At 40.7% G+C, this 72,089-nt stretch overlaps 1 protein-coding gene across 1 annotated transcript; it reads right to left on the reverse strand.

The window, feature by feature from the left end:
* Positions 1 to 37,550: 37,550 nt before the first annotated feature.
* Positions 37,551 to 57,956, reverse strand: LOC135407798 (uncharacterized). Its single transcript, XM_064643164.1, has 5 exons — positions 57,794 to 57,956; positions 53,960 to 54,469; positions 53,498 to 53,598; positions 52,729 to 52,870; positions 37,551 to 38,904 (listed from the first exon to the last, which is right to left on the reverse strand). The coding sequence occupies exons 1-4, from the start codon at positions 57,954 to 57,956 to the stop codon at positions 52,820 to 52,822; spliced, it is 825 nt and encodes a 274-aa protein (XP_064499234.1). The 3' UTR covers positions 37,551 to 38,904; positions 52,729 to 52,819.
* Between the last annotated feature and the right edge of the window lie 14,133 nt (positions 57,957 to 72,089).

Consider the following 72,089-nt stretch of genomic DNA (forward strand, 5'->3'; position numbering starts at 1 on the left):
TGGATGGTGTCTACCCACTGGCCTTTGCACAGCAGGACTGCCTGAAATCCCTGCCTGGAGACTCCCACAATGATGCACCAGACTGCTTGTGATGAAGCTCTGCAGTTCATCACCTTGCTTGCACTTAGCCCATGGGCAGAGGTGAGCTGAGGAGTTTCAGGAAGAAAGTTTGCTGTGAAGCTGCATTTAATTAAATGCATTCAGTTAAGTTGTGTTCCCCTAGCATATCGCATTCATGGAAATTCCAATGGTAAATAAATCCATTTTTGTTAGTCTTCAGCTCAGGATACAAATGTCAAAGTGAAGGACTTTTTAACTGACTTGTTAACAGCCAACTGTACATTTCACCATAACCTCTGTGTTTCTCTGTCATATGTCTCCCACAAGGGCTGTTCCTTAACTGGTAAGTGCACAGTGTGTATACTGACCTGTTGCAGTATCTGTCTCCAAAATTAAAATAAGATCAGCACTGCCAATCTGGATTTTCCATCATAGCTTCTAAGTACAGAATCACAGACTCACACAATGGGTAAGGTTGGAAGGGACCACAGTGGGTCTCCTGCTCCAACCTCCCTGCTCAAGCAGGGCCATCCTAGAGCACATGGCACAGGATTACATCCAGATGGTTCTTGAACATCCTCAGTGAGGGAGACTCCACAACCTCTCTAAGCAACCTGTTCCAGTGCTCGGTCACATGCACAGTAAGGAAGTTCTTCCTCATGTTCAAGTGGAACTTCCTGTGTGTCCATTTCTGCCCATGGCCTCTTATCCTATTTCTTGGCACCACCAAGAAGAACCTGGGTCCATCTGCTTGACATCCTCCCTTCAGATACTTATAGATGTATACTTGATGAGGTCCCCTTTCAGTCATCTCTTCCTGAGGCTGAACAGGGCCAAATCTCTCAATCTTTCCTTGTAAGAGAGATGCTTCAGTCCCCTAATCATCTTTGTTGCCCTCTGCTGGACTCTCTCCAGGAGCTTCATGTCTCTCTCGTCCTGAGGAGCCCAGAACTGGACACGGCACTGCAGATGTGGCCTCAGCAGGGCTGAGCAGAGGATAAGGATCAAAACAAAAGACAGCATTGAGTAGGTTGACTTCAATTACAAACTGAAAGGGAAAATAGTCAAGATAGAATGAAGATATAAAATAGAAGACTCTAGCCATCCAAATTAATGCAAAAATTAGGAAGCTCGAGAAAGATTGGTTCTTTTTGTACACCCTGACGGGTCTCAAAAAGATTTGTGAAGTAAAATCTCTGCTGTTACCATAAATTCTCAGACCTCTGAGCACTAAGAACCAAAATGTTCTGTAATTCACAGTAAAACAAGAATTGGCAGAACTAAAATATTGCCCATGAGCAAAATTTTTGAGTCTGCGTCCCTCTTGTGCAAGTAACTGCATCCATCCTCAGCCACCGTTTCAATCCTTACAGGGACAGATGATCAAATTTGGACATATGCATGTACAGGATCCTGGTAGCTAGTAGCCACCACTAAAAATTGTATTTCCTCCTCTGTTCTGAGGAAATTGCAAGGACTGCTACAGTCATCCAGATTAGTACCAGATATTTGGCTTTCAGGGTGGTTCTTAGCTATGAAAATGTAAACAAATATTCAGCCCCTTGAATTGCTATTCATATATCACCTCTCAACTATCCTTGAAATGTTGAGCAGTTCATAAAGTGAGCAAAAATGTATTATAGACAAATATAACCTGATAATAAGCACATTTGGAGAGTCTCAATTTGACAAGGATGCTTCAAAAGCACCTGCATTTATAATCTTGAACACTGTGGCAGTAGATAGATTTCTAGTCAATCCATTGTTTTGATGTCACTTCACAATCATTCCAAGTCTTTAAAATGGAGATTGTATGAGTAGTGGGCAGGACTTTCATGGCAAAATTTTATCCTTTATTGGTGAAGTTAGATTTCATTCAGTGTAGAGGAAACTGGGGAAAGGAAGTAAGCTTTACATGTCTCCTTTCAGAAGCATAAACTTTTAAATTTACACTTGTGATGCAATCTCTGTTGAACACACTGATCCAAATTAACCAGGAGGATGCTCAGCAGAGGGTCAGCAGCTTTGGAGTGGGGGCGGCCCCTCAAGCCCTGAGTGGCAAAGCTCTTGTGGGGAAGACTGGGGAGGACACGAGAACGTGTCCTTTGAGCCAGCCCTATGGGCAGGTTTGGGTAACAACTGAGTGCCAGTGCCAAAAATACAAGGAATAAAACAAGATACAAGTGAACAAGAAAGAAGGCAAGCAAATGGCTACAGAAAGAACAATTTATTTCTCTGCAGATCCATTTCAAAACCTTTTTTTGACTGAAAATCCTTACCCTGAATTCTTCACTTATTTATGACACATATTTAAACAATCCTAACAGAAGGTCAAGAGCACATCAGATTGCTGTGGGCCTTTTGTTTCCAGTCTGGTGTCTTGTTTCCCTCAAAGATCACTCATTTAAAGCCCACACAGCAGTAGAACTGAAAGGAGGAAGAGGTGGAAGGAGAAAAAAGAAAACTGGTAAAAGTTAGGATTTTTGTGATAACACAAAAACTCACACACTGCTCTACAAGAATCTCCACTGTGGCTTAAAGTCAGCAGAAGCAACAGGTCTTTTATAAACCATACCCTGTGGCATGTACTTTGCAATTTGCCCTTTTTTTTCACTAATGCACTAGTGCCTGGCTGACCAATAATGAAGTAAAGTCGAACCCTGACATTAGTCCCACACTCTACCAACAGTCTTTCCTCTTACCCTCCCAGGACAGGACTCAGGATTTAGTCTGTGAGACAGCTACTGGCAAGTATATTTCAAGAGTTCATTACTTGCAAAGGCAAAATATTTTAAAACAATATTTTGAATATTTTTTCTATATTTATTAAAAGACAAAAGACAGTTGCTCCCTGAATATTCATGTCAACAAAAGCAATTCCATCTGACTTCTGCTTTGAACAAATAGAAGTGATTTCCTAATAGTTATTAAATAATTCCTGATAATTATTAAGGAGGAGTAACAAAATAAATTATAATATAGTCAGGAAAATGTTATTTGAAAATGGCTTCCAAGTGTCCTGGGACTTGCTCCTTATATGGCTACAGCTCTCCAACATAATTCTTCAGCAGCTGAAGGCTTTCTGACTCCAGCAATGTACTTAAGACTACCTACTTTTAAACACATGTTCTAGTTCACTCTGACTTTGGTGGGATTGCTGTGTTTAGGGTGAGGTGTGTGCTGAACTGCTGCAATAAATCAAGCCTAAAAGAGGAGGCCACTTCATGGTGCATTTGCTAAAGAAGAAGGCCTTTCGTCATCTAAATGATTTATTTGCCAGTGTCTGTTTTTACTAAAATCTTCTTGGTACTGGCAAAAGTCTTCTTATAAAAATATTGCACTTATTTACAAAAATGTCTGCCAAACTTTGTGTAACATCACAAGTCTGCTTTCAGATGTCTTACTATAGCACCGTGATGCTCACTTTCAACAAGAATTATTCAAATCTAATACCTAAAGGCGTATACAGTCACCTACATAAGATTTTCAGCTTTACTGAACAAGAGTTTCTCCAACAGAAAATGCAGACACACACATAAGTCTGAAAATAATGTTGTTATTTAAGTCCTCAGATGCAGATTTTATTTAGTATTTGATTTAAACACACTTACTCTGAAATCTCCATTAGCTGAATTTCAGTTTTCCAAGATGCTCCATTATCTGAACTAGGGTGTTATCCCCAAATCTCAACAAATTCTTCTGAAAATTGTCTTGATTACCACAGCTTCTCTAATATGAGTTCAGTGGAACAATTTAAACATGCTGTTAAAACAATGAAGGCTACATGTTGCACAGTGTTTTATTAATGTTATAAGTCAATAACGGTTTATGAGTAATCATATAATAATCAGAACTATTTGCACTTTTCATGTTGCTGCTGTAATGTAGAATTGAGTGACACCAAGTGTCCTTCTATGTTGACTTAGACATGTTTGAATAAACGTCCTTCTTTTAGCTGTAGTACATCTTAGTGTTTCTATCCCGAGTCACAAAATGTTTTTGAAAGGTCTAATCATTCAATAGCTTTCTCCACCTTTATTGTCTGATACAGAGTTTCACCTGGAGCCTTTACAAAATATGCAATATTTTGCCCTGTTGCAGCAATTTAGCCAGATTTTCTAACACAAATATACCCAGAAAAAAAGTAGTTTATAATAGACTATAAAAGTGTGGCAACACTGTACACTGAAAATGCCCTGTGTTGATTCAATTTAGGTTAATCTGTTATTTGCTTGCATTTTGAAGCAGGTATTGAAAACATTGAAAACAGATGTCTATTTTATTCCAGAATAGGAAGTGAAGACAACAGGTCTGCAAATAACAATTCACCCCACAGATGTGGGACACTTGTCCATTTTCTGTTGGTACAGTTAGGGTCATCCTGACAAGGCAATAAAACATTTCCCTGTAAAAAAACTGAAATATTAAAAGCTACAAAACATACGGGATGCCCTGCGAAGATTGCAGGAGATTACCAACACCTTTTCAGTATTATGCACAGAAATACCAGTGGCTGTGAATTCACTCAGGATGTGTATCTGGAAGTCTGTGCACATAGAAGACTACACTAGTATAAATCCTTGAGTGTAAATATATGTATATTATATGTATAAATATATATAAATATATTTATGAATGTATATCTCAGTCAGTGAGACAAGTGGAGACACCAGTGACAGCAGCAACAGCAGTAACAATAGTGACAGCTATAGTAAGTTCTGGGGACTGGGCACTAGAACAAGCTGGGCTGGGGGTTACAAAGTCAGAAAAACTTGAGCAACAGCTGAGAGACCCTCCACAAACTGTTAGCTGCAAGCTGCATTTTATTAAAGATAATTTATTTCCATTTAGGTTTACTTAATCTTAAAAAGAAATGTGTTGAAATTAAATGATCTGTCTTTGAGCTGAAATCATAGAATTAGAGAACAATAGAATGGTTTAGATTGGAAGGGATTTTACAGATCATCAAGTTCTAATTCCCTTCACCATAGGCAGGGACACCTCTCCCTCTACCAGGTTGCTCAGAGCCCCATCCAGCCTGGCCTTGAATGTCTTCAGCGATGGGGCATCCATAACTTCTCTAGGCAACCTGTTCCAGTGCCTTATCACCCTCAAAGTAAAGAATTTCTTCCTAATATCTAATTTAAACCTACCCTCTTTCAGTTTAAAGCCATTCCCACATGTCCTGTCACTACATGCCCTTGTGAAAAGTCTCTCTCCAGCTTTCTTGTAAGCCCCCTTTAGGTATTGGGAGGCTGCTCTAAGGTTACCCCAGAGCTTTCTCTTTTCCAGTCTGGACAACCCAAATGCTTTAAGCTTGTCTTCACAGGAGCATTGCTCCAGCCCTCTGATCATCTTTGTGATCCTCCTTTGGACTTGCTTCAGCAGGTCCAAAACCTTTTGCTGGGAGACTTCAAGCTGCATGCAATACTTTAGTGGGTTCCCACAAGAGTGGAACAGGAAAAGGAAAAATTACAAAAAATGGGAAAAGAAGAAATTGCCCTAACTGAGGTATCATAGTCCTTGTAATTTAATGGTCAAGTCCTGACAATTTACATGTGTTTTGTTAAATGTTTAAATAAATAGGAGAACTCATGCAATAGGGGCATAGACAGAATAAAGGCCGTTGCATCAAGTTTTCCCACACGCTGGTTGGCAGAGTGATTAAAATGACAATTTAACCAGTTCAGAATGCACTGCACTGAAAACTGCAACTTTTCCTGAATTCTTCTTTGCAGCAATATATGGAGAAAAATATGACAAGTGAGGATACACCAATGTAAGAATGATGAGCTAAGCTGAAGGCACCATGATCCAGGGATCAGTGGTTAAACATTTTGGTGAGGTCCCACACTGTCCTTTGAAAACAGCCTTCCACATAGTTTGTATTTTGTTTCTGTTGAGCAAGGACTGTGATTTGGCAGGGGGTGTTCTCTGCCTACCCTTCCTCTGTGCAGGGCCAGAGACAGGAACCCAGGGTGTGGGAAGAAGTATGGTTCTGGTAAAGTCTTCACTTCCAGCCTTGCCTCAACTGCTCCCTCTAGTCCCTGCATTCAGACCTTCTGCTGCATCTTTGACAGAATATTTCTGACTGAGGATTGAAAATTTAATTTAGAAAAGCAATAGTTGGAGGCAAAAAACAAGCAGATGGGCCTGGACACCTGAGTTGGGTTCTCATTTGCATTTTCTAGGACAAGAGTTTAGAGACAAGGCGAACACATCTGCCTCCTGCACAAGCAGAGAGCCAAGCACTGCCTGAGGATCCTGGCTGAAATGCAAGCTCCCACTCAGATTTTGTTAATTTGGTCATGTTTGTCTAAGATAAAGAAAGAATTTAAAAAGGAAGGGTTTAAGTGAAACACAATCCAAGGACTTATATAAACAATATCTGCTCCAAAGCCAGGTTGTGGACCTGCCCTGATCTGCTTTGGTTGGGAATAAAGAAGTGCAGACAACAGCTGTATGTTCTGCTGTATGTCCTACCTTTCTTAAGACTGGTGTTAACACATATCACTTTACTGGCACTAAAACACAGATACATCTCCCGGAAGATTTTTTACGGGGACTACCAGAATATAACACGTTCATAAAAGTGTGAGAGTATTACATCTGCTTAAAGTCCTACTGGGAGTCAGATATGTAGGTTTACTTCAGATTGATATGAGCTGTTACTCTTTTAGGTCAACACTTCCCTAAAAGCAGCACAAAACTTTACTGACAAACATGAAGGCCAAGATTTTGCCTGGAAAATGGTATGTCCAAAAGAGCAGCTTGCCCCAACATGGTAGATTGTTGGACTTAGAAGTTGGAAATAAAATCACATCTTTTCTAAAATAATGGGTGACTTTTGCAAGCAATGTGGTAAGATTGATCCAGGGTGCTCATCTGCTGATCCTTTCTGGGACTGTTTGTTTTCTGAATAAATTAATGTATTTTCTAAATGGAATGCATCCCATTTTGCTGAGGTTTCCCACTCACAGGCAATACATCAACTTTATTTGATATTTTTTTTTAAAGGAATAGTTTTTATTTCAAAGCAATCAGATACCTATACCTTCCTCAAAAACAAATGACTGTAGCGTTCCTTGTTGGTTTCTTCATAAGGGTCCTCAAGAAGTTAGTCTAAAGAAGTGACCTTCCCAGAGAGACATAGGGAACTGGTACTTTCTTGTCATTCAGGATTACTTAATGCAGGGTGACACCTGAGCAATCGAGCTGAGATCACAGAAGACCTCACAGTTTGGGTAGATAGGCAGAGAGAGGGGAGCAACTTACTATGCAGCAAAAATTTATGGGTTTACTGCGAATATAATCCATGATCTTTTCACCTGAATTTCAAACATCTGATTTCTGTTTCCCCTCAGTGTTGATGCTCCCTCTCTGCATCTACGGCTCTTTTATATATAAGGTATTTTACCTCTACATGCCTTAACTTTATGTATATCTCTGTCCATGTTCATATATATACATAGGTACAGGTATAAACAAAACTTGTATATATAGAGGCTACTTGATCTTCTGTGCTGTCTTATTACTTCAGAGAAAATTCCTCTACTGACACCAATTGGCATACACCCCTTATTGTCTGCGATTTCCAGACGCAAGTGTATTTAAAGATGAACAGCACAAATTAAGATAATACAAGCAAATTAATTTACTGTATTTTCTGAAGAGGAAGTGAAATTATAAGAGACTTGCAGGTAAAATGCCATATAATGAAATCTACTAATGAAATATGTTACTTACATATATGTTACATCTTATGGAAAAAAAATTATTTGACAAACATTACCTATGATATTAAAATTTATTTAAACACTCTAGTGTTTAAATAAAATCTCAAAACATTCTCAGTGAATCTCAAAACATTTTAGTCCTTCTTTTTAATAAAAAAACTTAGGTCTAATAAAATGTATAAATGAAAAAACTCACTGGCTAAGATAGTGATTTTGTTGGAGTCAGTAGCAAAACTCCCATCCAATTTCAGATTTTAGTAAATGATTTTACACAGACATGCAGAAGAAACTTAAATAACTTATATATCTTTATATAGTGATGAAGTGTATATAGAAATTTCTAAGCATGGTTGATATATCTTGAGGCAAGACTATCTTCAGGTAGAAGAAGACATATCCATCTTTACTATCCCAATAAATGAAATTTCTGCTAACCAGATAAGGAATTAAAATGGTGTTTTATGAAAAATTCATGTTTTTTCCTTTTTCTCAGACCAATTAATCCATTCCACTGGCTATTTTGGGGGAAAAATCTTAAGAGTTGAAAGACAATCTTTAAAAATTTAAGTTCTATTAGGAAAACATGTGTGTGCAATTTACCTGTATACGTAAACAGATAGATTGCACTCATACACAAATTTTCACACTAAAAAATCAACACTCTATAATGATTTTCAAGTCATCTTCCCTCTACTTCCTTTCTGTTTGTTTGCTTTCTCTTCCTTCCAGTCTGCTTTTTGCACACAAGCTGGTGTACTATATATAGCTCTGAAACTGAGTAATGTCTTTAAAAATGTTTCTTCTATCAAGTTTTACTGGAAGCAGCTCTAAGTGGAGGACTTGCTCCTTACAGGGACTTTGAGAGCAGGCAGGGAGCACAACCTGCAGCTCATGTGAATGTGGGAAAAGGAGTCATAGCATCATAGAATAGTTTGACTTGGAAGGGACCTTAAAGATCATGTACTTCCAACTCTCCACCATGGGTAGGGACACCTTCCAACCTTCCATTAGACCAGATTACTCAGAGCCCCCATCCAACCTGGCCTTGAACATTTTCAGGGATGGGGAGTCTTCAAGCTCTCCGGGCAACTTATGCCAGTGCCTCACCACTCTCACAATAAAGAATTACTTCTTAATATCAAATTCAAACATACCTTCCTTCAACTTAAGGCCATTCCCCCTCGTCCTATCACTACATGCCCATGAGGAAAGTCCCTCCTCAGCATTCTTGTAAGTCCCCTTTACATACTGGAAAGCTGCTCTAAGGTCTCCCCAGAGCCTTCTCTTCTCCAGCCTGAACAGCCTGAACTCTCTAAGCCTGTTTTCATATGAGAGGTGCTCTATCCCTGTGATTAACTCAGTGCCTCTCCCCTGGACCAGTTTCAACAGGTCCAGATATTACTTATGTTGGGGGCCCCAGAGCTGGAGGCAGCACTCTAGGTGGGGTCTCACAAGAGCAGACTAGAGAGGGAAAATTACTTCTCTCGACCTGCTGTTCACACCTCTTCTGATGAAACCCAGCATGTAGTTGGCCTTCTGGGCTGCAAGCACACATTGCTGGGTCATATTGAGCTTTTTATCCACAAACATGCCCCAGTTCTTCTCTCTGGGAGTAGTCTTGATCCATTCTCCACCCAGCCTGTTCTTGGGATTGCCTCGACTCAGGTGCAGGACCTTGCACTTGGCTTTGTTGAAGTTCATGAGGTTCGCACATGTCCACATCTCAAGCCTGCCAAGTTGCCTCTGGATGGCATCATTCCCTCCAGTGTGTTGACCACACCATACAGCTTGGTGTCATGTGCAAACCTGCTGAGGATGTACTTACTCCCACTGTCTGTGTAGCCAACAAAGATGTTAAAAAGTGCTGGTCACCAGCACAGACTTTCCTAGCTTTTTCACAATCTCACACATGACTTGCCTTGTGTCCTTTGGATGTTTCTCAACTCACTTCCCACCCCAGCAGCCTTCAGTGTGAACATCTGGGATTGGTAGGACTTTTCTATGGTACTGGTTTAGTTTCATTTTGCTTATGCACAAATGTGGAGACATAACAATTTCTTTCTCTTTCTTTCTCTCTTTCTTTCATTCCATCTTTCTTTCCTTCTTTCTTTCTTTCTTTCTTCTTTCCTTTCTTTTGTTGTTGTTGTTGTTGTTGTTGTTGTTGTTGTTATTGTTATTTTTGGTTTGGTTTGGTTTTTTTGGTTTTTGGTTTTTTGTTGGTTTTTTTTTCCCCAAAACTCTGCCAAGGATTGTTTCAGTGGTGTGTCTAAATAGATGGCCATCTGTATTGCAGCTCCTTGGACTTGCAGTGGTTATCCCTGGCCTATATTTCACCCCTTGTCTGTGGCAGTGGAAGGTGAACAACCTGTGTAGATACCTTGTGGAAGGAGAGCATTCCAGTGGTCATGGGGCTCGTTTTGCAGACCCCCTCACCTCCAGGTATTTGAATCTGTTGTAAAGGTATGAACAAAACCAGAGGCACATACCAGAGGTTGAGTCTAATACAAAAGCAACTGCCCCAAATCTCATTCTCAGCTCTCCTGACACAAGCACTGAAGTGTTTCAATCCTCACCTTTCTGAAGGATGTGGGAATTCCAGCCAGAAGTTAATGAAATAGGCTTCAACTGTATCACTGAGGTTTGAGTCTCTTCAGAGTGATCTGGTTCTATTTTATGAATCCCTAACCATTATTAATGTATTATATCTAAATTCATTTCCCCCTTCCCCTGTTTCCTCAGCTATTATTATGCCTTATTGCCATTACATAAATCCACTGCTCTAATCCCATCTTCTTGGTTATTAGGTAATGTGGTATGCTAAAAGGTGACTAAGTGATTGAAATTGTGCTATTTGTTTCATTTAATATCTGAAATAGAGCTCAACATTTCAGCTGTTGTGGATTATAAAACAAATAGAAAAGACTAAACAAAAATCAGGCCAGTTTCCCACAGAAAATAAGAACAGCAGACATGACCCCCCTTTGCTGCAGTAGAAACTGTCAGCCATTAGAATGGCTGAGAATTATTTCCTTGAACCAGTTCCAAACAGCATATGAGCCCAGAGCTGACATAGAGAACAAAGGAAGACCCAAATATCATGCCACCATTATTTGCTTCTCAAAAGCACCGATATTTCAGTGCTCTTCCATTGAAGGAGGGAAACTTTAGATCTGCAATGCCACTAAAAAGTAGATAGTTTAAACCCCTCAAAGTTACTCAAAATCTTTTCTTGTCATTCCCAGTACAACATCACCTGTTCCGTGAACAAGAAAGATCATCCTTTAGAGTCAAGGAAACGTCCTGTCTGGCTGAGGTGCTGGAGAAGGCTCCACTGGTAAGAGATATATCACTGACTGCAGTCTTGCACTGACCTCAAAGACTGTCCCTGCTGGAAGCTGATGGCTGAAAGTAGCATGACACAGGGGAACTTGATAAAAACACATCCTGAGAGACAGAAAACATGGCCCAGAGTAGGACATGCTGCCAATTTTATGCTCTCAGGGCCAGATTTCCCTTAAGGATGGGAAGTCACAGCACTCCATTGGTCTTCCACAGGTCTGTTGTTTTGGTTGCTTTGGTTTCTGTTTGGTCCATCATTTGAAATCAAATTTTATTGCTGTTCTCCAAAGACCTGAGACAGAACAAAGGACTCCTTGCATTTATTCTCCTTCTGTTCTGCAGGGTCTTATCAAGCTCCACTGAACCACAGCACTACTAGCTAGTGTCAGAGTTGGAAAAATATGCATAGCAGCAGACAGTTCCTATTCCTCACTAAAATCCAATAACTTGTTGGGGACTGCTAATTACCTTGGCCAATATCAGATCTTTAGGATTTGTGGCCTCTCATGAACTAAGGGGAGTTTCCTTGGTTTTATGTTTTCAGGAACTCAGTCTCAGTATTAAATATAGCAATATTTATCCACCATTTTTCTCAGTTCAAGGTACAGAAAGTGAAAATCACTGACAACATATTTCAAAGCCAGGCAGCGAATCTCCCTACTAGATTGCACAATACAGCAGATACTTGATCAGCCATCAGGAATCATTACTGGTTTAATTTGTGTGAAATGAAAGAAGTTGTGAATACAATCTCTGAAACAGCACTCAGCTAAATGGATTATTTTTCCATTGGTAGCAATATTAGCTTGTATCTTTAATGTACTCCAGGAGGAAATGGCAAAAATTATCACAGTCATCTTCATTTTAATGCTGGAGAAACATGATGAGTGATGAATGATTCTTAATATTATAACTGTCTCTATAAAATGAGATGAAAGTGTAACTGGAGAGTGTTGTTCATTTTCATTCTTTCTGAGATTCATCATTCCAGCATGCTCTTTTCTTCTGCCTTCTTAATATCCTCACATTTGATCTGCGAAACATGGAGAAACAAATCTTCAAATATTTCTCTCACTCATATATCTATTCCTTCAAACATTTTGAAAAATCAGAGGAAACATGATGGGCAATTTCAATAAACCGACTTATTAAGTTAAAATGAATCTAAATATATTTTGTATTTCCTCTACTGTATGGTATAAGCAGGTCTGCAATTAACTGCACAAGTGCACCATACAAGTACATTGTGGGTGGAATGCACAACTTGCCATGCAATCACCTAGTATTGAAAAACCACTGCATTTTCTAACGCACAGGCTTCTTCCATCTGTTGCAGCATTCAGCTGAAAAAGCTGCAGCTGTAGCTAAATCCCTCACTAAGATCTCCATTCTCAGCACTGTGAGGTGCGTACACTATGCCATACAATATTATACCACACTGCTGCACACCATACCATACCATACTGTCATGGTTTGAGATAGTTGTGATCATGTGTATAATGTGTTATAGTATTTATTTGTACAGTCATTGTAATATATTCCCTTTCCCCCACTTTGAGTCTGGCGTGTTTTGTCTGGAAAACCCAACTCACTAGGGGTTGAGATGGGGAAGGGGGCTTAGACTAGGGAATTAGGATTTTGGGGCTATCTCAAACCATGATATATATGGTAGCAGAGGATGGTTGCGAACCATCAAGGGGAAAGAGATAAGAGCCATGATGCTTGTGGTAACAGAAAGAGTTTTCCAGACAAAACACAGACTGTACCATTGCAGAGGAAGTAAGGCTATAGTAATGTAAGTTAAGTATTAAGAGTAGAGTTAAGTTTGTGATAATGCTATATTGATGTGTAGTAGAGAGATTTTGGTTATATTTTAGTTTATTGAAGATTGAATGTTGATTAGAATTTTTTTTCAGTTGTTGTGATATGTTGACATTTCGCAGGAGCGAGGGGTGGAGTGTTGTAGTGGTTTGGACCTTGTTTTCCCCCAGAGGCTAAGAAAAAAAGTGGTAGACCCCAAGGGGTGGAAACCCCTGGAAGTTTTGAAGTTCTGCCCAATGGGTGCTCCTGCAAAATGTAAACATTCCACAAGCTGACCGGAAGAGAAGAGTAGTAGTTTGTTGTTGTAGGAGTGGTGGCCATGTTGTAGAGCCACGAGGAAGGGGCTCGGAGCCCCTTGGAGGGCTCTGGCCCCCTCCCAGCCCCTGGCTGGGGGGGGACTGCAGAGACTTGGAACAGTGTTAGACTGGGCTAAGTGTCTGTAGTTATGCTGGGAGATGTTTTCTCTCCCGTGGGCAGCGGCCGGAGTAGCAGCAGCCAGCACTGACCAGAGAAACAGTGGCAGAGAGCCAGGACAGATAAGAACTGAACCGGAGAAGCAGCAGAAGAGATGCAACTGAGTAAGGAAGACACCGAGCTGTCTCAGAGAGCCAAGGGAGCCAGCAGCCGAGAGAGAGAATTGAGTTCTACAGAGCTTTGGGGGTAAGAACTGTACCAGACCCCCCAAACTCCCTTGGAGACCCCTCCTAGAGAGAGGAGGAGTACATGGACTCTTATTTTGGAGAAGAGTTTTAGACATGCAGCACTGGAGAGAGAGAGAGGAGCTAAGAAGCTCAAAAGTGTCCTGGGAAGCTGGACCGGGACGGAGAGGAATGCAGAGGGGGGTGACCTTGGCCGCCCCCCCTTGCCACGGCTGCCACGTTGGCAGTTGAGACAGAGCACAGGAGCTCTGCAAAGGGGAATCTGAATCCTCTGAGGAAGGGACTTTTACGAAGATGCCCCTGCATTTCGTGATATACCCATGGTGACACGAGTCTTGTCCCTGCTACACAGTCCACAGGTGAGGCCTTCGCTTGGACCGAAGGAGAGCCGAGGGGCTTGGAGACCCCCTTGTGTGTATTGAAAAGAGATCCAGCTACAACAATCCAGTTACAACTGCTGCATGGAAGACAGAAAAGGAGCTGCTGCCCTAAATGTGGAAGGGATCTGTCCTTCTTTCCCTCCTGGACTTCTATTTGGAGGGGAGAAGAGATCTGATCCATTGTAAATACTATATGTCATGGTAGAGATAGTTGTGATCATGTGTATAATGTGTTATAATATTTATTTGTACAGTCATTGTAATATATTCCCTTTCCCCCACTTTGAGTCTGGTGTGTTTTGTCTGGAAAACCCATCTCACTAGGGGTTGAGATGGGGAAGGTGGCTTAGACTAGGGAATTAGGATTTTGGGGCTATCTCAAACCATGACACATACCATACCATACCATACCATACCATACCATACCATACCATACCATACCATACCATACCATACCATACCCCATACCATACCCCATACCATACCATACCATACCATACCATACCATACACCATACCATACACCATACCATACCATACCATACCATACCATACCATACCATACCATACCATACCATACCATACCATACCATACCATACCATACCATACCATACCATACCCCATACCATACCATACCATACCCCATACCATACCATACCATACCATACCATACCATACCATACCATACCATACCATACCATACACCATACCATACACCATACCATACACCATACCATACACCATACCATACCATACCATACCATACCATACCATACCATACCATACCATACCATATAGCATTCACCATTACTCCAGTTGCTTCTGCTTTTGGCCATTGAGATGCATTGATATGGCAGGTGATAAAACAGAAGTTGAATAAAAATATAAAAAAGTGCTATCCTATTTGCTAATTTTTATTTAATGATCTTGTCGCATTTTTCTGGCGGCAACAATACCAGTAGGATGGGCATGGAAGGGAGAGGCCTTGCAAACAGTGAATATGATTGATGCCAGACCTTGCTCTGTTCAACACACTGCATGTGGTTGCCTACCATATCCCCAGGAAGCTCTCTGATCTCTCAAGCGTTGGCTTGAGGCAGCAGAAGTGTAGTGGTGCTGCACTGAGTTCCTCAGGGGTCAGTCAAATTACAATATGAAATGGAAGGCTTTTGATTCTTCTTGACTTCTTGGTGTGGTCACTGAGGATTTGTTCTTTACCCCAGGAGAGCACATGCATGGATTTTTTTGTGTGGATACCTTTTCTTCTTATAAAAAAAAGGTATAGTTCAGTCACATTCCTTTTCAAACCTAGAATGCCTATAGCAATCTTTCGGGAATAAATGAGTGACTTCTTGGAATCCATTTTTCCTGGGCTATGTCCTGAACCATTGACAGCAGTCTCTCTTTTAGTATCTTCTACTAAGACAGCTCAAGCCTGCTCAGATGCTGTCTGTTCCCCTCTATCTCTTGCAGTTTGAATTGTTTCTCAGAAATAATGCTTCAAAGAAGCAAAATCTTGTTTCGAGCAAAGCCAACAAGTAGTGCATACATATTTTTAGTGATTACTCATATTATAGAAAACCTCTATCATGTTCACTTCTTCAGTTACTCTTTTTCAACCTAAGAAAACATGGTTGTTTCAATTTTTGTACAGTGTTAATGTTTTGTAGACCTCTTCATTTTCTCATTCGTCTCCTCTACCTTCTCTTCAATCCTTCTCGTAAATTTCCATAAAATAATGTCTTAAACTAAATGTGTTTACCTAACTTATGGCTGCCAGATGATGCACAGAAAATAATAATTTCCTCCAGCATTTACACATGACACTCTGCCAGTATATTGCAAAATGAGACTTACACTTCTTCCCCCAGCAACATCAAACTGCTGACTCAGGTTGAGTTTGACATCAGCTGTAACTCATAATCGCTTTTCTGCAATCATGCAGCTTGCTAGTTAGTCTCTTCATTTCTGCACTTCCTCCTTCCTCATCAAAATACTTCACATTTGTGTCTGTTGGTTTACATCTTTAATTTCAGACCATTGCTTCAGTTTATTAAGAATTTTTATCCTTGGTTCTTCAGTGTAATTCAGTCATTCTGGCTCAGCATCATCCATGAATTCTAAGTGCATTCTATAGACCAAGTCACTAATGAAAATGTTGAATGAAGCAAGCTTTGCAGAGACGTGTGGTTCACTAAAATAAGCTAATAATTGGCTTGTTAATATTAAGACTTATTAATAAATCTTTGTGTTATAGACCAACCACCTGTGTCCAATGTGGTGATGTCTTCTATACTGTATTTTCCTTTACTAAAAATCACACCAGGCCCAAGACCATGTAAAAGTCTTTACTAATAAGGTCTGTATATGCCACAGCTGCTGTTTTTCTTTATTCACTTGGCTAGTTATTTCCTCAAAGACTGGTCTGATGTGATATGTTCTTGACAAATCAATGTTGTAAATATTTTATCATATTCATTCTTCTCTAGATGCTACTGAATTGACTACCTAATCATATGTTTTAGCTTCTCCAGGTATTAAAGTTACCCTGATGAGTCTGTACTTCCCCAGGTCATACTGCTGTCCTTTTACTAATAGTAGGCACTGCATTTAACTTTCTCTCATCCTTAGAGATTTTCTCTATCCTTCACAAATTCTTGAAGTTAATAACTAATAGTTCAGAAAATCCTTTGGCTGCTCCTGAAATTTTCTGGGTTGAATTTCAGAGGCCTCTTTACCTTGAGTGTTTTTAAATCATCTGGATTTTCTAGCCTTTCTTACTATACCCGCATTATAATTACTTACCCTAGGCAAACACCACTGGCCACATAAGTTTTCCACCAGGAAAATGAAAACACAACTAATTCTCCAAGGTCTAATTTAATACCATGCATCTAACCTGAGTGTTTATCATCCCTTCACATTTATTTTTAATCCAGTGACAGCATACAGTTAACAGAACAATCTTGGGCACCTCCTGTGTTTTCTCCAGCTGTTTAAATATGTTGTTGTGGTTTCAGCTTCTTTGAACTGTCTCCTCTGTTACAGAATTGTTTTAAGTGATTGTTTGTAGAACATTTTTACTCAGAATTTGCTGTAATAGTTATTAATGAGTTACAGTTCATGAGCTACATCCATCATTATTTAATTAATCATTTCCTATGGTATTTTGTTTGGCCTTCTAGTACAACATCTGCCTATCTCTAATGTTTTGGGAACAACAAATCTTTGGAAAAAAACAGCCCTGGGATTTGCAATGGCTGTTGCAGTTATTTCCTTAATCTTTCAACATGTGCAGAAAGTGATATGGCCCAGTGAAAAACTGTGCAGCATACTTTTTCAAAACACTGGGAGTTTTTTGTGAGTTTGTGAGATTCGTTTGTGGTTTAATTCGTTTGTTCTTAAATGGAGACTGAGACAGGAAGCAAAATCCAGCTGAAAAGTTCCCTGAAAGTAGATGTGTGTCTCCTAGCTGCACCACTACTGCAAAAGACTAGGAATAGTTTCTGCACCTGAAAGAGACATGCCAGGACACTTTAGCTGCATATGTAGTTTACAATGGGGGAGAAATGCAACAGTGAGCAACCTGTAAACATCTCTCCTGGAGGCTGGCACAATGAGAGGCAAGCAAAATCATAGGAATAATTTGACCAGAAAGGTCATAAGTCTCCATCCCTGACAAGACTCTAATCTAACTGGAGATGACTAGGCAATCTACTGTAGCTGACTCTGCTTCAGTAGGTAGTTATACCCAACGATCTTCAGAGGTCCTTCTCTATCTCTGTGTATCAGCGGCCCTGTGATGTGGCACTCAGTTTGCCCCTGGCCTTCTATGTGGCTGTAGAGGCAGCCCTTCATTTCAGATGAAGAAGCCAGAAGAGTTTCCATAACCATATCCTTTCTCCTGTCACAAATAATTTCCCAAAACTTTTGCTAGTTCCTGTTGAAGTCCACCATTCTGGGTTTCTGGTTCAGAGCTGATTCTTTAATTATAATAATTTTTATTCTATGTTTTATTTCAGAATGAAGAAATTAGCAATGTATCAATATGTTCTCTTAACATGATTAAAGGCATACGCGTTGTCCTAGTTACAATAAATACACTTCACAGTGTACACTGCCCAGTGTTTCTTCGTTCTGCTGCCCTGTTGTGAAATTCTCTTTGAGTGATTGTTTCAGCAAACAAGCAATTACTGGAAAATTGCTTTTATCTGCAAACTGTTTCCTTTCAAGATTAAAACATATTTCCCTAACTTTCTGTTGTATAGTATTACTCATAAAATCCAACTAACTTTTCTCTCCTTTGTTCTTTTGGACTAGGTCCACATCAAGACATGTGAAGGAAATAATGAATCAATTGATCAATTAGTTGGGTCGATAGCTCTGTTTTGACATTCTGTATTAAGCAGTAACTAATTGCCCAATCCTAAATGCTTTTAAAAACATATCTAGGAAATCAATAACACAGTAACTGCATTTTAAACAGAAGACTGAACACAGCTACGCACAAGGAAATGGGCACCATAAGTGAGGTATGCACCACATCAGGAGGATTTTCTGCTGTTTTCCTTTTTGCTTTTATGCGCCTTTGTTTATATTCTTTTCCTGATAGCCTCTTCCATTTGTATAAGGGAAATCAATAGCTCACCCAAAGTGGTAGTAACAGGTCACCTACAGGAGCTATGGGCTTTTGTGGCAACTACCAAGGCACAAACATGCCCTCCTTGATAAGTCACAGAGCTACAGATATATCCAGGCATGGTGACACTTGACAACCCAGCTGACTGTCTCTTCCTCTGTGTTCAAACTTTCTATTTTCCCTTATTCTTCACATTTTTCCACCCACTGAGATGTAATTTTTCCTGCTCCAGTGGTGTTTTGATTTGTGTTATGGTGAAGGCCGACACACTGCTCTAGCTAACTATTCTTCTGATGTTTCCTTTCTAGTATGTTCTTATCTTTAATTTTTTAATTTTTATGTTCTTTTCAAATAATTATTTATTATATGGGCCAGTCATTGAATGGTTGTAAGACTCCAGGCTCCAAGCTGTGAGCTCATCAAGGGGGTTTTACTTTAAAATTACATAAGGCTCCAAAATTCGCCTGCCAAATTTATTAAAAGGGTCTTCTGTTATTTTATACCTTGAGAGGGCACAAGGGAGAAGACACTGAAATAATTTTCTCAGGAAGTAAAATAAGAGACTTTTACTGGTAAAGTTAGGAAACTTGGTAAAAGTCTAAAAGGCAACATTCAACCAAAGTAAAGCATTCCACAAAGCATTGACTTAGCACATGCTACCCCATAAAACTTCCCAAAATCAAACCCATCCAGTTTTAAGTTACACAAAATATTAAGAAAGGAGATTAGGAGAAGAAGTGAAGAAAGAGAGATAAAAAGAAAGGATCTACTACCCATAGGCCAAGCTACCAGGATTCAAGAATATGGCAGGGTTTGAAGGCATGAAGACCACATGTCGTTGTTTTTATCTGCTCTGGCCCTCTGTGGCAACCCCCTCAGCCGGGACTTCTGTCCCACTGACGACTCTAGGGCTCCAGCACAGGGTATGGGGCAGTGTTCCCATGTGCCAGTGACTGAGAGCTGTTCTGGGGCTGCCCAAGGAGGTTCAAAGAGGCTGGGGTATGGAACAATGAATCACCTCACCCTCATGAAATTCAATCTGTCACTTTCCCCCACACACACACACGTGAGTTGGTCCAAGCCAATAATTAATATAATAATGCAGTGTCTCACAATGTTAATAGTAAAAAAAATTATAATTTTAACATGTATGATTTTAAAAAATCTGTCAGCAAACAATTTTCACATTTGGAGCACAAAGCATTTAAGGAACTATTCCAGTAAATGCTGTAAGTAAGTGCAGTAAGATGACCCCAGACTTAAAGGAACACTTGAAAATGTGTCTCCTAATCAAGCACTCAACAAACTGACCCGTTAAGTAAGATAGACCTTTTGCAATTTTAATAATTTTCTTTTAGATTTTTTTCCCCAGCTTTAAAATTGAGTATCTATTGTAAGACAGCTATTCGGAAAACTATATTACCCTGGGTCATAACTTCCTGAAGGGAGGAACAGATTACCATTCCACATCAGTCCTGAGGGTTTGTTGCACTTGTTATTTATCAGTTCCTTCACAAAGAACAGAAGTGTCTTGATACAGAGCTAGAAACATGGATATGAGTTTTCAATGGAATGTGCCATATTCCCTCTGATCAAATTTCTTCCTACTGTGTCTGTTGTCCCTTCATTAACTACTAGCAGCCTTCTATGCCCTATGCTCCCTATGCAAGGCTCTTCACTGCTTTAAAGAAGGCCTGACCCATGTGGGTTTGAGGCTGCATCCACAACATTCGATTCCTTGGAATTTGCTTTGCAGGATAAGATGGAACCTGGATTCCAGATGAAGAAGGATGTGCTGTTCATTACCTTCACTCCCAGTCAGAGACAGAGATGGCTATCTACTGGCTTTAACATCTATTGCCTTGGAAGATAGGACATGAATTTTGAGACAGACACCAGAAGAAACTGTACAAGAGTCCTCTTCCACTCATAATCTTGTCCATCTTCCATAATTAGCTAATGAAAATATTTTATTTTTTCACTTCTAAGGTAAAATGATAGAAGGAAAACCTTCATGCAAGCCTAATACCCTATTTACATTCTTAGGTAATAGATTAAATAAGAACATTTCACCTTTAATTTCAGGGATGTCAACATAACAGTATTTCTCACTGTCCATTTTCCTTTACAATTCATAAATTCATTTATTGCTTTAAATGTTTCTGTTTGTACTATTCATCATTCATATCATCCATTTTCCTCAGTTCAAAAATGTTCCTTTCAAACAGAGCTTGTCTTCAAAAGACTTCGACATTAGAAGTGCATTAAAACCAATCATCAGTGGAAGCAATACAAATACATTGCTGATACATTTCAGCTTGAAACCCTCTGTGGTGGGAGATGTTTTACTGCAAATTCCTTTTTCTCTAGGATTCCTCTATGCTTTTCAAGTCTATATCTTTCTGCAAGGCAAGTATACAAAATATATCCTATCAAAATGTAATTATTTCTGAACATTGCCACTCAATTCAGAGCAGAGCTAATATACTGGACCCTCCTAATCTCTGCCTAACACCATTGACACCATTATCAAATCCCTTGAATGAAATCAGACTGGTATTTCTTTTATATGAAATTTTTTTGCTGACTTCCTTTCATAAAGGCAGAAATGTTAAAAGAGACTCAATTACAGTCTTCAAGCCCTTGAAGATGAAATTATAATCCAAAAAAGGTTAGCTAGAAAATAGGAGAAAAGAGATGATTCCAATAAGCTTGGAACACATCTCATTAGTAAAGGCACCTTGATATTTACTGTGAGGCCAGACATTCCTCAAAATATTATCAAATGCAAACACAATGCATCAGTGCAGCATCTCTTTGATGAACGAATCACTGTTCACCATAAACCTGAGATCTCCCATTACAGGACTTCATAAGGAATTTTCATCCTTTTTGTGTAGTCTGGAAGAGATCCATTCATAGAGATTTGGGAAGACTGAAGATGCTGCAGATAAAGTCCATAATGGCTCAGAGTTTGGAGAAATTATAAATATCTGGAAGATATTACAGAGAGATACAGCAAATAGTGCAGGCAAACAAGTCCATCAAATAAAGACAAATTAAGAACTTACATACAATGATTAAAAATGTAGGTTAGTACTTAATGGCTGAAACCTGTATATTGGGAAACTTAGAAGATGTTGTAGATAACCTCACAGGATGGTTTCTTTTTATCAAGATCAGGTATTTGCTTAAAGGGTTTATTCTATCTCTAATCATTAGCCACCGGGCTTCATGAAGGAAGAAAAGGACTGAACGAAATTCTTGGATAATTAGAGAAGGTCTGATGCGGGAATGAATAGTCCCTTAAACCACTAAAAATCAAAGATATTATATAAATGAAGTGTCTGGGTAAAAATCTTGATTGTTTCAAAATAATATATTTACTTACGAAAGTCTGTCACAGGAATCACACAGTAAATATAATTACTTCCTCTAGGAGTGTCCAGCTGTGAGGTAAACAAAATTACTGCACGTATATTGAAAGACTTCAGTGCCTCCAATTCTCCTCTCTATCCTGCCACAGGTAGGGGAGGGGAGGGGGAGGGGGAATGACTGAGTGGCAGTGTGGTTTGCAACCTCTCAGTGGGAGCACTAATTTAGGGAGTACCGTTCCTAAACCACAAGACCTGTGTAAATGTTTCCTCTTTCTTGAGCGTTATCGTAATAGAAGCATTCTTGAAAGGCTACTGATTTCTCTCATTCTCCAGAATTCTGGCAGCTGGCTTTCAACAGCCAAAAAGTCACTCCCAAAAAAGTGACTGAGGTAATGGTGAGGAAGACAAAACATTACACAGAAATATAGAATACTTTTATCCATGTATTTTTCTTAGAAAGTGGCCTATCCTTTGAAAAAAAATCAACCTATAAGCAAATAAAAAGCAATGACAAAGACAAAAAACCCAACACAGATAGCTAAGCTATCTGTCTGTAAAAAGGCTTCAGGAGAGCAAAGGAGTATATTTTCATCTTCTTCTGTTATACTAACAACTAGAAAGTTCTTGGTTATCAGCTGAAGATGATGAATTTTGTCCTTTGACCAAAGCATTATCTTGTAGCAGGGCTGTAACAGAAGCAGACACGGTTGCTTGCAGTTAACCAGAAGTCAGAAAATCATCACTGCAGCTTGGAGGATGGTAAATGAGTGGCATTAATTTGCATTGGAATACAGTTTTATAGTTCTTAATCAGCCACCAGAGTGAATTAAGGCCTTTGATCTTGGTTCATCTTCTAACTGAGCAGACTAGGACAACAGTCCTGTTGTGCTCCCCAAAAACCAGAGGAGAGACCATGCCTTGAAGAATATGCTCTTGGAAATTCAACCAAAACCAGTTATGCTGTGGCAGTACTACTGTACTGCACTTCACTGAATGTGGAGATAGCTTCTGGCAATAATGAATCCCGATTTGGGCTCCTCAGAGTGGTGCCTAACACTAACTATAAGTAATCTTGACCTTACATCCTGAATCATGCATATTCTGTACCTGGCTTTTTTAAGGGACTCTTATGTCTCCTGAGATTGACTCAATTAACTCCTGTCTCAGTTTCTCCAGTCACAAAATGTTTGTTCTATGCTTCTGTAAGTTCAGAAAATACCAGAGAAAAGAGAGTTACAGGTATATACGCCATCACAAAGAGGGCTAAACTATTATTTAGTTTTAAATTAATGATTGCATTTCTTGTTTTCCATAGTCTGTTTCTATTTAAATCACACTATTGCTTCTTTTCTTGCACCAAGCTCATTTAAAATAGAAACAGTTTGTTACCATAGCAATGTTTTCCCCTTTGTAGTTCTGTTATTTCAGGTTCATTGCAAACTACACTCTATAGCTGGAATTCAGACATGGAAAAATGTTTCAAATCATCTTCTCCATCCTTTGGGCAGCATAGAGCTGGTGTCTAAACCATGTATCAGCATTCATAGCTTGTTCAGTATGTTATCTGTTGTCATACAAAGTGATTCAAATCGTAGTGAATTTAATAAGGAGTTAAATAATACAGTTAAATATTTTTGTCATGACCCAAGCTGATTTTTAACTTCCCAGTGTTTCCTTTCAGCACAGATATAAAGTCTGCCCTAAAGAACTCCTACCCCACTTCAGTGTATTTATAGATAAACACTATGCTAAAAATAAATGGTATAATTCTCCATCAGCTTACAGGATTTCTGTGACTACTCTCAGACAGTGTTCTTTGTTATCACCTCTGGTCTCTTTACTTGACTCATGCCACTGGAAGACATGACTGAAGATCTGGCCAAGAAATTTAGATCTGGCTTAAATTTAATATATTTTTTATGTTCAATGGCATGCTACTAGTATATAAATAACAAGGCTAGAACATGCTTAAACCTCCATTATACAGAAGAAAAAGGTGGAAATCAAAAGAACGAATATACAAACAATAATAGGTGAGAGTAGCACTGACTGTAGTTATTCTGCTTGCAATAATATTCCATTTTACAGTGAAAAGTAGGAGTTGTTTCTAATCAAATGCATTTTCTCCACTTCTGTATTCCCACCCAAAGACACTTCTTTAATATAAAGTTATTTACAGTACAGTAAGAAGCCTGAAACATAACATCACTGTCATCACAGGAGCTGAAATGCACTAAGAGCTTTCTCCTCAGGGGAACAGGAGAGTGCCTCACACTGCAGACAGGCTGACTTGTTTTTCAGTCCTCAGGAGCTCAACTACATCCTTCTTGTTTTCAGTTTCTGTTTAATAACCAGCTTTCAAAATATGGTGTCAAACCCACCAGCAAGGATGTTTCTACCAGGAGTGGATGTCTGTATCTGAATCACAAATCACAAACAAAAACACAGCCTGGGGGCCCAGTAACGTTTACCTCAGTCACTATTTTCCTCCCTTGGCTTCAGAAAGCAAGAAATCTCTAATAATAACCCTATATACAACTTGGGCTTTAAAAATGTCAGGAAGTCTTGCTGGCATAACATTGAGGAGAAATTAGCTTTGTCAATAGTGTGCTACTCAGTTCATCAAGAGCACTTCAATCTCCTTGTTCTTTCTGTCACACCATGCTTTGAGCTACTTAGTTTAAAATTACAATTTACTGTAACTCTCAAATGCAGTAATTCACATACATCAAAACACTGTTCTCCCCACCGTTGTCTTAATATTTAACGCACTATCTGTAGAGATGAAAGGAACTACAGATGCCTGACACAGTGGGCTGAGGACTGCTGAGTTTTAGGAAAAGGATGTGGTTCCCAGGACTTAACTCTCCAAAGCAAGTCCAAAAGAAGCCACCGGAGAATTTGCAAGAATTAACCTGGTGTAGTCAAAACATGGGCTTCTGCTTGTTTAGTGTTCCCATGTTAAAATATTGTCTCTTCTCCTCAGAGAAAAGAAATCTTCAAATAACTTAAGTCTGCAAAATAAGTGCCGTGGCTGTGATCTGGAAGAACATCACTATTATCACACTTTATATGACAGTCCCCAGCTCTATAATAACACAGAAATCAAAGGACTCCATATTGGTACAAACATCATGTACTGTAACTTCGGCTGAGGCTTTGCAGACAATGATTGTAAAAACTTCATTTTCCCTGTGAATTTGGCCTGGAAGATGAACAGAGTCCCACACTTAAGTGTGGGTGCTTTGTGGGACCTTCAAGTCTCCCACTCATGATTAACTGGCTACTTTGCAGGGTTCACCTTTACCCACTATTTTCTCTCTGTCACCATCATGTTCATCATGGAAACACACCCATTAATCCTAAAACATACGTCTAAAACTCCTGCTCTATGTGAAAAAGATATTAAAAGATGATGACTCCTGAGCATGAATAAACTAGCCAGTTTTGAGAATCCTTCAAATTTAAACACATGCTTGAACTGCACCTTCCCTCCTTGTATGCATGCTTCCTGGTTGCAAGGTACAGGTCCTAGTAGAAGCACACTACTACCAGGGAAACTAAATATTCCCACTGATCACCCATAAACATTTAAATCCTTCCTGAAGAGTGATTTTCAGAAAAAAATTAATTGTGCAGATTATTACCATCTTAGTGAAAACATCAAATCACAAAAATCAGTGGCATGTGCATGACATACTCCCACTCTGTGTTACTCGAGATAAATTTCTTTTACAATACAAACTCATTTTCCCTCATGACGGCACATGGCAAAGGGTGTTGCTGGGCCAAATTTTACCTTCAGAAATGTATATGCGATGCTTACAGAAATCATATGCAAACTCATAAGAACATAATTTGAATTACAGACTGAAATCCTTAACTGTTTAGAGCTCTCCTGAACTGTGGGAGGAGGAGGGAAAAAACTACATTTCAGTTTATCAGAGCAAGGAATAAAGGATGACTTTGCAGGTAGTCAAACAACACAAAAACTTCAGGTGATCAAGAATGGCATGTGTATATGAAGGGGAGCAGAAGCAGGTATGAACTTGTACTTGATTATACCTAGGAAAAAAAAAGTTAAAATGTTGATAGAAGATTACATAGTGAACCAGGCTGCTGAACAAATATTTTGGCAGGAGAAAGATTTTTTTTTTCTAATGCAAAAAGACTGCCATGGCTCTCCTCTTTTAATTTTCCTTAAGTCGAGAAGAATGAGGGCAGACTGCTGCCCTTATGCTGTTTGGGACAGAACTAAAGAAAAAGCAGCCAAAAATGCAATTCAAAGGAGCACTAATTTGGTGGGCCAAAAAAAGAAAGTAGGCATTTTTAAACTTCATTTTCTGATGAAGGATGACAGCAATGTTTACAAAACTATCTTGCAATCAGGTACTGAATTTTCAAACTCCACAAAGATGGGTGGCAAACTTCTATTGATTGGTGTGGGTATCTTTGACAAATCCTGATGAGCCACACGTGCTTGCAAAGGCAGTTCAAGCTGCTCTCAGCTCCTTTAGGCACACAGCGATATCTGGGCGCATCTGACCCCTCACAGTACATGGAAAAAGACTTTCTCCTCTATTCCTCCTAGAACCATCCAAGCAACAGCACCATGACATACCTTGGAGGAGGCTCAAAACTGGTGCTCATCTGAGCTTCCTGTGTTAATGTGTGTGGGAATCTTGGCTTGGTGGCTAATTGTCCCTCCCTGCCATGAGATACATGCTCCAAACACTTTCAGGGCCTCAGCTAAAGAAAAAAGGCCTACCACTTCTTTTCTCAGTTGATTTCTCCAATTCTCTGCCATACTGATCATTTGGCTGTCCTGTAGTGCTGTCCATGGATATTGTCCAGCTGTTGTAGAGATTGTACAATCATACGACAAATTGATTTCCATCCTTCCACACACATTTTTGCAAGGCCTGATCTAAGTCATAAGACAATAGATAGCAGATGAATGTAATGAGCAGATGAGAAGAGCAGAAGGTCCAGGCAAGCCAACAGAGATGAGCCCAATAAGCAGGGGTTACCCTATACCAGTTGTTTGCTTAGTCCTGAAATGTGTTGTAAAGGCATGGACATGGTGAATGAGGGATCCTGCCAAAGGGTAGCTTTGTGAGGAGCTTCCTTCATGCATGAAGTGCCTGGGGTAAAGTGTAGGGTGGTCTCTGTTGGTAGCTATGCTAATACTCTGCTTCGCAGTTGCGTTAAAGCACAGAAGCCAATATACGCCCCAGCGATGTGCATGAAGTCTTGTTCCTTTGAAAACACATAGTTAAGTAGACATAGGCAGCTCTCAGAAAACACGGATCTCAAAAAGGTCAGATTACCTTCAACCATGTTGCACCTTTATCTAATTATCTAACCCTTTCGAGGTTCTTCCGCATTACTAGAAACCTGCCCTTGGTGTTCTATTGCACAGGGCATACTCATTTCACTTCTAGTGGGAGATGACTGAGATTCTAAGTGCCTGCTTATGGGTTGTGAGAAAAAAAAGCCTGAGGTCTAATGATTTAACATTAAGCACTAGTTTCAAAATGAATACTGGAAACTGGAGAAATCCCTCTTTGGTATTTATGTGGTTTAAAGACTAAGTGAACTGTAGATTTCTATTTAGCAAATCTGTGGTCAACTTGATCACTTTAATATGGCAGCTGTGGTGGCTGGAGGAGGAAGTGAAGAGATTTATTAAAAATCCATCAACTTAAATATATATCAAACCACAGAAAGTTTCCAAAGTCCCCAAAGACCATTTTTGCTTTTTTTTTCCTGACCTTAGAGGTCTTTAGGTCTTTTTTTTTTTTTTAATGATAAATAATGAGTGATAATAACAACCAGCTGGTTCCCATAGAAAAGAAAGTGACTGACACAGCAGCTGCATTCTGGTTTCTTTCACTCTCCCTGTCAGAGGTTCCAAGTGTCTCTTTAATGCAGAATATTAACAGCACTGTTATGACTAAAAATGCTGAATTCTAAATCCCCATAAGGAGCTTTACTGAGCAGAGCATTGATTTCTGGGGATGTGGGTTTTTGTATGGAGCCATCAGTTTTCATCAGAGCCATAGTGTTCCCCTCATGATGTCACATGTGGGGCAAGCTTTTCTGCTTCTGACGTGCACTTCCCAAAGTCTTCGCTGGTCACAACAACAGTGTTTTCAGACCTCTTTGCACAGCACCCCTGCATGAGACATTGCCAGAAACCTCTGTGCAAGTAAAAAAACTGGTCCAGGTTTTGCAGAGAAGTTTTTCTGGAATATGTAAAAAACATAATTGGCCAGTGTTGCTTTTCTTGACATTGCCTACTTAGAAAATTCATGCGATTTTCCCATACTGAGTTCTTAAAAGTGTTGGTTGGTTGGTTATTTTCTCAGAGCTTTCTGATTTCTCCAGGAAAATCATTACACTTGTGATCACTGCAGCCTTTCAAGATGCTGGATTTTATGCAAGGAAGGAGACCCAGGAGAAGAGTCACAGAAGACTTATGCAATCCCGAAAGCTATTGGTGCAGGACGTGGGTAAGCAGTTGAGAGTATATAAAATTTCCTTATGGAAGTGCAAGGAGAGGCAGAGTGGCTTCATTTCTGAATTCACTCTGTAAATGTAACTCACAAGAGGGACTGAATATCAGAAAGGGCTAAAGCATGGAGTATTAGGATGTCCCTTGAGACTTCCACTAAGAGGAGTGCCAAGAGCCTTTCTTACTTAACAATAATAACATACTTATACTTAATTCCCCAGAGTGTTGTGAGGCTTAATTAGTTAATGTTTGTGAAGTGCTTTGCAGATGCGAAGAGTAATATATGTACTAAGTATTATTAACTGGCAGAAGACCTACATGTGAGAAGTCCCTACAGTTTATTAGAACTAAATTATTCATTGACTTCCTTAAAATTATGGGGAAAAAGTACAGAGAGCTCTCCCTCAAAAACACTGCAAGCTCGCTTAAAAAACCTTCCTGTGTTTCACACCCCAAGGCCATGTAACAAATATTGCCTTTGTTCCCCTGTCACTACACTCCAAGACAAGCCAGGAGGATGAGGTCTGTGAGAGCCCTGATGGACCCAAGTGACCTGAACAGAGGGATGTCTGTGTCCCATGGGGTTAAAGACAGATTTTGATTGGTGACATGGTTCCAGTTTGAATTGTACCTTAACAACTTTTGTGAGCTTCTGAGTGAGATGCATGGGAGATCTGCTTCCAAGCTAGCCTTGAGCCTGATTTTCCTGGGAAGCCCAGAGTTTGCTATCCCACATTTGCTGGACAACTGCAATTGCCAAAAACATAAACTGCAGTATGAATTACAGAATGACTGCTCTGCTTTAACATTAATACATTGGCGGAATACTACACATATGACCAACAAGCTGAAAATCTTCACACAACAAACAAATACAAACAAAACAACAAAAATGTCTCAGATGCCATAGAGACTTTGGACACTAGAGAGACTAGATGTCATCTGATGTATCATTGTTTAGCTTTCTGTTTCATTTCCAGCATAATGAGAATTGCCTGTACAATTCCTGGTTACAAGCGTGTAATTTTATTTTATTTTATTTTTTTATTCTTTATTTTCCTCTTTTTCTTTCCTCTACATGCATACCAACTTTTCAGTTGGATTTTTCAGTTGACTATGTTCAATATTATCTCATGCCTCTACACTAGAATGAAAATATATTTTCTGGCATCTGAAAAGTGCAGTGATCTAAAGATAATTGAGTATATTTTTCCCATCTCAGAGTTATCATGAATGAGATGCATGTAGTTCAATACTGGTGTTCCAGTTCAGCTCACTCCTCAGGTTATACTCAGAGATACCAGTCAAACTTTCCTGATTCCCACTTGTGCTACAGATACTCTGGCTGTCCCAAGTAGACTTTGGACTCTTCTCTCCCCTCTGGCTCCTTGGTGGCTGTGGACAAACATTTGCTTCCCAATCATCATGTGTCCCCTCAAGGCTACAGCTAGGAGAGAGGTGCCTCTCCAGTGCCTGGCAAAGAGGACACATTAGTCTTTTGGTTTGCCTCAACCAAGGGAGCAACAGACATAAATATATCAGCAGCCTTTATCTTGTTTCCCTCTAGGCATGGAAAACACTACCACATAACTAACCTGCTGTGGTACTAGTTTAAGTCCTCTGACACCGTAGGTAGAGAAGCGTGTGCAGCCTGACTGTCAATGAAACACACTACTGAGTACTGGGCACCTAACCTGAAAGTGTGCCCAAAGAGGCCTTAGGAGGTTTTTCAATGTTTCTAATATCATATACATAGAAAAAATACATTGTGGGGTTTTTTTGTATTCTAGGGACTTAATATTAAAAATCTGCTTTAATTGTTTGCATAACTGACCAATGACTGAAGAAATTATGCAATAGTCATACAATGGAATCAAAATTTGAAGGATTTTCAGCCATGAGTGTATTACAAAGTAAATACGCAATGGTTCAAGATTTTATTTGCCATAGTTGACAAAAAAAAAAAAAGTGAGCTACAGGTTCAAAGAGCACAATATTTTTTTCCTGCCAACAAAAACTGGGAGAGAGATGTTCTGTTCTTACCACACGATCTGCATTAGCAATGCATCAGAGGTGCTTACTAGAGACACAGAAAAAAGCATGTGTGAGATATTTCACTAGGTGGATTTTCTTCCTCAAATAGCTGTTCACATTTCCTTTGAAATCCTATTTGTTTGAAAACCACAAGCTAAACAGCTGCCACATTTCCCATCAAACACAAAGCTGGTTCTTTGTGGTTTTCTCCTTTCTGTCTTACTACAGATCAACTGATGAAGGTTCATCTTGTAACCAAAATAAATACAACCAACACAAATACATTTTCCATGATATACTAAGATCATCTGTTATTACCAAGCCCTGTGCTAACAAACCTTTTTATGATGCATTTATTCAAGGTTTATCTTTCAGAAACTGTGAGGAATACTTAATTTGTTTTCTCTGCCATACTTTGTGTAACTGAATAATTAATCGCATTGATATTCTATCAATACATCTTTCTTTAATGGTTAAACCTCTGTTAATAATTCAAATATCTGTGGGTGACCTTCTTGCACTCCTGTGATTTTCAAAAACCCCAGTGCTCTGTGAAGACACTATCATTATCATGTGCAGAGCAAGTTAAAAGCCTTTTGTTACTTTCTTTTTTTTTCCTCTTCCACTGGTATGTACCTTGCCAGGAGAGGTCCTGTGGATCATCAACAACCTGGGGTTAATTTTAAGTGGAACAGAAGAGTTTAAGTGTTTTGAACTGCTGATTCAGGTGCAATACTTTAACACAGAGTAACTATACTGAGCAGGCAGCAGAGTGTTACACTGCACAATCCTTTTTATACTCATCTGGCAAAGATTTTGAATTGTGATTAAATTCATCAGCAGAGTATGAAAACCTCAAGTGTGGATGTTTTCCCAATTCACAGGTTAAGCAATTATGTGTTATTAGAGTCCAGCAGTCTAATGATACTGGCAAATCCCAAAGGAACCTGACTGCTCTAAAATACAGCCTCTTCTATAAGACTTTTGCACACGATGCCTACAGCACCTGACAGCAGTGATATTTCCAGGCAAATTGGAAACCTCTGTAATGGAGCTCAAAAACAGCAAACACAGAAGTCTTCTCTTACATCCTGCGAGGCGTTAATGTGCAAAACTTTCCCTGTATTCACGGAGGAGCTGGTGTTTTACTCTCAAGTTTTCCACATTTTACAGGTGAAGAATAGGGTTAACATTCCAAAACTTACAGTGGAAGCTTATAGCAGAGACCATAAAATGCAAGGAATAGTCTTTAATTTCTGCCTACTGTTTAAACATGAAAACACACCGTCCTTGCTAAAGCTAACATACAATGAGAATTGTTTATCACCCAGTGAATCCTCACATGTACTTTTACAGTGGTTTTTGAAAATAAAGCAGGTTTCTTAGGTATACAAAGTTTGGAGGCTAATTCAGGGAATTCTGGGAGTGTGTTCTTGGCCAGCAAAGGTTGTGAGCAGCATTCCCACCGTTTTCTCCCTTGTTAATTTCTGTGTAAAACAAAAGCAGAGTGCTTATGGATACAGCACGTGGAATGGCAGCTGGAACTGACTTAGTTCTGCTGTGCGTAAGAAATTATAGTAAAGAAATAAAGGTATACAGAGGTGAGTGGAAGTATATTTTTAAACAACACCCTTGCATTATCTCCAAATTGGTTCTATTGGACATACCACAAGCACACAGATTTTTTTTCCTCTGGAATCACCTCTTACTAAAAAGTAAGAGAGGTGGAATCAATGAGGTGGCATAAGAACCTTTCATTAATTCTTTATGTCTTTAGATCTCTTTGGAAAAAGAATATAACTTTTGTTTGCACAGGGCTTATACCAACTTATATCATCTACTGTATTGCGCAGCATCTCTATATTGGTACACACTGCCATACCTTCTATTTCATGAAAGCACTCAGAAATGTAGGTAGTTATTCCGAGTCCAAATCAGAAAAACATGCATGTTCAGGAAAGCTATAAAGCCAACATTTTACCCTTGTGCTAAAGTTACCTGGTCTAACAACCAAGTACTTTGCCCCAGAGTGGCTGGGCCTTAAGCCATGACTGAACACCAAGGGTCCTGTGTCACCCCAAAGCAAAAAAGGATATCCCATACGTGTTCCCTCTGAAGGGTCTCCAGCGAGTAGCAGCACGTCTTACTTGTTGGAACTTCCTCTGTGCAAACTCAGAAAAGGCTTCAAAACAGCAGCTCAGTTCAGGATGAGAAGGCTTGCTTGACAGAGAGCCAGACCCATCACAACAGAAATTCAGGATGAACAAATGCATACACATAATACCCACGTGCTTTCCTGCCTTTTCCTCAAAGCGGGACACACCTACAAGTGTATCAAGACCATGACCACGCACTTGGCTGTCAGTCAGCTCGTCACTTCTTTGCAACAGAAACCATCCCAGGAATTACAGGGTTTTGTTTTCCTAAAAGAACCAGAGTCTGTGCTGGAGAGAGGAGACCTTTTCCAACAGCTTAGTGTGGGCAAGGTTTGAATAACATACACCCTGCCGTGTGGTCAGATGACTTGTAGAAACCCTCCTGGTTTTCAGTACCAAGGGAAAGTCATATATCTCTGAATCTGCACACAATGGAAGAGTGTATTCCAGAATGAATCATAATTCAAAGTTCAGGTTTGAATGTTTATTATTTTATCTGTGCCTCCTTTAAATATTTATGCCTATCTCCATGGCAAAACAAAACCATTCTCCTTTTTTAAACAAGTTTTAACATTGTGGGAAATGTTCTGCAAGGCAACAAATCCATATACAACATTGTCATGGTTTGAGATAGCCCCAAAATCTAATTCCCGAGCTCCATTCCCCCTCCCACATCTCAACGTAATGTGAGATGGGTTTTTTCCAGACAAAACACACCAGACTCCAAATGGGGGAAAGGGAATATATTACAATGACTGTACAAATAAATACTATAACACATTATACACACTATCACAACTATCTCTACCATGACATATAGTATGTACAATGGATCAGATCTCTTCTCTCCTCCAAATAAAAGTCCAGGAGGGAAAGAAGGACAGATCCTTCCAGTCTCAAAGCAGGAGTCTCTTCTAAGGCAGCAGGTTCTCCTCATCTCGTGCATGCAGCAGTAACTGGATTGTTGTAGCTGGACCTCTGTTCAATACACACAAGGGGGTCTCCAAGCCCCTTGGCCTGTCGTGTCCAAAACGAGGGTCTTTCTCTTCCGTGGACTGTGTAGCAGGGACAAGCTCGCGTCACCACATCATACCACGAAGCTCAGGGGTCTTCGTGGCAGTCCCTTTCCTCAGGGGATTCAAATTCCCCTTTGCAGAGCTCCGTGCTCTGTCTCAACTGCCAACATGGCAGCAGCAAGGGGGAGGGGGAAGCAAGGTCACCCCCCTCTGCATTCCATCTGGCCGTCCTGGTCCAGCTCTGGGACATCTTTGAGCTTCTTAGCTCCTCTCTCTCTCTCTGGTGCTGCATGTCTAAAACTCTTCTCCAAAATAGGAGTCCATGTCCCTCTTTTTCTCATAGGGGTCTCAGAGGAGTTTGGGGGAGGTCTGGTTCAGTTCCAGTTCTTACCCCAAAAACTCTGTAGCTCTGCTGCCAGCTCTCTCTCTCTGGTGCATGCTGTTTGTTGTTTGGTTCAGTTCTTATCTGTTCTGGCTCTCTGCCACAGTCTCTGGACGCTGCTTCTGCTGCTGCTGTCTCTGCTCACTCACAGTGGCTCAGCTCTCACCTACAGGCACTTAGCCCAGCTTTATGCTGTTCCAGGTCCCCGCAGGCCCCCCCTGGGGGCTGGGGGCCAAAGCCCCCCAGGGGCTCCGAGCCCCTTCCTCGTGGCTCTACAACATGGCCACCTCTCCTATCACAACCCAAACTACAACTCGTCTCTTCCGGTGAGCTTGTGGAATGTTTACATTTTGCAGGAGCGCCCATTGGGCAAAATTTCAAAACTTCCAGGGGTTTCCACCCCTTGGGGTCTACCACTTTTCTTAGCCTCTGGGGGAAAACAAGATTCAAACCACTACAAACATCCTTGGAGGTCAATGCAAAAACAACAACAGACCACTTCCATACAAAAGTCTGGCCCAATGGCACAAGCTGTCCCAAAGTGTAGTTCACGTTAAAGAAGATTTAGGTCTAGGAGGACAGCAGGGACCTTTCTTAAGGGGTAAGGAATAGTGCTCACAACCCTGCACTGAACTTCACATAGCACTGACCAAGAGTGACATCTCTTCAACTGCATTTTTCATTTCTTTTTGGCTTTGCAAAGCCCCTCAGAATAGCTGGCCACAGATTTGGAGTTATATCCCTGTATTAGGGAGGGGTTCGGACATACTGAAACCTGAAATCATGACACCATTGAAAGCTCGACAAAACTGATATTACCAAGAGGTGGCTCACCAAATGAACAAACCCAAAAAAGAGGAAGGAGAAAAGAAACAAGCCCCCAGCACGACCTACCCAGTCACCCAGCTGTTGCCCATAAAGTTATCTTACCGACCTAGAATTCCTATAACTACCCATAGCAGAAGCTGCATCCTTGGAAAATCAGTAAGTTCACAAACCAGCAGGCATTCCCGCCAAAAGGCAACATTGTCCTGGATGTGAAGCTAGCTCTCCTCCAAAAAAGCGCTATCTGCTTTTATACAATTAACTGAGTGACCTCAACTTAGGCAGGTGTGGCCAGCACCACCCAGCCTGAGGCCCTCAGTCCCACCTCCCGGTTATGTAAGTGCATCTCTTCTGCACACGTGTGGCTTTCCCTGCGCCTGCGTACTGTACTCAGGGGCGTCTTTTCCAAATGAGTCTGGGGGTGTTACTTCATCATCTCTTCTTCAGTCTCTCCTTCAAATGTCCCTGGAGAATGATTAGCCAATCACAGAACACCAATTAAATATAGTTTATACAAAAACTCCCTTCAAGGACAAAGTTCCTATTTTATCAGTGCTTGTTTTCTCATAACTTGGCAGGGAAAGAACAAAACTTTTACAGGTGGCTGGGCCGAACACAGAGCAAAAGTATCAGCGTAATAAACCCCTGATACAATCCCCATGGACAGAACAACTCTTTCCCTTTGTGTTCCACGTTACAGTCAACTCACCCCTTAAGTAGCCTTCAAACACAGGCATCAAACCCAAGTAATTTACCATAATCTTCAAATCTACAAATATATTTGCAGATGACTATCACCTACAGCTGTCATCTTGCAACTAATTTAAAACCTTACCTCAAAAAGTCATTAAGAGCGGTATTTCTTAGCTAGCAGAGAACCTAGCCCTTTACATAGCCACTACATCATAAAAATAAGCATATTTTTCTCCTTTGTATTTACTCTTTTCAGTTGTTAATATTCTACATATTTAGGAACATGTTTCTATTCACCTGATTACTATTTCTACATGGGCACTGCTGTTGCTCTGCCTCACTGATGAACCATCTGAGGCACTGAAACATGAATCACCCAGCAGGAAAATGCATAGGGTGGTGAAAGAGTCAAAGTTTTAACTAACCATTTCCAGGCCCCAACCCCTTATTTCTTTAGATGCCCGAAGCTCTTTGTGCAGCAAAAATCTTGTTGGAAGGACCTGGTGGATCAATCAACCAAGTTAAAATACAAACAATCTGAACCTTATTTTAATGTGGTTTGGTTTGGTTTAGCTTGTGGAGTTTTTATTGGGGTTTTTGGGGTTTTTCTGTTTATTTTCTGTGTGACCTCTGACTTGTCCTGGATCAAAAGTACCATCATACCATGACAATCACAGAAAACACTCTTTTCTTCCCAGCCCTCAGCCAGAGCTGCTGTTAGCATCCTTTTTCCAGAGGTTGTGGTGGCTTTCTACCTTAGCTCAAAACATTTTGGGTGCTAACACTGTTCCTTCCCCTTCTGTTGTGGCTTCAGAGGACGGCTACATCACCTCTGGTGCCTGTGCTCAGAATTGGCCATTGCCAGACCTGCACGGCCTGGCCAGTGAGGGTGGCTCTCCTGCATGGTGCGCCTCTCTTTCCAGTCTGTAGGCAAGTATCTTCTCATGGCATGACAACCTTGCGTAGATGAATGGGGCTTTTGATAAATAAGAAGACACTGGGATGAGAAGCTCCATTCCTTGAAGTGTTGAGGAAACTCTCTCACTGTTTATCGAAGAGCCTACACTGCTGGGCTCTGCTAGAGAAAATATCAATTAGTCCTTGCTTTGTCTTCTGACAACAGGATAAATATTTGATAGTCATAAGCTGCCTAATGCCAAGCAAGTTTCTAGGGAGAAGGCATGATGAAATTGGCAGTGTGCACACCTTACATCCTTGCAGTTGCATGGAGTCAGGGCCAGTCACTTGGGCCTGTTTGGGAAATGAATTTGGCAGGTTTAGTGTAGCTTATGGCCAATCAGCAGCTGAACTGAAAAAAATCAGTGCTGAAGTTGGTGCCGATCTGAAATTTCTGTGTGATGCGTGCATCCCACACGCAAAAGGTCAGCTTTCCCCAGTAAACTCCAGAACCTCAGCAGACTTTGAATGTTTTTACATTTTCAATTTTCTCTGCACATAACTGGAGCAAGAACTGTGATACAAGATTTTGTGATTAAAAAAAAAAAAAAAAAAAAGTAAAATTTCCTCTCCTGGCAAGTAATAAAGAGTTAAAGTCAGTGGGAAAATTTTTTTAAGAACTCTGACTATGGCTAATACTTTTCACTAGAACATTTTCCCAGTGATAATGGGATCACACAGACATTTTGTATTTTGGGGGACAGTGCTGGTATTTTCTGATGTTACTGATGTTCTGATTTTTGTGATGGTAGAAGAAATGTTTGAGAAGCAAATTGTGTTGAATCAACATATGGAAGTGAAACCTTGTGTTTCAATTCATTACTTCAGTATGATAAAATATAAGAATGCCATTTCTTCAAAGCAAGTCCTTTTAGTGCAATTTCCACATAGGCTTTTCAAAAACCATATATTCTCAAACTTCCTGCTCCATAAAAGAGGAGAGAAAACTGGCAAACAGATACATTTGGATGTGCTTTTATTAAAATAGCTGTTTAAATAGTACAATCTCTGTGGCATGAAAATCCTTCCTCCAAAGAACTACAAAGAATTATATTTCATAACAATGTCCTTAATAACACTCATCAGGGATTTTAGCTCTTGCCCTGCCCATGTTCTAGGAAATTCTGTCTCCACACTGCAAAGAAAAAGTAATTTTTTCCACAAAGACTCAGTTTCATGGCCAAAATTCAAATAATTCAAGTGATTTATCAAAGAAAGATCTGCTTATTTTAGAGTTGTGCATGATACAACTGGGGCTGTGGTGTCTATTTACTTCTTTGCTCTGTCTGAAAAGTATTAAGCTGAAACACAGTTGTGAGACACTGGATCCAAATCTCACTGAATTACTGATATGGGTCAGAACCAACTTACTGTGAGTGTGGAGGGGAGGAGGGGGGGAGGACAGGGCCTAGTCCTGCAGGTCCATGGTAATGCCTGCCTTATCACATAAGGCATATATCTCCCTTAGTAAGGTCTGATCCATGCTCATTGTACAGAGATCCTTCTGAAGAACAACTAAGGGGCACATAAAATTTCTACCAGTAGTTTGGGATTTTTTCATTTATGTTGCACTTCTGCTCAAAAGGCCTTTGAGTATGAAATCCATAGTCAAAAGTCAGCATGTGAGGAAAGAACAGTTTTCCCCGCTTATGCTTCCCATCTTTATGCCCTGGCAAGGGCTCTTCCTCACAGCCCTCCTTACCTACTCAGTAAATTTCAGGCTTGCTGAGGCTTTTCTGATAGAATGCTTGTCATCCAGGACCTGCTGAATGTCACCAAATGGATTTTGAGGACTGTTTTGAAAAAGAAACAGGTGAGAATGAGAAATCTCTGTCTGGAAGTCCTTGTGCAGGAATGCTGAGCTCTTCCTTTGTCCTTACTGAAATTCATACGTGTTTCATGCCAGCTAATGCCTGTATAAACCATTTAAATCATGGAGATACACTGACTTCCACCAGCTCAAGATCCAAGTCTATATCCTGTTGATACATTTTGGCATGGCTATAGCCTCAGTCCATTTTTTGTGCAAATGGAGGCACTTCAAAGAGAATCTCTGAAACATCAATAAAAGAGAAAGACTGAGTTATATAGAGATAAAATCTAAGGTGTATCATGTAAGGATCTGACCCAAAGACATTAACAGGGAATTCTTGTGCCATTTGTGAGAAGTTCTTGCAAACAAATGCTTTTGTCACTAGAGATGGACCTTTTTCCATTTTTTGTTTCATCTTTCAGCAAATTCTTTGGAAAATGCAGGTTTTGAGTGGCCAGACTTCTCAGCAGATTCAGATGGGATGTGCAGAGGACTTTCAACTGAAACAAAAATGACACAATAGTTCATGAGTACTTAAAGTACCTCTTTGAGAAAAAAAAATTGATAGATGCAAATGTGTTTTTAGGGTCACGTAACAAAACACAAAGGAACTTATCCACTTTCACCTGTCAGTATAGTCACCAGAGCCCTGAAACAGCCAAAACTACCAGGTAAGCTTAGGCTTGCACTCATCGCCCACCTGCGCTCTCTTGTGTCCAATACAACTCTGCTCACTCTTGACTCCTGATGCTTTTCCATTCTGTATAGAAAAAATCTTTCAACCAAGGAGGAAGCAAACATACTTAGGATTTATACAAAGACTCTCTACACCCTGTAAGCTGGGCACTGAAAATCACAGCACCATTCTGACTTAGATGTCACATTAATTCAGATAAGTACTGTTAGGGCAATCCCACAACTTGACTACTTTCATGAACTCTCAAGCAGTAGGGTCATTTCATTAGCTCACTGAACCAGTGGTCTGAAAGGGAACTGCAAGCACTCTCCTTCATCTTCTGCCCACATGCCTGTTAATGTCATGATCCTGAAGAACTGTTTGTGCCAAAGTCATGTTGGACAGAAATTGCCCTCTGACTTCTTCTACCATCTCAGTGATGGACACTTGATAATCAGGACATCTACTCTCTTGTCATCCTTACTCTTAGCAAGTTTTGTCTCTGACTTTCTTCTTGTTATGGAGCTTTTTTTCTTTCTCTCTTTATTATAACCTTTCACCTACTCAGAGAATTTCACTTCCTTTGGAACCAACCATTTTCAGTACAGCCTTTCCATGATCCATAACTATAACATCTTGATGGATAAGACAGTCTTTGGAGATGCAATTTTGATAGACAGGTCACATACATGCAGGGGTGTTCTAGCCCCGTGGCTTTAGGCAATTGTTGAAGAGAAAGTACAAGAGTCTTGCTACGATATGTAGAAGTCCTGTTCTGAAATTTATGCTTCCATTTCACTTTGGTGGAAAAATTAATTTAGAAAAATCCACTTTTTAAATTCAAGTACATAATCCCATTCCACTTCAAGCACTGCTGAAAAGTGTGTTGTTTCCTGGGATGAAAATCATATGTGCTACTTCGGGCAATCGCATTCTATGGCCAAGCTCAGACAAAAATATTGGCACTATTGTTCTAGGAAAAAAAACATCCTCTAATCAGTCTGATTGATTGCAGGCTTGGGACATTATTGTTCAGCAGCTCAATTGAAAAAAAAATGTACAGTTTTACAGCCCTACTCATCATATTCAGACACATAAACACTTCTGTAGATCTTGTAAATTTTAAAAAGTCCAGGAAGAAGTAATTTCAGCTATGAAAGCTAAAATCATTTTAGTCCTTACTTTACAAATTTCTAAAATGTTTTTCAGGAAAAAATTCACTAAACTTAAACTACTTTTCCAGAGAAAGATTCAAGATGATGAACCTATCCTTATTTTAATGCGATTCATGGCATATTATTCTTATATTTAGAAGAAAGCCACCTTGAATGAGTCCTGAAAGAGGGATTCAGATATTTTAAACAAGGACTTTCTGTACACAAGCAGCACTGAAACACTATCTTTCCCCCCATGAAGATTTGACTTCATTATACCAAATGCTAAAGACTGTCTCACTAGGCAATCTTAACACTTTGAGCTCATTTCCTAAAAAGTATTTTGATTTCCTAGTAGTGTAGCTGGCAGCAGAGAAAGACATGCCCTTTATTTTTCCAGTGTTTGTTATTTTCTCTTCCTACAGGAGCTTTCTTTTTACCTCATTACATTTTTCCCATTGCAAGTTTTGGTTGGGATCCAGGGGATTGTGGTTGAGTTCTGCGGGGATTTTTTTTCCCGGTTCTCTCTCTCTCTCCATGCATATTTCATGTGCCCATTACTTTAGGTGCCATAAACACAAATTAAAACCAGCATCATTTCTGTCAGAAAGGACCATATTTCTCTACTCATTCATTATTTATATTGCTTCCTTAAGTGGTGGTGTTCTTGCTTGTTTGTCTCTAATAGAGGACACAAGTTATTTCACAGCCTTTGCTCGTTACTGAGATTGGGCTGATCAGGAGCTCCACTGAACCGTAAAAGCAATGAAGCTCATTTCTGTCGATAGATATATCCCTGAACAATGTTTGCTGCTGCATGAACTGTACCAGGCAGCCACAGAAACCACATCAGCCTCATCTTTCACTGTGTGTCATGGTAAGGAGATGATTTGTGTGCTTTTGGACCATTTGAGCATTGAATATTTAACCTCTGCACCTAGAACGGAGTATGAACTTGCATGGTGCATAATCAATCTCCAATTATGAGTAGATATAGATCTGTCTCGTGTCACTGTGTCTGGTCTGGTGAACCTCACTTTCTTCTGGGGAACAAGTGCATTTAAAAACCATTTAACTTCCCTCTCTTGCTGCTTTTACAAGGAACTTCCAGATTCTCTCCACTCTAATTTTTACCAAGCTTCCTATTTCCATCTTGTACTTACACATGGTCAGATTTGACCCACCTTTTCTTTTTTAGTGCCAATATTATTATTCTCTGATTACACAGTTCTTTCCACCAGAGCACATTACAACCAATGTACCTTGAGGGAGCAGCTCCAGAGTCTGGCACATCTTACTTCGTTATGCTAAAAATGTGTCTGTGCAGCTGAAACAGAGACAACTCCACTAATCTTGACCAGTGGTCTCTGAGGCCTGCAAAAATCACAAGACTAAAGTGCCTTGCATTTTCCTAGACAAACAGTAGAAGTTTGTTTCCTGCAATCAAAGCCTCTGTTTTTCACATTTTCAATCTGTTCCACACAAAGTGGAAAAGCCACACATTCCCTTTGAAAGAACAGAGATGAGCTTCTCTACCTGACATGTGAATGAAGACTGAAGCACTGAGAAAAATGCTGCTATGAAATTCATAATATAATTGCGAGACTTGACCACACCACATTCATTCTCATTTATTCCAGTAGATAAGAAGGACGAGTAGGTCTGTGTCACCATATGCTGCAAGGCCATCAGTGAGTTCATCCTGAAGAGATGCTAGAGGACTCTCATCTGTTACTAGCACAGTCAGTAAGGACACTATCTAAATGCAAGATTCCCATTGCACAGGTCATTTGAAGGACACTTTATTTCCCCTTCCAACGCCTACAGTGCTATGCATGTTTTGTTGAAGGAGAGGCAACAGCTCAGGTCTGGTATACTCATCTTCATAATTTTGGTGAGTCTCATAAGGACCAGAGCCTCATTTTGAGAGCAACCTGTGTTTTCTGATGCTGCCATTGACAGCTAACCTTGCAATGAACCTGACCTTCAGCAGCAGTTGTCCTGTTCTTTTGGAGAGCTGAAGGGAGAATCAATAAATGTCTTGGCAATGGGTGTTTGCTGTTAGGCTGAGGTGTTTCCTTGCTTTCAATATATCAAAGATAAGAGTGGGAACGTCACGGCATTTCCCCTGCAGGAGTACAGCCTACTTGGGAAGAAGGGAAGGGGAAAGAAAGGGGAGGACAAAGAAAAGGAAGGAGAAAGGAAGGGGAAGAAGGGCAGGAAAAAACAGGGTCATGAGGGGCAGTGTTGTGCCAGGCAGAAATTAAATACCAAGTACGGACCTAAGATATCCCATCCATTTCCCTTCTACCATCTATCCTTACTCTCAAGGGACTCTGAATAACAGAGATGACTTACTATAATAACTACAAACATTTTCACCCATTTCCACCAGCTCCTTTCATCTTTTTCTTTTTAAAGAGTCCTTTAGACAGAAATCAAAGCTCTAAAACATCAGAGCTCTATCAGAACAGAGGAACAATATTTAAAATTAATTAGTAAAACAATATTAGGCAGGTTATTAGCCCCTGGTGGGGGCAGAGCCATCAATCTCTCTCCATGTCTCTCCATGTCTTCTGCAGGCAGCAGCGTAGCCCAGGCCACCAGGGCTGCTGGCAGGGCAGGACAGCACTGCCACCAAGTGCAAACCCACATCCTCCACATCCCTGTGCCAAGAAAACAATTTTTAAAAGCCCATATTCACACCCTCTTTTCAGTCCCTCACCTTAATGAAATTGCCACAAGTCCCACAGGTTGGTTTTTTGGGTTTTGCAGGCTATAATTACTCCACAATTTCATAATTGTTACTCTGTGAATTATTATCTCTGCCTGTTCCTTCACACATTGTTTTTAATCACCATGTTTTTAAGTAACTCTGTATAGACAAAAGCTCCTAATATCATAGACCTTTTTAACAGCTGGTTATATTAACTGTGTGATGGCAGGGCACGTAGCAATCTGCAAAGCGCAGAAATCTCCCATTGACGCTGAGAAGAGAGGGTAGAATACGGCTTCAAGACTTAAAAGACAAAATAAGAACCTGCCTATGTGGGGAATACAGATTCAAGACTTAGAAGACAAAATTAGGTCCTGCCTACGAGGGGATGCTGAGGAAAGGTAAACTGAGCTAATTCAAGGTGTGGATTTAAATTGGATCAGGTAAACCATATTACATTGCAAAGTGGATTAAAAGAAACAGAATTAAAGCCTACTTTAAATGAAATAAAAAAAAAAGTCACCTGAGTGAGGTAATGCAATTTAACCAACACATTTAAAGGAGAAATTCATTAACTTTCCTGCAGGTCCTGTCCCTGCATAGACTAGGTCCAGATCACAATGCAAGTGTAACCAGAAGTGGCTGGAAAATGGTGATATTCCCACCTGTGGTGCTCTTTGGCACTGGCTTGCTGAAATTAATTTTGTTCTGCTCTACACCTGTGTCAGAGAAAGCAGCCTGGCTCCTGCTTCAGTTATCTGAATGCTAGACAAACAGGCACTGCCTCTGTTTTTGGTTTACGCACATGCAGAATGGGGAGGCTACTGTGCTCTAAAAAAGTAAATAATGAAGCAAATGCTTATGAATTACTCTTGTCTGCTCAGCACTAAAAGATGTAAGATAATAAACAGAAAAAAACATGCTCAGTTGTCTAAGTAAGGACAGATAGATCAGTTCTTTTATTCTCCATTTGTCATTATATTATTATTAGCAATATAAGTGTTTGTGCTTAGCATTTAAATATTTGTACTATCAGTAAAATCAAGATATCCGAGCAAAATTCTCTATAAATATGAAATAATTGAGAATCTGAGCTCCAGATACTTGTTTTCAGACTCAAGCGATATTAAAGAACTGCAGTTTGATTCTGCTTCATCACAGTCTCCAAAATCAGCCTCTGCCTGGTTCAGTCCTCTGGATGACAGCAAAGCTGTTCAGAATTGCTACGAACAATACCCTTAGCAAGGCTAATAAGCAGTTCCTTCCCAGCTCAGTTTCACATCACAGTTAAAGGTTAGGGAAATAAAATAAAGGAAATGTTAAAGGCTGTTCCTAAATATTACATTTTATTCCCAGCTTCATAACAACAGAGTGGACTCTACAGTGGTATGCTATCATCTGTTTCTTGATGGTTGGCTGTACCAAGTCATACTGCTACCTACTTTTAATAAATATATTTCCACTAGTGTTCTTCATAATTTACATATTAGACATCAATGAAAATAAAAGTTCTGAAAATACCTTCACTGCTTCTTCCTTCTATTCTCCCACTCCAACTTAGGAAAAATTAAATTTAGGAGGGAAAAATCACTGAGAACACAGAGAGCAAGGTGAAAATTCACTTGCTTAATTGAGAAAGAAGTGGCCTGGACAAGTGGTTACATGCCAAAACGGGCAAGGCAGGAAATTTCTCTTAGGCTTGGTCTGACATGGCCGCATGTGATTCTGCCATACACGATCTTTTCTGAGCATCTGTGCCTCTCTCAGAACCTGTAAACCATTGCAGCAGCCAGTTGTGAAGACGCTACCAGCACCAATCACAACCAAGTTATGTCATGTGTGCTTCCCAGGGAAGAACCCGGGTCAGGAAGGGACAAGGCTGCTGGGGCTGGTGAGGCAAAAGTTGTTTGGGGTCTTCAGATCCCCTGCTGTGGGAAAAGATTCCAAATGCAAAATAGCCTGAATGTTTTTTCAGAGAAAAAATGTACCCTAGGCACGTGCCTTCAGTTCAAGTCATCACAAGGGTTTTCAAATTCAGTCAGGATCTTTAAGGTAGCAGCTGTAAACAAAGGCAGAAAGAGATGGACAATATCGGACCTCAAACCACTTTCAGAATAAACCTTGGCTGGATTTTAACACTAAGCCTGTTGGCACTGGGAACTGAAGGAGCCCAGCCAGGTAGATAAACTAAGGACATCATACTCCCAAGCAAGTGGCAAAACACAACAGCCCTGCAAGGGGAAAGTGGAGGTAAAGGACTCATCCCAAAACTGAGGTCAAAGGCTGGGCAGTACTTCTTGCCCTGCTCCAGAGAGTCAGAGAAGAGATGCTTCCAGATGCTAACTTTTGGGACAGAAAGGTAAATACAGCAAAGGACATCATGCAGCTGCAGGGAAATACCAAACACCCTTTTAGTACAAAATTAATGAAATCGGGGGAAAGATCCTGATCAAATCTATCTTTTTAACATATTCCTAGGGAGAAAAATAATGCAATAATAAAGCAAAGATAAAGAGAAAGTCAGCTTACAGAGGGCACTTACACAGGTGGGATAAGCCCTTGTAAATGTCCAGTAGGGATTAATTGCACTTTGGCAGAGATGGACTAGATGACTTATTGTAACAGTTCTGGAGGCAGCTAACAGCCAGAATAAGTCATATTGAAAATGCAGCTGGGAAGCTTAGTGTCACAAAGATTCACAGCAAAAATGGCTGCGTTCTTCTGCATGATAACAAAGAAAAGCACAAAGGGGTGAATTAAGGATACAGAGTTGATTTTGCATTTTATTTCATTATTTTTGTCAGGTTATATTATAACAAACACTCTTAAGAGGTATGATTGTTTTGTTGACTGTAAAGTTTGTTTCTTTTCTTTTTTTCTTAAGTAGGTGGGGAAAATACCTTATGATAGATTATTAAAGCTTAAATGGCTGATGCAGCTTGGCAATAAGCATCTTTACACTGAAGAATGTTGGAAATAAGTATGTTTAATGTGTTCACCATGTGGTTATATCACAATTATTTATTCAGGTGATTATACCTTTTAAACAAAATAGCAATCTTCATATAAGAATGATTTATTTACTTGTCCTAGTTAGAGCAGCCGGAACCAGTTCATCACTGTGTGGGTGTAACCCAAACTGTGTATTCTACACCCTCTGTGTCATTTCCCAGGAACTGTTAACAATAGACCATTTGCAGCAGCTGCTCAGAGCACACCTGACCCCTCAGGCTATAAGCTGGATGTTAGGAAGCCTATGAGATAGGAGGATGTTCCTATTCTCACACCAGTGACTCAGGTGTGATGACTCCCCTCCAGGAAGTCATTAGCACCTCCATGCCCAGCCTAGGGGTCATGTCTGCTAATGGGCCACCAAGGATTCCAAAAATATCTCATGACTCTTAATCACCCAATGTGGAACTCCCCGCCCTGGGGGAGGTACTGGGAACTTGAGTGTATATAACCTTGGGGTCTTGGAACTTCTGGGCCTACTCGTCAGATCCAGAGGAGGACCAGAACCTCGACCGGACTGCAACCACCACTCTTGACCAGACTGTGATCACCACCCTTGACCAGACTGCAACCAGCACTCTCACCAATGTCCTCCTTTTCTCTTACCTTGGATTCAGGGGGACCACATGGGGCTCAGCACAAGGGCCAACGAACACCACTCTGTTCATGCCCCAGGGTGCTGGGTTATACATCTGGGTTTTGTGGGTTAAAACCAATTGTTTCTCTGTATAATTGTATTTATTGTATTATTTTTACTAAATTGTAACTCCGATTTATAATCTCTTTTGAGTTATTCATTTCTCCTGCTGGTTTACCTCTAAACCAGCACATTACTCTCTCAGGGAAATGTATATTTAGACATCTCCAAAAAGTTACTTATTTACCCAGTTCAATACATTAAATCTGGAGATTAGATGATTCACCTGACAGACATCAAGGCCTCCCCTGGAACTGTTCCATTCTGATAAGCAAATGTGCATTTCATGCCTGCTTACCAGGGAAAAATAACTGTATTTGCACAATATCTTGTAATGACTCTAAAGAGGTGTTTAAACCTCACTAGCATTTTCAACCCCCTACGCAAAAACCAAACAAACACAAAGACAGTCAATATTGTCTCTATACAGCAGGGTATTCAACTATGATGGGACTTTGATTCAGGGTTGGCGAGCATTTATATCTCTGAGACATCTGCTGTCTTCAGTCATTTTGTCTTCAGTTTGGAGCAGACAGCATACAAAGAAAATGTGCTTCTTAAGAATGTAATTGAGTCCTTTCTCATTTAGGGTATTCTGACTGAGAGCACATGGCTGCTACTCACGTAAAGGAAAGCCATATTTCTACTAAAGATAGAGTTGTTTATATAGGAAGAATGCTATTCCAGGCTGTTTTTTCAAGGTGGCTTGAAAAAATTATGTTAAGTGCAATAACTAGGAGAAAGAGAAAATCAGTGCCTTTGTTTAGCATGGGAAGCTAGATCACCCCTACAGCCAGAGCTTATACTTTTCCCAGATGGCTATATTTCCCCAGTGACAAACTCAGTACTGATTTTTTTCCCAGCTCTCTAAAATTTAGACAGGAAAAGAAAGGACACAAAAAAAAGAAGACAGAAAAGAAAAAAAAATGTGACAAGAATTCAGACAAATTATACTGGTTCTCTTTTTTTCCCTTAATGTGCAAAGGGGAGGACAGCAAGAGCAGTTCCCCAGTGGATGACTGTTCATACCACTCATATAAACTTATATGATTAAGATCCACTCTGGACAGCACCAAGGTGAATGCCAATGGTTTGCACACCTCCAGTAGGAAGGTCAGGAGTTCCAGAGCATCTGAGTGGAAGAATGTGGAGCCTAATTTCAGAGAAATATGAGATGATTTTGTAAGTAGCAACAGGGTGGCAATTTGCATAAGAGACTGAACATAATATTGATACTGTCACTTTCTGGAAATGGCAAGCCATTTTTAGAATTCTAAGTGGAAACTATTCAATTTTATTGAGCGCATTATGGGATATTCAATGTAGAGGCTGGAAACTGAAAGCAGCAGGAGAATCAAAGAAGTACAAAGAGACAGGACCAAAACCAAAAAGCTAAGTTGCAAAGGATATATTGCTATCAAATTTTCCACTCACCAAGGTTTCTCCTTCAGGACCCCTAAAGAGACAATTTCACACATTGGGGAAACAGAGGTACGGATATGGGAAAAGCCAGATTTTCAGAATGAGTTGAAACACAATGAAAATGGGACAAAGTAAAATGCTATAGGTTCCCTTGGCTTTATAACTACATTAGATGCAAGCTTTACTCCACAAGAGGCACTCTGAATTACTCTCCTCACACAGACTTACATGTCCTTCTGTTCCCAGTGCACCACCTCTCCAAACAAGCTCTTCGTTTTCTTCTTCTCCCTCCATCTATCTCAGTACACACTACCAATTTGCAACACTGGATGTCCTCTTTCAAACTTCTCACTGTTGGGGGTTTCAGTTTTGCCACTATGGTTATCTAGTTATCATAGTCATCATGGATGTCCAAACATTCATGGAGGAGAAAAAAAGTCCCTATACTAAATTATGGTTTTCAGTCATGTAATCATAGTATTTTGCTCCTATAAGACATAACACTTTTCATTCAAAGACCTCTGAGCTTCTAACTGACTAATTAAGTCACAAAATGTTCCTGTGATCTAGGAAAGTATTGAAATGGGTGAGTAAACTAGTACAGATGAGTAAAGTCATTAGTCAAGATGACTAACAGATGAGAAATGTACTAATAGCAAGTAATTGCAGTAAAAGAAAATGAACTTCAAATAGGTTAGCATAGTGATTTTTAGAGAATATTTCTGAATACCTGCACTCTTTCATATCCAGTGGAAGCTGGGATAGCTCAGGAGTGTCTAAAAACGAGACTAGGTCTGACTTACCTAGGTACATTAAGAGGGACAGAAAAGACACTTTTGACACAAAAGTGTGTATGTCGCATAGGTACACAGGGCTGAATGGACCACCTGAACAACAGGGTGAACTGAGTACACACACCCACCTACATGGACAAACACAGAAATTAGGTTAGCCTAGGAGTCCCTACAGACCATACACTACTCACCACCTGTCTCCAATGTCAGCTGTCATTTTAGATGCTACTGGCACAGAAGCCTCTACTGAGTGGATTTCAGTGGTGTTTGGCTCCAATGAACAATTGCCTTCCCGTATAGACATCTTTACTGAAACCACACAGGGAGGGTGCGTTGTTCTGACCAAGACAACCATGGTTCTATTCAGTCACCCCATGCTAAGTTTTCCTGCACTCTATGGCTCACCAGCACCTTCTCAAGAAGAAAAGGAGAGAGGAGCACCAAGAGATAGTACCATTTACTTCCCCCGTTGAGTAGTGAGGGTACCAAAGGGCTGATGGTCAGAGAGTAAGTCTTAGTAAGTCAGTCTTAGGTAAGACTGACAACTATTTCCTCTTGCTTCATACACATAACCAGCACCCACCTGTTTTCCTCCCACCCAGAGATATTTTTGAAAGCTTCTTCTAGCAAATTTCTGCACCAAAATTAAACCCATATAGCAGTCAGCCTTACTGCCGTGTTCCCACGTCAGCTGTGTGTCATGACAACAGATGATAGAAATGCTGCTTATTCAGGCTTAGGGTGCATGGTTTTTTTTTTTCTTCTTTTTTCTGTTTTTTTTTTTCTTTTTTTTTTTAAATTTTAATAGCTTTAAAAAGAACTCTGAACAAAAGTGCTTGCTCCATGATGCAGTGCTGAGCTAAGGCACACAGGTATACCTGCCCACATGCCAACAGGCAAAAATAAGTAGAGTGGGTGAGGCTTCCTGTGACTCTGCGGGGGCTGAGGGAGAAACACTTTGAGGAGGAGATGACAAGACAAGGGAAAATGGAGAGGCAGAAGCAGAAGTGCTCCCACTTCACTGCACTCCTTGGCCCTGCATCCCTCCCCTGCAGGCCTTCAGCAATGGGGCAGCTTCATGCCCCACATCTGGGTGTCCCTGTATTTCCCCATGTTCTAAAGCAGGCCAAACCCCCCTTCCTTGGGATGCTCCTACGCAGACCGCAGCCTGAACCACCAGGGAGACCCTCCCTGCCTCACCCTGGCCTGCAGTGAAAAAAGGGAATTTTGGATTTCCAGGATAGTAAATCTTGCTCTGCAGACATCATCTGAGTTATTCCATGGGAGTAAAGCACTGCTGAATGAAAGTCTCCTCACATGAAACAGTGTTATTCCCACAAGATATAATTTCTCCCAAGACAGACCTGGAGATACTCCTTTCTACTCAACAGCTGAACTCAAAATTTGTGTGTCTGCCCTTAGTTTTGGTGTGAGTTATTTGTTTGGTTTTGGTTGGATTTGGGGTTTTTATGCACTGTTAGGTTCTCAAGGAAGAAAAAGAAACAAACCTAGTAAAAGCAGGGTTACAGATACTTAAGTATTATTATAATATTAAGTATTATTAAGTCAGAAGCTCAGAGAGCAGGGCTTCTCCAACTGGAACTGCTACAGTTCACAGCTCATACCTCAGTAATCATCACTTTTGTTTCTGTTTCACAGCATCACAAAAGACAGCAAGCAACCCCTGAGCCAAGCAAGAATTTAAATATGTCTTTGAGGCCCTTCCCATTTAGAAAATCACTTGTGTCTGTGTAAGGGCTGCTTCTGAATATAAATGCTTCCCTGAATCAGGGCTACACAAGTATCAGAAGCTTAGATTAAGGAGCTGATCTGTCCAAATCAGACATTAGAGGCATGATGAAATGCTGCAGATCTTCTCTTTAATGAAACTTAGTTTATGAAAACCCTTTAATAAAGCTGCAGCAAGTATATTTACATTCCCAAAAGAGAAGAGCTCTCTTGAAACAGGGAAAAAATTACCACAATTAATAATATTCTGATATTCTTCATAATGCCAGTAGATTGTAAGTTTTTGTTGAGCTGTTCATCATTTTGAATTTCCATGGCTCTCTTTATTCCACAATCACATCTTCACCCGCTGAGGCACTTTAGGGACTAAAATTCATTGCTGCATATTAAAAATAGCAAATGAATCTCATTATTTCTTTTGTACCTCCCCAGTTTATTCAGCACACAAAAGACAAAATCAATACCATCTTGCCTGAGGAATAGGGTTATTTTGGGTTGGGTTTTTTTAATCCTGCAGATTTTTGGCTTTACTCCTGAAACTGTGATACACTGCACCAATATATTTTCACTCTATTCGTTTTCAGATCATCTGCATTTTGCTGTGCTTATCCCGGATGTTTAATATCAAGCAAAATAGTATTTATATCCCATTCATCTCTTTCTCTAGCATCTCCTGTGTATCTGCATTTTCATTTTCCATTGCCAAAAATCTGAGAATTTAGAAATATTCAGAAATTATTTTCTTTTCAGGGGTGCAGATCCAAATAAGCATTTACACTTAGTCTTATGGATAATTTAAGGTAAACTTGGTCTTGAGGAGCTGAGGTGCTTCCTTGAGCTGAGACAGACAGAGGATAAAGAAGGGAAGGGAGTGCTCCTACAGGCTCTACCTTTTGGGGAGAGCTGGGTCCCATATACCCAGATAGAATTGCTAGAATTTGTTTGCCTTCTGTTTTAGAAATGGAGTGTGGTATTTCCTTTCCTTCCATCTTTCAGCACTTCCACAGTTGCCCACTGTTTTCTAATAGTTGTAAGTGACAGAAAATTATTCAGGAAACAGCACCTTTAACACCTCAGGATGTGTGTCATCCAGGTGACCCATATGCGTCTAGATTTTCAATATTTTTGTTCCCATTCCTTTTTTTTTTCTAGGTTATTTCTTTTGCATTTACAGCTTCTTTTTTTCCCCATCCACTTTGTGTATTATTTTTGTTCAGATGAACACAAAGCAAGTTCAGTGTTTCAACCATACTAAGTCTCTGTTAAAATTCCATCCCAATTTATTAAGAGATGGACTTTCTACCAAGCACTAAGTACTACTATTTCCTCAGCTTACTGTTACAATCCTTTCTATTTGTCCTGATGGAGGCAATCCACTTTGCTTTTCTCTTTTCTCTGAAATCATCAGTTGCCTAATTACTCTATATACATGGATTCCTGTATTACTCAACTACTATTCACTGGTTTGGGTTATTTGATTTTATTATTCTTGATCCTGAACCATCAGACTTTCCATTTTATGACAGAATTCTTTCTAGTGAAACTTTTTTCATATGTTTTACTCTTTGCTTTAATTTTAAGGCAGAACAGAAAATACAAAAAATACAGTTTTTCCTTCTTTCACCATTTCTTCTGGGACTTTTCCCTGAAATGTGAACAGACTTTTCCAGTAAAGCAAAGCAGATGTTTTGCAACACCTTTCACAGTTATAAGTCCCCGAAAAGCTATATATTGTACATGTGTCCTGTACTGCAAGCATACTATGAGTGTGTTTACTTAACCGGTCTCAATTAAGTTAATAGGAATATGTATCGCAGTAAACTAATATTCTTCCTGCTTGGGAGAATACAAGCTTCTCTTTGCACTTCCATATATATTTCTCCTTTTAGCAAACTGATTACAAGGAAACCATATGCATACTTTCAGTGCCTCTTGTGATGGAATTTGCAAGGATGTGGGATTTATTTCTTTGATTTCTACTAACTTATGACTCAGGTAGCTAAGTGATGTGTCTAAGCTCTAAATGTTTACGAATCTGAAAAGAAGTGGAAGCCTAATATGAACTGATATTAAATTTATCTTGAGTGCACTTCAGACACAGTACCTGATTGCATCCCAACCAATGTACCCGAAGAACAGTCATCCTTGAAAGACAACATCTTGACTTTTTCTTCCTTTAGAAAGTACAAACATTTTCAGTTTGCTTCTGTTCCCTTTTTCTTCCACTGAGGCAATGTTTGTTCTTTCTATAAAATGGAACCAAACAAGGCTATTATATGAGTCATCAGAAAAGAGCAGCAGCAGTAGATGGCCGCTCATGGTGATCAGTCTGAATTGCCTACTGCCCCCCTGCTGATCCCTTGGAGACTTTTGCATCTAGAGGACAACTGGGACTTGTCTGGGCAACAGCTTTGGTGGCCATGAGAAAATAGGCAAAACCAGTTTTACCTGAGAACTGTTTGCATTCCCAAAATACTGCAAGTCTAACATTCTAGACTATTTCCTTAGCTGATTGCAAAACATCATACACTAGTAACGGAAAGTGGAGGTGCTCCCTACTAAGTATAATACAGGATACATCCCTAGCTAGTCCACAATACACATATATTGCTAGATGTTAAGAGATGTCACACTGCTGCATCAAAATGCTTCCTATTGTCCTTAAGTTGACAGTTCAATCAACTTATCATCAAGCAGCATAAGCATCCTTCCTGCTTTCATCTCACTATGAAAGAAAAAAAAAGAGCAGATACATGTGGCTGTAATTTTCATAACCCATGACTTTTTTTTTTGTATGAAGAAATAGCATAATATCAGAACACTCATAGGCAAAGAGAACGAGAAAAGAAAATTCAGTCTCTTTGAGATTTTACCCTGCAGAAAGTCTCTTCTTGTTTCTCCGCAACAATTCCAGTACTGCCATCTGAATTAGTTAGAACCTCACATCCTTGTACAGTTGGGCATCTGACAATAGCTGGAGTAAAAAGATTTTGAGGCATACGTCATCAACATGTACATAAAAAATTAAGAAGTCTAAACAATTCCAAACAATGCAAGGAAATTACTGAAATTAAAAAGGATTGAGAAATGCCTTCCTCCTCTTGAATCAAATGGCAGTAAGAAAGACATTCAGCAGACCTCAGCAGCTTACACTATAGAAAGCTTGTCGTTCACGGATGTGTTCTGCAGATTCTACTAATCAGCAAGAAAGATTTGTTCATTCTGTATTTTAAAACAGAGGGAAGGGGTAATCACAATATTGAAGCACTAAGTTTCAGGTTCCTAAACAGAAATTAAACACAGGAGCAGAAGCAAATTAACAACATTTAACGCACCTAACAAGTCGTAACAGAGAACTTCGCTGACCTCGTTAAGCGAAGCGGCACAGGCCGCGGGTGGCACTGCTGCTGCGGCCAGGGCGTCCGCACGGCAGCAAGAGCTGGGATCGGCGGCTGCCCGGGACGCCCTGGAGCCACCGCCCCGCACAAAGGCGGCGGCGGAGCGCCCTCTAATGGGGAGTGGGGAGAGCACCGCGGGGCCTCGGGCTGCGGGGCGGGGGGATTGCGGGATTCCAGGGGCTGCGGAGCCGCGGGGTACGCGGAAGCCGCAGGCTGCTGCTGCGGGCTTGTGGGGACTGCGGGGACTGCGGCGACTGCCGGTGAGGGACACTGCCCCCCCCGCTCTGCCCCCCGCCCCGCCGGCAGGAGACCCTCGAGGCCTCACCGCTCCCCCAGCCTGTGCCGAGCAGTGCTTGTTTATCCTCCCGTACAGGGAGGGTGGGAAAGTGCTATTGAACGGGAAGATTTTGCAGCACTCTGTGATCTCCAAGGGATTTTTGGCAGGTTCTCATCAACTTGGGGAGCCAAGAACATTTTGTCTCTGCATGTCACATGCTTCCCTCTTGTTTTCAATGCCGTGTGGTCTCAGGGGGCAGTGCTGTCTTGAGGCATCACAGGCTGGTGGCTTCTACAACAGTCGGGTCCCAGTTCATGGAGGGTGTAAAGACAAAAGTCCAGGGCACAGGGATGCTTGGCAGGAGGGAGGCAGTAGGGATGGAGGTGACTCCAGGTGACAGAAATGTTGACCCAGCTCAGCCTCTGGGTCTTTGGGAAAGCAAGAGACATACTTGGAAATTCTTCCATTAGGAGAGGCAAAAATTCAGTGCAAAGTTATCAAGCATAGGGTAAAGGGCCTGGCCAGACATTTTAGCAGAAATTTGTAGCTGTGGCAGTCAAAACAATACATTCTGGGTCAATAAAGAGGGGCTCAGCAAGAGTCACCTGCTGGTGCAGGCCCTCACCCCTCATCAGTGCAGGCACCTACGGAGGCCAGGGCTTGACTTCATGCCCAGGGCTCAGGAATGCCTCACCCCACTTGACACCTTCTCTTAGCCAGCAGGGATGAGCCTATCATCCATGCTGGTGATGCACCATCATCCTTTGCTGAAAGTCCTCAAGCCTACTGTGGCACTTTGGCCATGCACCAAGCTGTACCCTCAGTCCCAAATGCACATCTTCTGGAGATATAGCAGACACCAAAAGCATCCTCAATGCACCTAAAGGAGAGATGAGAGGGAGGTAAGGGGTGAAAGCGGGTCCACATTTCACTGTATCAGCTGGACTCCACACTGTTATCTGCAGGGGCCAGCAAGGGGGAGGGGAAAGACAGAGGCCGGTGCCATGTACACCCTCCTCTGCTCATCCTCAACCCACAGCTCACACTACAGGAGGGGTCATGCTCCTGTGGGCACCAGTGGTGTAGGAAAAGCAGCTTTCACCCATTTTATGGGTAAAAATGGAAGAACCTGGAGAACAAAGGCTATTATTAATTCCCATCTGTTGAAAGGAGGCTGCAGCTGTTTTGAGAGGTTTTCCTGCAAGCTATGCAGATCTGCTCAGAATTTTAATGGTTGTTTACCAACCAAAGCATGCCATTGAAAGAGCAAGATGTTTCCAAGCAAACACGGTGTGAACGTCATTTCAGCCTGGAAATAAACCTCTTCTTTCTTGCAAACATTTTTCTAGATGAGAAAAGATGGGTTTGTATTTCATTCTTTTACTTTTCAGCTGTTCTTGTTAACTCATCCTTTCCCATCTAAGAAGCATGCATAAGAAGAGCTATCTTGAAATACGAAATGCATTTTTACACACACAAAAAGCCTTGTTAACCCCGAACATTCTGTGTGGTCTCTGTGGGTAGCCCCATCAGCAGTTGTAGTAGTATGTGCCAGTAAAACTGGTATTTGACCAAAGAGTCTAGCAAGCTCTGAGGAAAACACCAGCATACAAAAGATTAAAAGAAGGGGAAAATGAAAAGGCTTTGTTATATTCTGGGCAATGACAAGACATATGGCAGGCTTTTTATCTTACATTTTCTGCAGTGGTCATAACTTCAAGAGCATTGTTATTGCCTAGAAATTAACATGTCTTTAGTAAAACTCTCTAGTGCATGTTATTTATATCAGGAATTAAGTCTCTGCAATCATGCCTGTGCTTTATGACTATAACTATAAGCCGTGCTTTTGTGATATTAATACATGCAGTTTGTCTGTGACATATATATTGTACACAGCTGAAAGAAGCACTAGAGAAATGCCTGAGATAGATACAAAAAAATGATTTTTCACTACAACACATTAGCAATCCAAGCTCTTTTCCTTTATCCCAGTGGACTTTGAACTGTCTGACCTCCAGAAGGTATTTACAGCTGAAATGACAGTCCCTGAACATATCCTAGCATTCCTGGTATCACTGCTGTAATTGAGGGATGGGAAAGATCCGCTATCACCCTCCATTTAGCAAAGAAGTTATGAGCATCCAGCATTTAGAAACAACTATGCCTGAGAAACTGAAAAGACAAGAGAGTTAAGTGACATAGTAAGTGGTCACCAGGAAATGACCAGGAAATTAATATGACATTGAGGTAGTGCTAAGGAGAGGGTTGGACACCTGCTGTGGTTCCACCGGGTTATGCAACTGAAAATATTAGTGAGAAAATTAAACTATTCATCTTTCACTAAGACAGAAGCAAAAAGCAATCTTCTAATCTCAGTTAAGTCAACACATAAATAATAAAAATGGACTAATATTTCAAGGAATTTTGTTTTAATGACTGTAGCGGTTCAAGTTACCATGGGGTGTTTTCCTGTAATATGATAGAATCCCTCTAAATGGTCATTATTTGACTTCTGGTAATGGAGACACTAAAGCTCTCTGTGTATCTTGTATTACAGGAGTCCAAAAGGTAGATGAGGCTACTGAGATAGGTTTCACCCACATAGCTTGAATTTAATCTCCCGTAATAAAAGGTAACCTACAGTTTTGTATAATGGCAAAGTGAACTTCTACTTAGTGCTAGCTAATTCATGGCAGCTACCTTCTAAAACAGCATGTGAACATGAACAGCTGTGAACTTGTAGATATTGGGAATTATTAAATACACTTTTTTGGAAATATAATACTGCCCATTCCTTACAAATAATTTTTTATGTTCTGAAGTTCAGTCTGCAGCATAACCCAAACAATGATTGAAATAAGTGTTAAAAAAGAAACAAACAGATGGGAAATCAAGGGAGTGATAAACACAGTAAAGTAAATGGCATAGCCTAAATTCACCAGAGATAGCAACTGAGTAAGCCAAGAGAAGTCATCCCTCACTGCCCAGTGTTTTCCTTATTAAGAGTGTTGATGCTCTCCCGTCTTTTAGAAGTGTTAAGTAGGATTCAGTAATATAATCCAGCCGCTCTCAATCTTCTTTATGCATTCTGGCATCCATAGATATGATCTCAATGCATCTAGGCTCTTTGATTTACTATGAAATTTTATCAAGAAAACACATTAACTGAACATAACCTGATTTAATACGCCCTTGATTTTACCAGTGCACTGTCTGCATGTATGTACAGGTAGATAAATAAATCATAGTATCATAGAATACTTTGTGTTGGAATGGACCTTCAGAGATCATCTAGTCTAACCCCCCTGCAATGAACAGGGGCATCTTTAACTAGATCAGGTTGCTCAGAGCCACAACCAACCTGACCTTGAATGTTTCCACAGATGGGGCACCCACCACCTCTCTGAGCAACCTGTGCCAATGTTTTGCTACCCTTATCATAAAAAAAATTATATCTGATCTAAATTGACCCTCTTTCAGTTTAAAACCATTACCCCTTGTCCTATCACAAGTCCTGCTAAAAGGTTTGTCCCCATCTTTCTTGTAGGCCGTTTTCAAGTACTGACAGGCTGCAATGATGTCTTCCTGAAGCCTTCTCTTCCCTAGGCTGAACAACCCCAGCTCTCTCAGTCTGTCTTCATAGGAGAGATGCTCCATCCCTCTAATCATCTTGGTGGCTCTGCTCTAGACCAGCTCCAACAGGTACATGTCTTTCCTGTGCTGAGGATCCCAGAGCTGGACACAGGACTCCAGGTCAATCTCATCAGAGTGGATTAGAGGGGCAGAATCACTCTACCTGCTGGCCACTCCTCTTTTGACGCAGCTCGGGACACGATTGGCTTTCTGGGCTGCAAGTGCACATTGTCAGGTCATGTCTGGCTTTTCGTTCACCCTCAAGTCCTTCTCTTCAGGACTTCTCTCAGTAAGTTCTTCTCCCAGTCTGTATTTATTTCTGGGATTGCCCCAACCCAGGTGTAGCACTTGGCTGTGATAAATCTCAAGAGATTCCCATGAGCCCACTTTTTGAGCTTGTCCAGGTCCCTCGGGAGGGCATGCCATCTCTCAGGAGAGTCAGCTGTGCCGCTCAGCTTGGTGTCATCTGCAAGTTTGCTGAGGGTGCACTCGATCCCGCTATCTGTGTCACTGATTAAGATATTAAATAGCACTGGTCCCAACATGGGCCCCTAAGGGACCCCATTTGTCACTGCTTTCCACCCATTAAGCCATTGACCACTACCCTCTGGATGCGACCACAGACACAGGACTGGAAAGGATACTAAGCAGGTTTGCAGATGACACAAAACTGGGAAGAGCTGCTGACTCTGTCGAAGGCAGGGAGGTCCTCCAGAGAGACCTCAACAAATGAGAGGACTGGGCAATCACCAACCAGATGAATTTCAACAAGAAATGCTGGTCTGCACCTGGGATGGGGCAACCCAGGATGTATCTACAGACTGGAGAATGAGATGCTGGAAAGCAGTGCCATGGAAAGGGACCTGGGAGTCCTGGTCGATGACAAGTTGAATAGGAGTCAGCAGTGCCCTGGCAGCCAGGAGGGCCAACTGTGTCCTGGGGGGCATCAGGCACAGCATCACCAGCTGGTCAAGGGAGGGGATTGTCCTGCTCTGCTCTGCACTGGTGCAGCCTCACCTTGAATATTGTGTGCAGTTTTGGGCACCACAATATAAGAAAGATATTAAGCTCTTAGAGCATGTCCAAAGGAGGGCAACAAAGATGGTGAAGAGCCTCGAGGGGAAGCTGTATGAGGACCAGCTGAGGTTGCTTGGTCTGTTCAGCCCGGAGAAGAGGAGACTGAGGGGAGACCTCATTGCAGTCTACAACTTCCTTGTGAGGGGAAGAGGAGAGGCAGGCGCTGATCTCTTCCTGTGGTGACCAGTGACAGGACCTGGGGGAATGGCCTGAAATTGTGTCAGAGGAGGTTTGGGTTAGATATTAGGAAAAGCTTCTTCACCCAGAGGGTGGTTGGGCACTGGAACAGGCTCCCCAGGGAAGTGGTCACAGCGCTAAGAGTGTCTGAGTTCAAGATGTGTTTGGACGATACTCTTGGGCACATGGTGTGACTCTCGAATGGTCCTGTGCAGGGCCAAGTGTTGGGCTTGATGATCCTTGTAGATGATCTATTCTTACTCAGCATATTCTGTGATTCTGTGATCCTGTGATCTGATCAACTGCCACGACCCGGGGGAAGAGGAATAGGATCGGGCACTGCAAATCAGGGTCTTCACACAGTGGAGGTCGAGGAGCAATGCCAAACTTTATTCGGGGAACAGCAACTTATATAGGGTAGGTTTAAGGGTGGAGTTTGGGCTAGGGAGGAGCATAGGACTGACAACTCAGGGATGAAGGTGATTGGGCAACTGGATAAGGAGGGGAGGAGTTTGGGTGTAACTAGGGGAATGGACCAATGACAGCTACCTCTGCATTGCACCAAACACTAACCAATGGCAGGCAGAGGAGCGGGAAAACAGGGAAAAGGCGGGAAAACTGTGGGGGGAAGAAGGAGACAATATGGAGGGTGATTTTAAAAACAACAACTGGGAGTATACATAACAATACAACAATACAGTAATGAACTGGGGAGAACTGGGGCAAAACTGTCAAGTCCATGGGGTGTCACATCCGGTATAAAGGAGTCCAGTTCAGTATACAAGTGTCCATTTATGGGTTATAGATTTTCCTCCATGCTTCATATCTTTGCCATTCTGCTTCATCTCTTCCAACAATCAACTCCTCATCCATTGAATGGATGATTTGATGGATACCCATCAAATCCATAACTCCTCAATTTAGGGAGAAGGATGTTATAGAAAACCATGTCAAAGGCCTAACAGCTGTCCAGATGGATGACATTCATAGCTTTTCCCTGTCCATTGATGTAGGCACTCCATAGTAGGTTTACTCTTACGAGTGTCCCTTTCAGTCACCCACAGTCAGTGCTCTGCAGCCCCATGCAGTGCCTTTAGACTTCAAGTGATGTGAGAACAGGCATATAGCAGTGAGCTAGTTATCCATATCATCCCATTGAACAAGCTCCTCACTTCCTTGCACAAAACTTGCCCAGGATCAGTGCTGGATAGTTTTCTAAACAAGTGTGACCCACAGGAGCAGTGGGTCCTTATTTCCCATTTTGGATCAACATCTGTGAGGGATCCGATTTTTTAATTGCCTTAAAACATTGCTACTGTAGCAGCCTCCTACCAGGAGATTGAAGATAAAAGCTGAGGGGAGGAGACCATAGCCCACGAACTGTTAGCTCTGTGGAGGCCCAGGAGCAAGTCTCTACGTGTGTGATGCTTATCTAAAGGAGGGCAAGGGTGACACTCTTGGTGTGTGATGCTTATCTCCTGAGAGCCAGGCCATGTCAAAGGCCTGAGCCACACCCTCTGTGCACACACCCACCACTCACCTGGAGAAGGCTTCACTCTTAGCAGCGGTGCCTCTGAAGCACCTCCATGCCCAAGCCTAAATGACTGAGCAAAAACCAGTACCCCATGTGAGTGACCCACACTGGAGCAGTTCTTGAAAAACTGCAGTCCACAGAAAAGACCCACGTTGGAGAAATTAATGGAGGACTGTATCCTATGCTGGAGAAGGGCAACAGTGCAAGAAGGAAGAATCATCAGAACCACAAAACCATATTCCTTATCTTTCTGCACTGAGGGGAGGACGTAGAAGAGTCAGGAGGGAAGAAGTGAGGCTGAGCATGTGGGGGTGAAGGGGAAACTGGTTTAGTTTTTATCTTTGTTTCTCAGCATTATGCTCTACTTTCAATTGGAAATAAATTAATTTTCCCAAAGTCGTCTGGTTTGCATGTGGTTGTAGTTGGTAAGTGATCTCCCTGTCCTTATCTGAACCCACAGAGTTTTCCATCTTATTCTTTCTTTTGATGTCAGCCCATCACAGTAGATGCCTGGGCATCCTTGCCTGAACCACCAAAAAATACTGTTGGTGTTTAGATACAGGGATGGCAACTCACCTCTTTTGTGCTGTTCAAAGAAATCCCTGGACATCTTCCAACTGTCTTTTAGAAATCCCATGCAAAAGTAGCAGCAAGGAAAGATTCTAACTTGACTAAGCCTCCAATGTCCTGTACTAGCCTGTATATTTGTGTTACTATACAGAGAGCCATCTAGAGTAATTTCCCATTTTTTCTTATGTAGAGTAATTTCTCACCTACAATAATTTTCTACTTCTTTTGCTACAACAGGAATTCAGGACTGTATTACATTGAAAGAGTGGATTTTATATCATACAGTGATGAAAGTGAAATGTTTATCTCTTTCTGCTGCTCCTCTGATCAACATGAAAATTGACACTTAAGGTAAAACTAGTCAGCAACTAGTGGAAGCAACTTAGGTTCAACATTTCTTGAAGAAAGCTGCACTGAAATTACTACAGCAATTATCTCAGTAAGAGTACAGCACTACCTAATCAGCAACAGGCAGTGTGACACAATTAGTTCATACACTACCCCTCTGTTTCCAGTGTCTTCTGCAAGCCCGTGTCAATGTATAGGTTGCTGTAGAAATGGATAAGTCTTACGAAAGTCAAAAATATGGATTATCTGATGTTGTTCTTATTTGGACACTTCCTCACACACTCACAAATTCATGCAGATGCTCACGGAGATAGACCTGTTGTATAATTGACCAAATAAGTTGTTTTTCCCAAAGGCCCTTGTGAGCCAGCTTACATGTCCCATGCAGTCTGCAGTCAGACAGCAGTGGGCTGTTAGCCAGGGGAAGCACAACACTGCATCACAGGAGCTGAAAAGAGTGGTATTCCCAAGCAGCAGCTTGACACAGTGGGAAATACATCCTAATTTAATTAATAAGAGAGAAATATTTGGGGGTTGTTTGAACAAAACAGAATATTCCAAAGCCACTTGGGCTGACCCTATGTGAAACATCAACATGTAATATCTCAGACAAGCACACAGCTTGCTGATGCAATGTTGTTTCAGAGAAACTGCATTTCATATTGTAAAACCATTTTAAAAATCCAGACTAGCTTCTTTGACCATCGTTTTCTTGCTTGTGACTACATTTTGAATGCTATAAACATCAACTTTGTCTTGGAGGATAATATCACTTTAAAATTCTAATTAAAGCCAACACGAGCTGAGAGAGCTCAGCATAGTCCTTTTAATTCTAGATTAACCAAGTCACCAATTTAAAAAAGGAACAGGCCAAATAAATATGACAAAATAGAAATGAAAAATTGTGTTTTAGATGCACTCTGCCATTTATTCAAAACAGGCCAAGCAGAAGACCTGGTTCCTTAATACAGAACAGTAGTTGGGTCAGCTCCATTAAGGGAAATTGAAGAGATGATCTTGAAAAAAAAAGTAATTTCCAAAAAAAAGTCATATGAAATCACTTGTCATTCCCTCCTCTTCTTTTTCAAATCTGCCTCAGGGAAAAATCTTTCAGGAGCATTCAAACATAGTTTTAAACATAACTGCCTTGTGTCTGCTTCTAACAGAATTCTTCATGCTCTTTTTCTGATTAAAGGATCTGCTCTCATCAGGTTTACACAAAACACCACATTCCATGGTTTCCAGATTCCAGTTCTAATTCCTTTGGCCATTAATGGTCTCCTTGTTATTCTTCATCCTCTTTAAAAGAAATTACTACCGCACATGAATCACTTATTTAAGGTCCAAATTCAGTTAAAATAATTGCATTAGGAGGAATGAGAAATTAAGATCTCAAAATCATTGGAAACAGAATTATTACTAAGGAACAGAGTTCCATTTTTTCTATGAAAAGGTGTTACAGTTGGGTTTTTTAATCGTTGAGTCTGATTCTATAAAGAGACAGCGAAGAGCCTTACCCCATTCATTAACATTCACAGCACTACTGAATTCAGTTTCAATTTCAGTGACTGGTAAAGGAGTCCAGCATCTTGTAAGGTCAAATATTTTCTTGGTCACATAGGCAGAGATGAATTTGGCTAGGAAACCAAAACTGCAAGTAGGATGGTGAAACTTCTGCTTTGACAGAAAACAAAATCTCCAGCTCAGAAAAACAGAGTTAGGCTGGTCACTGTCATGGCATTTCAAGAAATCCAAGTTTACATGTTAGAAGTGCTTGAGTGTTGTGTAGCAATACTAAGTTAATCATTACATCATTTACAATCTGTAAATACGAGGGAAATGGAACCACTTCATTCCCACTTTTTCTGCCTTGCCTCCATGTCTATCCTGCCTCTGTGTATCGTATGCTTCTTAGGAAGGGCAAATCTAATTTGTTGTTTGGTTTTTTTTAAATTTTCACAGAATTACAGAATGGTTAAGGTTGAAAGTGACCTCTGGAGGCCAACCTCCCTACTCAAACAGCAGGTTTCCAGATCCATATCCAGTTAGCTTTTGATGATTTCCAAGGATGGAGCTTCCACCACCTTTATGGGAAACCTGTGCCAGTGTGCAGTCAGAGTATATAGAAACTTCAAAAATTATTTATAAACTTCTTATGTAAGCTTATAAAAAATTTATACATTGCCTAGCACAAAGAGCCTTCTCCTTGTCTGGTGGACAACTGGCAGCTACCTAAAATAAAAAATAAGAAGACCATGAGGGTTTGTAAACGTGGGAGGGTTTGGAACACAGGAACAACTTCAATACAATTTTAAACAGATAATCATATTGTCACACATGAGGAGTTATAGAGTGTTTATCTGCTTAATGCTGTTTAAAGCACTTTCGTTCCTCCTCAAAGAGCTGGTCAGCAGTGGCTTCAGTGCTTGCCTAATGAAGAAGGGTTGCAGAATCACTATTCCTACACTGTGCAAGGAAACATATACATTGCTAATATGAGATGGTATATACTGTGTTCTATATGTTACTATTCAGATGGTAGCTTTTAGCAATAGTTTTGGCTTCAATCTTACTTTTCTAATTGAAATAGAGCTTTTTCGTAAAGCACAAAACTTTTTCAAGCTGAGACTGAGACTTTGGTTTTCACAGAATTACAGAATGAGTAGGGTTGGAAGGGACTACAGTGGGTCCTGTGGTCCAACCTCTCCTCAGTCAGGGCCATCCTAGGGCACATTGCACAGAATTGTGTCCAGACAATTTTTGAATTTCCTCAGTGAGGAACACTCCACAACCTCTCTGGGCATTCTGTTGTAGTGCTCAGTTACCCAAACAGTAATGAAGTTCTTCCTCGTGTTCAGGTGGAACTTCCTGTGCATCAGTTTCTGCCTGTTGCCTCTTGTCCTGTTGGTCGGCACCACTGGGAAAAGCCAGGCTGCATCCTCTTACACCCACCCTTCATATACTTATGGACACTGATGAGGTCCCCTCTCTGTCATGTCTTCTTGAGGCTGAACAGGCCCAGCTCCCTCAGCCTTTCCTCGTAAGAAAGTTGCTCCAGTCCCTTAAACGTCTTTGTCCACTGGACTCTCACAGGAGCTCCGTGTGTCTCTTGTCCAGAGGAGCCCAGAACTGGACACAGCACTCCAGACATGGCCTCACCAGGGCTAAGTAGAGGGGCAGGATCACCTCCCTCGACCTGCTGGCAATGCTCTTCCTAATGCACCCCACAATACCATTGGCCTTCTTGGCCACACAGACACACTGCGGGCTCATGGGCAGCTTATTGTCCAGCAGGTCCTTCCCCAAAGAGCTGCTTTCCAGCAGGTCAGTCCCCAGCCTGTGCTGGTGCCTGAGATTATTATTCCTCCCCCAGTCAGGACCCTTCAATTGCCTTTGTTGAATTTCAGACTGTTCCTCCCTGCCCATCTCTCCAACTTGTTGAGGTCCTTCTGAAGGGCTGCACAGCACTGTGGGGTATCGGTCACTCCTCCAAACTTTATGTCATCAGTGACCTTGCTGAGGAGACACCTGTCCCTTCATCCAAGTCATTGATGAATAAGTTAACCAACAGTGGGCCCAGTATTGAACCTTGGGGGACATGACTAGAGACAGGCCTCCAACTAGACCTTGTGACACAGATTACAACTCTCTGGGATCTACCATTAAGCCAGTTCTCAATCCACCTCACTGTCCACTTACTTAACACACACTTCCTGAATTTGCCTGTATGTTGTGAGAGACTGTGTCAAAAGCATTGCTGAGGTCAAGGTAAACAATATCCACTGCTCTCTCTTCATCCATACAGGTAGTTATTTCATTAGAGAAGGCAATCAGGTTGGTCAAGCATAATTTACCTTTAGTGAATTGATGCTGACTACTCCTGATCACCTTCCTGTCTTCCATGTTTTGCCTCAACTAAAACAATCAACAGGCACATAAGCATCCTTCAATGGCTGTTTCGGTGTAAAGGGAAGAAAAAGTGGTATAAGCTTAAATATTGCATTAATTTAGCTACTCTAGGATTAACTCGTCGTGGACATCCCCCTGCACAGCTGTCAGTAATATATATGTGTCAGTGTCTGTGTCTTTGTGTGTGTGTGTGTGTGTGTGTGTGTGTGTGTATGTGTGTATCACTAAACAGCTACAAAGAACACAAGAGTATCATGTTAAATGCTGATAATTTAATCAGTTTACATTTTGCTACCATGCCAATTATTTGGCCCTAATGCCCGTAAAAAGTATGATTAGCAGCATTTTTGTGAATAGCAGAAACTTTTGCTGGGCAGTGGCTTTTTGCTAAAATCCTGGAAACCAGCTTTAAAACAACATTTGGTGGGGATTTAATTTCTGTTTATCAGCTTGATGATAATCTGCTAAATATGGAACAAATGCAATAGATATATAAAATTACACCCTGTAAGTATTTGGAAGGTAGGAAATCAGCTGGAGAAGCACTTTGGCCACAGTGAAGTTCTCAGTTCCAGAATTCTCCCCACAGAAGAAGCATTCTGATCCAAAATGTGGCCTTCTGCCACCATTAATTAAGAAACCCTCAAATCCTGCCCAAACTCTTTCTGAGAAGTGGTCATTGCAGTACTTACTGCTCCGTATTGGCCTCAGCTAAACATACAATACTTATGAAGTTTCTGCCTTTTGTTAGACCAATAGAAATCCACAGGAGAGTTAAATCAGTGAAGCTCCTTACTTACTCTTACATCAGATTATCCATACACTACCCTTTGTTAGCATATAGTTTGTTAGCATCCAGTTGGCAGCCAGTCACTAGTGGTGTACCCCAAGAATCAGTGTTGGGCCCAGTTCTGTTTAATATCTTTATTGATGATCTGGATGAGGGGATTGAGTGTACCATTAGCGAATTTGCAGATGACATCAAGCTGGGGGGCATGTTGATCTGCTGGAAGGCAGGAGGGTTCTGCAGAGGGACCTGGACAGACTGGAGAGATGGTCTGATTCCAACAGGATGAGGTCCAACAAGGCCAAGTGCCGGGTCCTGCAACAACCATGGCCACAAGATGGAGCGCTACAGGCTGGGGACAGAGTGGCTGGAGAGCAGCCAGGCAGAGAGGGAGCTGGGAGTTTGGATTGACAGGAAGCTGAACATGAGCCAGCAGTGTGCCCAGGTGGCCAAGAAGGCCAATGGCATCCTGGCCTGGATCAGGAACAGTGTGGCCAGCAGGACCAGGGAAGTGATTCTTCCTCTGTACTCAGCGCTGGTGAGGCCACACCTGGAGTGCTGTGTCCAGTTCTGGGCCCCTCAGTTCAGGAAGGATATTGAGGTGCTGGAGCAGGTCCAGAGAAGAGCAACAAGGCTGGTGAAGGAACTCGAGCACAAGTCCTCTGAGAAGAGGCTGAGGGAGGGGTTGTTCAGCCTGGAGAAGAGAAGGCTCATCATTCTCTACAACTACCTGAAAGGAGATTGTAGCCAGGTGTGCATCGGTCTCTTCTCCAAGGCAACCAGCAGTAGGACAAGAGGGCACAGTCTTAAGCTGTGCCAGGGGAGGTTTAGATTGGATACTGGGAAGAAATTCTTTACAGAGAAAGTAATCAGACATTGGAATGGGCTGCCCAGGGAGGTGGTGGATTCATCATCCCTGGGGGTTTTTAAGATGAGACTGGATGTGGCACTTAGTGCCATGGTCTAGTTACCACGGAGGTATTGGATCAAGGGTTGGACTTCATGATATCGGAGGTCTTTTCCAACCCAGTCGAATCTGTGATTCTATTATATATTCCATGAGTGTTTTTAACAGCACTGTTACAAAGCTAAAAGAAAAATTTCAGAGAATGAGCCTTTCTCCTACCACTATACCTTTTACATATATTGTCTTTCAACTAAATTGCTGGTATACGCAAACAAAGAAAAACAAAGCAGACAGAACTCTGATCAGTGAATGTTTAATATTCTTGGAGCTGTATTTACAGTTATAGAAAAGCCTCAAAAGGAAGAAAATGTTCTAAGAAGAAAACAACATGAGTCTTTTTTACTTCAGAAAAATGTTGGCAACATACTCAGCACAGTTGTCTGGAAATATTTAACTGTTGTCCATCTCTTTTCAGCACAAGCACTACAAAGAAAATTACCTTTTGTATTTTATTTTGGCTTATTTGTTCCTTATTTGGAAAATGCCTTGACACAGGATGGATGGTCATCGAAAAAGCTGATGACAGGTATCAATCAAGATATATTGCTTCAGATTAAGGTTGAATAATTACATTGATACTTTTCAGGAAGAGTTACATGGACAAGGCAAAACCTTGTTTTTAGGCAAGCTGTTTGTATTAGTATTAATGTGATAACTTTCTATAACCAGGGAAGTATTTCCTATGAAATGTTGTAAGTAACATAAGGAACACCTTCCTTCAAGTTTGATTTACTAGGTCCAAATCTATTGTACTGCTCAGAACACAGTTTTCCATATAAATTTTGGGGGGAGGGGGTTTCAGCCTTTAAATCAGTGCTGGGGAAGGAGATCATCACTGATTTTATCTATGATAACCACTTCATTTGTAGCATAGCAACACTGAATTTTAAGTGAAACTGGTGGCTATATTCTATTTTTAGATACAGACATTGGTTTCCAAATGCTTTCAAGGGGTGTGTGCTTGCATACAAGGGCAGATTTTGGCTTTTAGACAATTTTTTTTCCTTCATTTTAAGTCCAAATCAGATAAAACTATTTTTATGTGACTTCAGTGGTTTAAAGGGAGATAGAATTGCATCACCTTCAGGCTGAAATGAGACATTTCCTTTGTATATCATAGGTAGGGAGTGCACTCTCTATCCTTAAGCAATCAATAACTAAAAAGTAACTGAATAACAAAGATTCAGCCCTTCTTCTTGCAAACCTACAAACATCTCCTTACCTTTATTTGTTTAATTGTAATTAAACTGACCTTATGCTTATGGCTTTAGTAAAAGGTCAGGGCCAAAGTTAAAAAAGCAGCAAGAAACTTTTTGACACCATTGGCAAGGGTTTTAACTTCATGTATTTTTTAAAAGGAGACTAATCAGCCATCCAGACATGAACAAAGCATATGAACTTCTGTTGGACGGTTGGCAAATCATGATTAAAAACGTTGCTATGATTGAAACTACTGGAAGGTTGGCTACAACTACGATGGCTTTCAAATGTTCATTTTTGCTAAATCACAGACATCTTTCACTGAGACTATCAGTAGTGCTTACTGTACTCATTAAGTTCTTTCTTGGAATCAGAAATTCAGACTTTGACCTCATGTGGCTTTGGTACTACCAGATGTTCACATAAAAATTCCAGGACTCATTTGCTCATTTTTGTTTAGGGCTCTCCTCTTTCCTCTCATCTCACATTTCAACATTGTGTAGATATACCTTTTTCTTCTCAAGCTTTCACAAACAATTCAGCCTCAGGCAAAGCCCATGAACACAGCTTAAGGCTCTAGGAGAAAGACAAAGTTAGAAGTGAGTCATGCCAGAAACATTATGGATAACTGACCAGAGGGCTCTGGCTAGGGTTATGGATCAAGCTTCCCAAGTGCTTTTCCTCTGTAGGTCTCAGAAGTTCACAGATGTTAAAAACAATTATTCATGCTGAAGAACTTGACACAGATTAAATGTACATTAGATGTCTTTCCCAAGACCTCATAGTAAGCTGTATCTTTACAAAGAGTTGAAGCCAGGCCGTATGATTTCCAGTGCCAGACATTTTTCTCCAGCATGTCATAGCCATGCAAAACACTGCTGACTATTGTTTTCAAGCAGGATAAATGTTTTGTGGCAAGGACTGTGACATCCAAGACTCTTGAAGTTGGGCTTTGAAATCCGTTTAATGCTGTGCTTATAAAATAGCAACACCTGTGAATACCCTACAGGAGGCAAATTTTGCCATAGACATCAGTGGAACCCCTCTCTTCTGGGCAAAATAAAATTCACCAAAAAAGCCTGTTTCTCTAACTAGAATTGTTCTCCTTTCTCCATTCCCCTTTCCTTAATTTTACCAGTTTCATGCTTGTTATGCTTTCCTTCACCATCTTTACTACCACATAAGCCCTTACAGCTTTGAGAGTGGTATTTTGTCCTCCCATTTCTAAAGGCAGCCATCCAGAGTGCCGCCTTCTAGCTGCAGCAAATGCTCTGCTTTCTCTCTAATTCCCCCGTGCTCCGAATATCCGCTTTAAACTGTGCTCCTCTTGGGCTAAACAAGAAGTGTGTGACCAACATGCTCCTATAACCCCTTTTCTAGACTTAGACTTGTCTTGGAGAAAGAAATAAAGTGGTTGTCAGCAGTGGGGTAGAGACTGCAATCTGGATGACTACTCTCCTCTTCAGATCTAAACTTATTCCTCTTCTCTTAATTTACTTTCTGATGGTTTTCCTTAAGTCAGATTAATGACATTAAGACAAATGAAGGATGGATTCATACTGCCTATGAGCAGTAGCTAAAAGGTCTGGTTTTCTACCTTTCGGTGAGTAACTCTGCTAAACTCCAAAACCACAACTTCTCGTAGAGCTGTGGACACAAAGAAAGGTGAGAGAAGAACAGCTCTGAGTTACTTCTGCAGGTACTTACTGGCTGGGTAAGATATCCTCTGACTGGATCTGTTACACTGCCCCTAAGGATAACATGCAGTAAAGGTCTGTGACAGCACTCTACAAAAAGTACTCTTTGTGTATAACAAGAGAGACATAGTGTGAATCAGATAGTACAGAGCCCCTTTACAGGTATTCTTCCTATTGGCAGCTCCTTCCACACCAGCAGTTTACCCAGGCATTGCATCCTGCAGATTTTCATTTTCATGACCCTATTCCTCTGGGGAAAAAAAAAGCAAAAGCATCTTCTGATGTTTTTTTCTTACTCAGTACTAGATCCAGGCATCTCTCCTCTGTGCTAAAGGAAAGGTTATAATAATAATGTCTCACAGTGCTTTTAGCCTTCATTAAAAGATACAAAGGGATGTATCAGCTGCAGGACAGACATGGAAGATGCAAACACATCATGGGATAGTTTTGTGTTTATATATACTTAAACAGGCTTTCCTGAAGGGCTTGGAAGTCCCTGTCATATAGAAACAAAGACAGTTTATTGGTTACAAATATTAACATAAAAAATATTAGTTTCCTGTACAGCTTTTCACTGTACAGGAAATACAATTTTAAAAAGCAGATATTGCTTCCCATAGCAACATATTCTGAAATGAAACTGAGAAGAACTCACTCCTTCCTATTTTCAGCAACATTTGTAGTATCTTGGCTGCTCTGTAAACATCATTTATTGATGTTAGGAAAAGAAAAAGAGCAAAAGACATCCTTTGTTAAAATGGGATTAGATCAGCTCCCAGCCACTAAGGTATCAAACTCTTGGATCTGTTCTACGAAGTATTACATTTATGTATATGTCACTCAAAAAATCAGACTAATATTTGGCCAAATATTTTATCTAAGGTTCTGGATAAAGAAAGGAGATGCAGATAACACCATTCTACTACTCTGATAATTTTTACAAGTAGAAAATCTGAAATGCAAAGATACGGATACCCATTTCACTCTTGCTTGTGGAAGTCAGAGGAAATGCCTCTATATACTGGAAGTCTCATTTTTCATCCTCGTGAGACTTGACAAGCTCTATTTTGCCTCTTTCTCAGACGTTTTTGTCTACTCTTTCCTGCTGATCCTTGAGAAAAAAGACAAAGACAAACAGGTAAGGTAAGTGGTAAGGCCTGCCTAAATTAATCCTCAGTGTAAAAATATGTCTCAGTACTAGAAGAAACTTCAGAGGAGGAACAGGGGGAAATGGAAGTATTAGCTTGGAAATTAGAGATCTAGTGGATCTTTATCCAATGCAACAAAATTTTAAAAATACTTTAATATAACAGTAACTATTCTGTGCTGCACAAGTATTATTTTACCTTCTGAAGTGCTGAGCAGAGGGCTTTTGTTCCCCTTGGTCAACTGAAGACACTCATATTATTAAGAAAGAGTGTCAGGAAACAAATATAAATGTTATTGTGAGAGGAAACCTATTTCAACTCCCATGACTACAGTTTAACACAGCTGCACCCCAAGAGAACAATAGCAAGATTTATTTCTTTTATAAGTCTCAATTTTGTGAAGAATGAAACAGTCCTGTTAAAGAAAGCTATGAGCACTAGAATTGTCTGGGAGGATGTAAACACAAAAGAGAGAGAGGAAAAGAGAGCACAAGAGAGCAGAGACGCACATGTATTGATGAAAGGGGAAATAAACATGTTTCCATCTAATATTTAATTTCTTGGGGTAAAGAAGACAGAGCGAATTATAAAAACTCCAATATTCTAAGTAAAAAACTGAGTAAGAAGGCTTATTTTACATGCTCTTTATAAGCACCTACTAGGTGCAAAGCACAAAAACTAGGCACCCAAGCAGATAATCCATCTGTGTTTGGGCATCTCACTGTGCCTTTGCAAAACCAGTT

This window comes from Pseudopipra pipra, chromosome Z, assembly GCF_036250125.1.
Source record: "Pseudopipra pipra isolate bDixPip1 chromosome Z, bDixPip1.hap1, whole genome shotgun sequence".
NCBI lineage: Eukaryota > Metazoa > Chordata > Aves > Passeriformes > Pipridae > Pseudopipra > Pseudopipra pipra.

Bases quoted from the DNA above. Each gene is read 5' to 3' on its own strand.
- LOC135407798 (XM_064643164.1), bottom strand. From the start codon at position 57,956: ATGGAGCATCTCTCCTATGAAGACAGACTGAGAGAGCTGGGGTTGTTC. The intron at 53,599-53,959 runs GTGCGTTAAATG...TTTTTACTCCAG, and splicing joins TCTCTGTTACGACTTGTTAG to CTATTGTCAGATGCCCAACT. The intron at 52,871-53,497 runs GTAAAATCTCAA...TCCATTTTATAG, and splicing joins AAGAAGAGACTTTCTGCAGG to AAAGAACAAACATTGCCTCA.